The sequence below is a fragment of the Gossypium hirsutum genome, chromosome A10, assembly GCF_007990345.1.
Source record: "Gossypium hirsutum isolate 1008001.06 chromosome A10, Gossypium_hirsutum_v2.1, whole genome shotgun sequence".
Taxonomy (NCBI): Eukaryota; Viridiplantae; Streptophyta; class Magnoliopsida; order Malvales; family Malvaceae; genus Gossypium; species Gossypium hirsutum.
The window spans coordinates 117,683,532-117,752,827 of NC_053433.1; the positions used below are offsets into that span (position 1 = coordinate 117,683,532).

At 28.6% G+C, this 69,296-nt stretch overlaps 6 protein-coding genes and 1 long non-coding RNA gene across 7 annotated transcripts in view; 5 read left to right on the plus strand and 2 right to left on the minus strand.

Annotated features, from left to right (window-relative positions):
• Window positions 1–8,967: 8,967 nt before the first annotated feature.
• LOC107936336 (LOB domain-containing protein 21) lies at window positions 8,968–9,697 on the plus strand. The gene has a single exon (XM_016869039.2). It carries the CDS (start codon window positions 9,116–9,118, stop codon window positions 9,647–9,649), a length of 534 nt encoding a protein of 177 aa, XP_016724528.2. The 5' UTR covers window positions 8,968–9,115; the 3' UTR covers window positions 9,650–9,697.
• A 4,561-nt stretch (window positions 9,698–14,258) lies between these two features.
• On the minus strand, window positions 14,259–15,646 carry LOC107936335 (uncharacterized). The gene is made up of 2 exons (XM_016869038.2): window positions 15,149–15,646; window positions 14,259–14,600 (listed from the first exon to the last, which is right to left on the minus strand). The coding sequence occupies exons 1-2, from the start codon at window positions 15,509–15,511 to the stop codon at window positions 14,454–14,456; spliced, it is 510 nt and encodes a 169-aa protein (XP_016724527.1). The 5' UTR covers window positions 15,512–15,646; the 3' UTR covers window positions 14,259–14,453.
• Window positions 15,647–35,573: 19,927 nt separating this feature from the next.
• Window positions 35,574–37,435, plus strand: LOC121207902 (alcohol acyltransferase 9). The gene has a single exon (XM_041078407.1). The coding sequence runs from the start codon at window positions 35,864–35,866 to the stop codon at window positions 37,196–37,198; it is 1,335 nt and encodes a 444-aa protein (XP_040934341.1). The 5' UTR covers window positions 35,574–35,863; the 3' UTR covers window positions 37,199–37,435.
• A 10,610-nt stretch (window positions 37,436–48,045) lies between these two features.
• LOC107936338 (ethylene-responsive transcription factor ABI4) lies at window positions 48,046–49,406 on the plus strand. Its single transcript, XM_016869042.2, has one exon. It carries the CDS (start codon window positions 48,271–48,273, stop codon window positions 49,177–49,179), a length of 909 nt encoding a protein of 302 aa, XP_016724531.1. The 5' UTR covers window positions 48,046–48,270; the 3' UTR covers window positions 49,180–49,406.
• Window positions 49,407–58,420: 9,014 nt separating this feature from the next.
• On the plus strand, window positions 58,421–58,888 carry LOC107936333 (RING-H2 finger protein ATL66). The gene has a single exon (XM_016869037.2). The coding sequence runs from the start codon at window positions 58,421–58,423 to the stop codon at window positions 58,886–58,888; it is 468 nt and encodes a 155-aa protein (XP_016724526.1).
• A 7,333-nt stretch (window positions 58,889–66,221) lies between these two features.
• On the plus strand, window positions 66,222–66,707 carry LOC107936330 (uncharacterized). Its single transcript, XR_001694385.2, has 2 exons — window positions 66,222–66,351; window positions 66,443–66,707. It is a non-coding gene; the product is annotated as an uncharacterized lncRNA (long non-coding RNA).
• A 1,688-nt stretch (window positions 66,708–68,395) lies between these two features.
• Window positions 68,396–69,296, minus strand: part of LOC107936329 (transcription factor bHLH51) — a 1,840-nt gene continuing 939 nt past the window's right edge. The window contains exon 2 of the mRNA XM_016869034.2: window positions 68,396–68,867. Within this exon, the coding sequence (XP_016724523.1) occupies window positions 68,430–68,867 (438 nt within the window). The 3' untranslated portion in view covers window positions 68,396–68,429. The remainder of the gene's footprint in view (window positions 68,868–69,296) is intronic.

Here is a 69,296-nt window from a genome sequence, read left to right on the forward strand (position 1 = left end):
TTCTAATTTTTGGGACCATAGAGTTCGACGGATTACTAAATGTCAATATTTTAATCAATATAATTAACTCTGGTAATTATTTAAATTATCCGATTATATTATAAAAATATATGTAGAGATCAAAGTATGCCAAATTAAATTATGGGGACTAAATCCTGAATTTGAGCATAGTTGAAGAATCAAAACTATAATTTCTCTTTTTTACAACTACTATTGAGCTTTTCAACTTGACTTTTGCCCACTAGTAGTAGCCATAAATTGCATATAAATCGACATAGATTACTCCAATCAAGATTCGATTCTTACGAGAGTACCCCAAAAATATAAGTCTACATATAATATATACACAAAAAAAATTTGTTTCCATTGGTTTTTCTAGCACCATTCAATCGGATTTGTATTAATTCATGAGTAAATATGTTTGATATCTTTCTCTAGATTAATACTTCGATCGATTCTCAATTCAACCAATTGATCAGATCCAATTCAAACAACCACACTATAGAAGGGGTGAATTTAAAAGAAGCAAGCGAGGGTAAAGTTGCTATTTAAGTCTCCTATAAAATGGTTAAATTAAAAATTAATTTATAATAAAATTATACTTTGACCCTTAAAAATAAAAAAAATTATATTTAATCCTTTCAAAACTGACGAAATAATAAATTAATACATTCTTACTCAATTTTATTATTCAATTCTGAATCTATTAAAAATTCTGAATTCATCTAAAGCATTCATAGAGTTGAAAAAAAAAAAACCAAACAAATCTAAAATGTCAGATAATTTCACAAAGGCAATCCATTGTTTCTTAAAAGTTGAATTGAATTTTCATTACATGAAAGTCATATGTCATGATTTGAATATTATATGATTAGCAGTCTAATAAGAATAAAAAAAACATTAAAAAATACATAAAAAACAAAAGCCCCAACTTTGGTTTCTTAATTTGGACTAAGTCTTCAACTAATTTTGGAAGATTCCATTTGGCTTTTTGTTTTGTCAAAATCAGACCAGACAATTAATTTAATTATGTCTTAGATCACTGTTTGTTTTTAGTATAAATGTAAAAGATTTAGTGTAAGATATAGGCCAGCTTAGAGTATGTCAAGACAAATTTTCATAAGTATTTCAGAACATTAAGAAAAAAAAAAGGAAAATGACATAATCTTATCAATACTAAATTTTGAGTTTAATTAAAAATTTCAAAAATTTGGGACGAAGGCAGAAAATGTTAAGAAAATTAAAATTGAATTATAAATGTTTGAGATTAAAAAATAATTTTATTATTTATGGGGATTAAGACTCTACTTATCTCTTTCCATTTGTTGTTATGCATTGACGTGTATATGTTTTAAAGATGCTCCACTTTACATAATATTTAACGTTTAAATTAACGATTATGCTAACAGGATAACTTAATTGATACAATAACATTATTTTGAAGATTGAACCCCTCCTACATACATACATAAGTTTTAAATATTAAAAATAATTAAAAGATATCAAATTTCAAAATATTAATAAATTATATGAAGAGTCCCAATTTCTTTTCTCTTTTTTAAAAGTAGTGTGAGAAAATGATATGACTATACATGAAGAATAAAACTCCAATTTTGACTATTTTCTATTGCTTTGAAATGAAAGCCTAGATTTTGATGAGGGCAATAGGTTTTTACTTTGTTGACATATTTTGCCTAACATGGGGTGGTCCATCCTATTTTATTTTGATTGAACAATTTTTTTAGATTTTTGAGGGAGTGTAAATTGTAATTTTATTATGGATTAATATGTAATTTTATTATTTTTAAAGGGGCTGAATTGAAATGTTTTATTTTTAGGAAAACCAAGGCCCTGCCACCCCTTCCTAGGTGTTGTCTCTAGTGGGCAATATATTTAAAAGACATGGATCAAATTGTAAACATTTAGATACCCACAAAGTATAGATAATTTAAATATGGCGGGTTAAAAAAAAAGGAGTATCAATAAATTTATGGGGACTATTCCTTTTTTTTATAATTATCAAATTTAAATTGTCCATGTTAAGTATATATTTGTTTGTAATTTGATCCACGTATGTTAAATATATTGCTCTTGTATTCCAATTGGCATCTAACGTTTGAGATAATGGCTAGGTTAAAAGAAAGACATAATTGATACAATATTGATCATTTGAAGATTCAAATAGAATGTTTTGAAGCTTGGATACTAATTTAAAACCTAAGTCATAGTTCAAGCAATGTTGTTGGAACCACATTGGATCGTCTAGTCAGATTGGTTGAATCAAGAATTGACCGGTATTTGAAGATTCAAATAAAATGTTTTGAAGCTTGACTACTAATTTAAAACCTAAGTCATAGTTCGAGCAATGTTGTTGGAACCATATTCGACCGTCTAGTCAAATTGGTTGGATCGGGAATTGATTGGTATACCAATCTGGACAAAAAGGTTGAATCAATTTTTGAGTGAATCGTTTGAGACTGATAGAATCTAACTTTATAATTTTTTATAATTATTTATTTATTGGTAGACTGATGTATCGAACTTATTGAAACAGAAATTAGTGGTCTTACATATTTTACCATCAGTTTAGTTTTTAAAGCATTAAATTAAAAAAAGAAAAAGAAAATATCAATCCAAAGTGGATCTTCTCACAATTATTGGGCCGGCCCATTTCTCGTTTCCCTTGTTTGAAACACAAGCCTTTTTCGCGTGTCAATCATCGCCCGCTTGATATCCGAGCCTATACCTATCTAATGGTTTGTGTGTAGACTTTTTTAAAGGTCAAGCTATCCGCCCAAGTTCGAAGACTTAATTGAAATTTGAACAAATGGGCTTGGGTTTAGCCAATTACAAAATAAAAATAAAAATATCATGGACAGGTTTAAATGGGTTTGGGTTTATCTATTTACAGATACGAATAAATTTAGATAAAATTTTAGACTCATATTTTAAATTAAATTAAAATTAAATAAATATAAAATAAATTAATATCATACTCAACCCGACCTAATCCAACCATTAACATGGTACCCATTAAAATTGGGTTTTGAGAAAAGGACAGGCATTAAGACAAAAGTGGGCTAATTGGAAGCATTATCATAACTCTGTCCCCTTTTGTTTTTCTCCTTTCCCTATCGCACAAATTTTTTGAAATGACATTTTTCTAACTCATTCCTTCAAACATTGATTGCTAAAAAAACCCTACTTTATTTATTTAAAATTAAAAATTCCCAAATTTTATCCAAATAAATTTATATTTTCTTCTATTTTAAGTTGATTTGATTATTTCTTTTCCTCAAGTGTAAAATTGTGTTGATAACATTTTCAATAATCAAATTTGGTGGATTGAGTAAATTTAAGTAATGTCTTTTTTAATTGTATATAATTAAATAAGAATCTAGTCTTTGTATTCTTTGTATATTTAAAATTTAATCCTTTTACCGTATTCTTTGTATATTTAAAATTTAATCCTCCTACTTTTATTTCAAGAGATTTAGTTTTTATATTTTTGAATTTAAAAAATGTAAATCAAATTATTTAGCACTATTAAAATTCTTCTAATAAATTTAGATTCATTATAATGTTATTTTTTTGTTACATGACAACTATACGAGTATCTTTTTTAAAAATTTCAAAATCTTATACTAATGAATTTAAGTGAAGAATTTTAATGGTGTTAACAGTTGTCTTGAAATTTAAAATTTAAAAAGTATAGAGACTAAATTCCTAAAATAAAAGTAAAAGAACTAAATTCTAAATGTACTAAAAATGCATAGCCTTGTAGCAAATTTTAACCTAAATTAAAAATGTATTAAATTTATTAAATTTGAATTTGCTTTCCAAATAAATATATATTAACTAAGGATTGGTAAAAAAATCTAGCAATTATTTTCTTATGTAAACTAAAGAATAAAAAAGAAAGAGGGTGTGTAGCTTTGTTACATGCAAACCACATGGAATGTGACGTGTTCCCCCTCTCTTTGTTTCTAGATAATTTACACAACGTTATGCATGGTGATGTATAAGAGGATGCTGGACGGTAGGGTCGAGTGTATAAGGTGAGCTTACTTACTCGAGTTAGTGATCCAATTATCCCTTGTCCTTGTATGGTTCTTACTTTTTGATTATTCTTTTAATGAATGCATCTTTTCCTAAAGAAAAAGGTGTTACATCCCAAAAGTCAAGTTAGTAGAAATGGGGTTAGTGAACCAAGAGTGGTTACATCCTTTTTTTGAATAAATGTTGTAAAAATCATAATATGTAAATTGATTTGGTTTAGTAGTTAAATATTTTTGTCAAGTGTTTGAGGTCCTATGTTCATGTTCCTTCCCTTAATTTTTTTTTTGTTCCTTCATTTGGTTGTTTATATGTGGGTAATATTTTATTATTGTTAGTTTATTAATAATAATAAGTTTGCTAGTTTAGTGGTAAGGCTTTAGTTTACCTTTGTGCCCCTAGTTCAAATCTTTTCGTTGCCAAAATTAAATTAGTTTTTGTTCTCGTTCTGTTGGGCCGCCCAAATAGTCAATGTGTGGGTCAAACTAATTTTATTTTTCTTCCCGTTCTCTTCCCACTATCCCCATTCTTTCCATTTTTTGTTTTCTCTAACGTTTTCTTTCTTTCTATTTTCGTTTTTCTTTCCCTTTCCTTTCATTTGTTACCATCTTCCTTTGTTGTCGTCTCTTGCTAATGTTTCTTCATTGCCACCTTATCTTTGTCGTGTCGCCATCTAGATTGCATTTTCCCCATTAAATTCTGTTGATTTAATTATGGTTGCGATTCTGCTAGGGGTGGATCGTGAGGCTATACACTTCCGGCGAGTTGAGGATTTTGGCAATTTCTTTTCTCTTCAAGGGTAAGTTTTCAAAACATAAATTTAGGAGCTGGTTTGCAATGATTTAGCTTACGAAGGTCGAATGCCTTCTATTAATGGCCGAATGTTTTAGGAAGTTTAGGTTGAATCATTGTAAGTGGTTGTTAATTGATTGTTTGTGGATGTCTTATGTACAGAATTTGGTGTGTTGCTGTTCTATCGACATCTCGGAAGTAATCAGGTGTGTGACCCAAACTCAAAAACTCGTAAAACTGTGCGAAATCGATTCTGCCAGTCGATGTCACACGACTGTGCAAGCCACATGGGCATGTTGGTCATGTATCCAGCCGTGTGGGTCACACGGGCCTAATAGGTTGGGGCGTGTGGGCCACACAGACATATAAGCCCACCTCGGGCAGACTTGTTCGAATATAGGTTTTGGAATAACAATCTTTTTGTATCTAAAAAAATGGTTATGAAGTAATAGTCTGGTATGTTAGTGTTGTAAGTATAATTTATGAAAATATGCTAAGTTTTGTAAATCTGATCTATAAATCCATACTTATTGTTGGCATGTTTTTGTTCTACTATGTTCATATATGAGCGCGAGACATTTGAGTATGTTATTCTAACTGTATATGAACTTGTTATATGATTATGCATGTGACATTATGGCAAAACTGTTTTGGTATGGTTAATATCTGACACATTTGTTCTGTAAAGCATGGAATCCCATGCCTACTGATTCTTGTTTTTTTTTATAAAAAAAATGCATGTTCTACATTCTTTTGTTCTGATTTCGTATTTGCATGTCATGTCATATTGCATGGGGTTGGGATGGTATGGTAAGGAGGAAGTTCTGACAATTTAATTATCTACATTATCTAGTGGTTTGACCACATATCTATCCTAGCAGTTTGACTGCAAATATGGTGGCATGACCACATATTTTGACAGTTTATCTGCATTAATTTTGGTGGCTTTGTTCACAATTATCTATTGGTGTGTTTTGGATGAACAAGTTCTGGGGAACTCTAATTGGTGTGTTGCAAAGTTGGGTAGGAAGTTTTCTGAATAATCTGCATTATGTTTGGAAATATTACATTGACATAACCATGCATGCTTAATTTTGCTCATCTGAATTTGATGAAATACTCTGTGATATTCTGATTTGTTTATTGTATTATTTGTACTTATGCTTGAGTTAAGTTAAACACTGAGCTTCATAGCTCATCCATTTCATCTTCTCATGTAATTCGCGGACTTAGGAATAGGCGGCGTTAAGGAGCTCAGATTGGTCTTTTGCATATGTCAATTAACATAAATTTTATTTGTACTTTATGAACTTTTGGACTTTCTTTTAGATTTTATTTTGACATTTTCAGCAATTACCCTCAACAAATTATATGTTTTTCTAGAATATAAATTTGACATTTGTTTTCACAAATAAACAAAATGATAGATTTTCCGTTGCAAAACAAATTATTAATTAAGTTTTCTGAAAGGTAACCAAGATAATGATTCAACTTTTCTATTTTGTAAAATAAGATGAATGTTTTGAAAAATACCTGTTAGACTATAGTTAAGTTTGTAATAAATAATTAGAAATGAATTTTTGCAAAAAAATTTACAAACAATGGTTTAGAAAGCAAATAATCTAGTTTTCGAGTACATAGTGTAACTTCAAGATCCGACCATAACGTCTAAATTAAGTTTTGGGTGTTACAAAAAAGGTATGTTAATTACTTACCTTTAATTATAGAAACAAAAACTTTTAAACTTATATTATATTATATTATAAATTTGATGTAAATATAATATTCTTATTTTCTATTTAAACTTTTTTTTAACTTTTCAATTTTGAATGTGTTAAATAATGTTGCTATTTTAGTTCTTAATACAAGTGGTTATGAGTCAATCCGAGATCTCAGTTTAAAAAAACCTTTAAATTTGGGTTTAAGTCTGAAGAAACTCATGTAAATAACTCAAGATTGACCTAAAAAACCCTATTCAAACATCTCTTTTTGTATACTTATACATACCTTTACAACAAATTTTTATCTAAACTTAGTTACTTCAAATTTGTAATTCATCCATTAAATAAAAAAGAAAAGGAGAAAAAAAGTGATAGCCGTAGCCTTTAGTTTCATGCATTTATAAAAGATAAAAAAAAAACTTTATGATTGAATTTAAAATTGTAGGGTTGAGAAATTGACTACACCAAAGATGTCCTTTAAATTTAAAGTGGAAAAAAATTGAAAATAAAATCCACAATTAAAGAAAAAAAAATCTTTGTTAGAGAAAAGAACCTTATTTTCAAAGAATTCCAATCTTTTCTTTCCACTATTAATCTATAAATACCTAAAAGTATAATTTGTTTGAGGCCTTAAGGGGGATAGAATACAATTTTACTAATATATTAATTCATAAAAATTAAAAGTACCATGTAAATAATTTTCATTTTTTAAGAGACCAAGACAACTGTCTGTCGATCCTCTTTATTCACCCCTAATTCCAACTATATTTAAAGTTAAATTGTACTAGTTCTATTTACAATATTCAAACTCGAGACATTTTCCATTTAGACCATAATATTCAAAAATATTTTTTATATCAGAAAGGAAAAGAGGGAGTGACAATGCATATGGGTTCCTAATTGATGTTATGTTGAGTATTTAGGTTTCCATGGTGGGGATGAAAAAGGGCCTAGCAACCACTCTAGAGCTCAATGCTTTTATTGTGAAAGTGCTTTTCTTTCAAATCACATGAATATATCAATCTTTATATGTATATAATCTTATGAACTATCATTTCTAAGCCAAATGTACCTAAAAAAAAATCATTTCTCAACCAAACCTCACCAATAAATATTTATAATGGTGCCCCCATCAACAATTATTTCTAGCCCCCACTTTTTACCATTTGTAAAAATAAAATAATTTCTTTTGTGTTCTTTTTTTCAAGAGTTAGATGTTTTCAAGATTTTTGTAGCCTCATATTTTGTGATTGTATTTATAATCAAAATCAAATTAAAAAGTATTTTTAAAATTATGTTACGCTATTTTTTGAATTTAAAATTATGGTCCAATTGTTAATATCGTTAAAATTATCATGTTAAATTTTATTAGTGTGATATTTTAAAATTAAAAAAATATTTAATAATCATATAACAAAAAATAACTTTATAACAGACTTGCATTTAAAGCTAAGATCTAAAGGAGGCTTGGAAAATAAAATTTTGAATGTATTGAGTGATATATATTTATGTTCAATACTAATATTTTAGTAAGGAATAATTTACTTACATTAATATAAAATTAAAGTAGTTTTGCACATGTTCATACGTTTTTATGATTAATATTTTAACCGGTTATCATATTTAATATTAATTCACTAGATTATACATGTCAAATTTTGAGTAAATTTTGAAAGGAATTAAAAGTTTAATTGTACCATTTAATCAAGGAAGGGCCATACTCGTATCTATCTCGGCTTCATCCTTGACGGAAAGGTAAAAAAAAAGAATTATGACCCGTGCAAGTTCGTGGCTTCGTTCTTGACTACAAAAAAAAATCATTTATAGTTCATACAGATCTTAAATTTGTCACCTTTACGTTATTAGCACAATTCTCTAACTAACAGAGCTAATTGACCTAGATCTGTGCAAGAAAAAAAATCAACCTGAAACGAGATGTTTAGACGATTTATGAAATAAAACTTAAAAAATCATGGTTACTCGAACCAAACTGAATGTTATTTTTATTTAATTCATAATTAATTTTAATTTTTATAAATTAAAAATAAATATTTTATATTTAAAATAGTGAAAATAATTTAAAATATGTATATAAAAATATTTTTAAACATACCAAATAAAATTTGTTTATTATTTTTATTTACTTGAAAAATTATTTTTTTAGAAATATTTATAAAAAAAAGAAGACTTTAGAATTTTACGAAATAAAATCGAGAACTGAACCGAATTACAACAAGACTTTAGAATTTTACGAAATAATATCTAAAAACTATAAAACAAAGTTCATTTTTTCAAAAAAAAATTCTAAAATCGAGAATTGAACCGAATTACAATAAGAGATTCGAAAAATTCAAAAAACTCGACTCAATCGAACCAATCTCACCTCTAAATCGATCAATATATTTTTAAAATTTCATAAATTTATATAACGTCTAAAAGTGTTACAATTTTGCTATTTATAAAGCTATGGTCTATTTAAATGGTAGTTTTATAAGAGATAAGATATTGAAGATATATAGTCTTTGTAGTTGTTTTCATATGAAGCCATGAGGAGCCATGAGCCACGTTCCACTTCCTCTTGTGCAGCTTGCAAGCTCTTGAAAAGGAGGTGCAGTCCCACCTGCATTTTTGCACCCTATTTCCGGTCCGACGAGCCGAAGAAATTCACGAAGGTCCATAAAGTTTTCGGAGCTAGCAACGTCAGCAAGATCTTGATCGAGGTTCCCGAAGAACAGCGTGAGGACACCGTGAACTCCTTGGTTTACGAAGCTGAGGCAAGGCTTCGTGACCCTGTCTATGGTTGCATAGGTGCCATAGCCTTGTTGCAAAGGAAGATGATCGAGCTTCAACACGATTTGGCCCTTGCGAGAGCTCGTTTGGCTCGGTACGCTGCGAACTACTCAACTGGTGTTGCTGGTACGGAACTTGACCGGCTTACCATGACGGGTTTAGGTGAGTTCCTAGTTGCTTGTGGTGGATTCATGGATAGTTTTAACCAAAGTTCATCATATCAAGTGAACCAAGATGCACATATGTATGATCTTACCCAAATTCCATATGTATATCATGATCAACTTTGAATTGCACGAGAAATAATAAAAAAAAAAGTTGGTTTCGGGTCGAATTAATTCAGGTTTGGTTTAATTATGGGTTAATATCATTTCAGATTTACGATTTTAAGATTGTTGCTTTAGTCCTCAAAATTTATAAAATCTTCGGTTAATATATGATAAAATTATAATTTGTCCCTTAAAAAATGCTAGAAAATGTAGAACTTAATGTCGGCTCTCCTAAAAAAATTTCTAAATTCGCTTCTAGTATCTAGTTAAGGTTACTAACTTCTTAATATTAAATTGAATCGAATTCAAATTTAAATTAATTGAGTTGAGTTTTCGAGATTAACTTTGAATTATATAGGAAAATAAAAAGGTTGAAGTAAATGTGGGGCAAAATTTGCAGAGGAATTGTCATAAAACATAGTTTTTATTTTTCAAAGGACAGGTGAAATTATACAAAGTCCTTTCGGCAATCCCAAAATGTAGGCCCAAAGTGCTTGCCTTTATTTTCAGGTACTGCTTCACATGGTGTTGCTCAGTTTTCATAGTTTTAATTCTTCCCCCAGCAAGCATTAATTATGACTTTAACATTTACCCCTCCAAATTGTTTACCTTGTCCTTTCTCCCTCTGGTAAAGTTTCAAAGAAAGGAGAGGGGTAAGGGTAGTGTGCTCTCTGAAATATATTTTAATCTCATTAATAGAGATCGAATTCCCAACCACATATCTAAAAGATAACGTGAGTAACTATCACATCACATCACATTTCATGATTTCAATAAACAATAATCTTATCACTCTTATTGTAGCTTTGTTTGCAACACGAGTTTAATTTTTTCATTTTTTGAAACTTCCATGCAATGCTAATCATATTTCCACATTCAATCATTATTTGTAATCAGAGATGAAGCTAAGAATTTGTTACAACATCTACATCGTATTCGGGGATGAAGGGAAAAAAGTTTTTGGAGGTCTAAATTAAACCATAAATTTATAATCATATTAATTTATAATTTTGTAACTTTATGAGAGACCAAGGACTTAAGAGTAAATTTATCATTTATGAGAGACTAAGGCCATTGTCAACTCCCTTAGATTTGTTTCTAATTATATCAATTAAGTCTTTCCATTAGCTTTAGCGTTAAATATCAACTCAAATTTGATGTGGAGTCCATTTAATACACATGAATCAAATTGAAAACATGTGCATAACACCAACACATGAATGGCTTGGATGTAACACATTAAAAAAAATCAATGGTGGACTATATTGGAAATATTTTTAGAAATTTTCACTTTTTGAAAAAATTCTCTATCAAACCTCTAAAATTGTTGAAAATTATCTCAAGTTCTACCAATAAAATCAAATTATTCATGAAATAATTATACATTTTAAATATGCTTCACGACAAATCCAGATACACATTCAATGCCAAATCTAACAAACGAAAGAGGTTGATTGAATGGTTTAAAAATTAAATTAAAATTGAAGTTCAATTTTGAAGGACAAAATTAGAAAATTCCAATATGATAGCAGTAAAGCATGATAAGACATTTCACATGCATCCTTTACTTGATTCTGAACATATAAAAAGATAAAGCCAAGAAAGGGCAAAATGATTGTCATTTTCAGAATACCAAAATGTACATGACAGGCAGGCAGCATCTGTATTACACAACATTAACATGCACCTATCAAAACCCATCATCATCGTCACCATTGTAAAAAGTTTGCTGATGAATTATGAAGGCAATGGTAATGGTGGTAACACCGGTTCGAGTGCGGGGTTATTGGTTCAAGTCTGAAAATTCGTACGAAATTTGAAATATTTTGTATAAGATTTTAAGCTTTAAAAATGAGGTTGACTTAAAAAAATAAGTTTATTTAAAATATAGATTATGTTCGAATTTAAATATTCAAAATTCGAGTTCAATTTAGCCCAACCTATTTTTTAAGTTTATATTATATTATGTAATTTATAATATATAAAAATTAAATCTATAATGCAAATATTAAAAAATAGGAGGGATCCACTTATATTGGTGTAGGTTTACACTTTACACACTTCCGTAACTTCTTATAGTATTAATATTTTAGTAATACAACTATCTTATTTTATGCTCCATTCATATAAATTATGAATGTCAAATTTGAGGTAAAACAAAATTTTTTAACTATTTTTTTATGTAAAAAACTTTCAATCATTCAATTAATATTAGTATATACACTTTTTTATTCAATGTGAAAGAAATATTGAATCGATTCAAAAATTTACATGCACAACTAGTAAAATTATATTGATAAATTCAATGGTTGAATCGTTAAAATATTAATTATGTAAAAGGTTATGAAAGAGTGTAAAACTACTCTATTTTTACACCGATGTAAATGGGTTCCTCTCTTTAAAAAAATATATTAAGTTGCATATATTTAAAGTTTTAATAAATGATAAATATATAAAATTATTAAATATTAAAATTAAAATTACATAAATACTTTTTTTTAAAAATTAAACAATAATATGGTGATCTAAAATTGATCTAGGTTAACCATTCACATATATAAGCAAATTTTAGTAAATATGAGCCGAATCAGATTTAGACAAATATAAAATGTATTAATATTACATAAGTTCGGCTCAAAGTATAAACACATTACAACTCTCACTAATCCCCTTACATGACGACAATGGTATTATTTTTTAGGGTTAATTACAAAGTTGCATATAAATTATACTGTTTTTTTTTCATTTAAGTACCTAAAAGTTTTTTTAATAAAAAAATGTATCTAAACTATTAATTTCATCTCATTTTAGCCAAAAAAAATATATGATGTTCATGTTCTTATTGGATGGTATCGGGTTTTAGGGTAAAATGAAATTAAATTAATAGTTCAAGTACCACTTTTAACTAAAAAAAAAACTTTAATTACTTTAGTAAAAAAGGAGGTATAATTTGAAAGTCGATTTTACATTAAGAAGGAAATATAAACATTATTTTAAAATTTAAAAGAATAAAATATTTTTTTTAATTATGCTAAGCATTTATGCATGGTGTTGTGATCTTTTTACTATGCTCAAATTTGATATTTTAATTTATATATTTTAATTTGACATAATTTTAATTTCTTTTATTTTTATATCATTATTAGTCTAAATAGTTGAAGTTCATAATTATTTCTATTAAAAATATTAAGATAGATTTTTCTTAAAACCACACATTCCAACACAAAAGAATAAAGTAAAACAAAAATCATGCTAGCAAGATGAATTGAAAATAAATGTTTTTAAGTAAAGATCCAAATATGCATTTTAATCGAAATAGTTGTATTAAACATTTGAGCTAACTAATGGCATTAACAAAGCCACTATCGATGGCTTGACAAGGGTTCTAGACCCCTAAAAATAAAATTATAAAGTTATAAACTAATAAAATGATAAAATTACATTTTAGTCCTCATAAAAATATGTAACTTAATTCTGCCCTCTCAAAAAAATAAGTTGGCTTCACCCCTATAAATTAGGACCAAATTATATTAAATTAAAGTGTAAGGCCTAAATCTTAAATTTGAACACAGTAAAGTGACCAAACTTCCTTAAGCATCAAATTATCCTGCATTAGGACCAAATTATCCTACTTTCATTTTTCGATGGTACAAGTATAATTAGCAAATACAAGTAATCCCTATAACTACAACAAGCACAAATAGAATCAACAATTTTGTATAACTACAACTAGAATCAAACTATTATATGAAAAAAAATGGACGAATTGATACTCAGAATATATTCAAACCATGGTGGGATTCAAACCAAAATAAAATCTAGATCAAAAAAGCACACATGTAAATGTACATAATAGAACTGGAACCTAGACACTTAAGATCCCAGGCCCCAACCTTTGTCAACACTACCAAAACGTTACTCATTTACTTATTTATATTTATAAACAAATTGCATATTCGGCCTAAAATTAACAAATACAAAATTTTCAAACCAAAATGTCCCTCCCTTTCAATCAAATCATATATTGCACCATTCTAGTTTGTATCCGACAATTACACATGGTGAGATAAAATCTAGACTAAGAACTCACATATAAACGCACACAATAGGACTTGAACCTAGACACTTAAGATCCCAAACCGGCAACCCCTCAATCTTTGACAATGCTACCAAACCCTTATTTATCTACTTATTTATATTTTATAAACAAAGTGCATATTCGGCCTAAAATTAACAAATATGATTTTTCAAGCTAAAATAACCTTTCCTTTCAATCAAATCATATATTGCAGTTGCACCATTTTCTCATTTAGTATCCAATAATGGGACTTAAACCAGAATAAAACCTAGACTAAGAACTCACAGATGTAAATACACATAATAGAACTCAAACCTAAACACTTAAGATCCCAAGCACTCAATCTTTGCCAACATTACCAAAACATTACTAATCTACTTATTTATATTTATAAATAAAGAACATATTTGGCCTAACATTAACAAATATAAGTTTTCAAGCCAAAATACCCCTCCCTTTCAATCAAATCATATACTGCATCATTATCCGATAATTACATTAAATTTTATTAATGTTGAAGTTAAACCGAATCAGACTCCTAAACAGAGGAAAAGCTTTCAATACTTGTTTTCTTCATTCACATGCTATGTGACAAAATTCCAACAGCAACCAAAGTGAGCTCAATGTGTCCCCCCCCTCTCCCTCTCAAAAGGGGAAATTTACATTGTTCAATGGCACTTTCTATGAGTTTTAATCTACAGTCAGAAAAAGAATTATACAATTAATACAAATTATGAAATTGGATGTTTACACTTCCCTCTTGGGCCGATTTCGAGTACGTGGAAGCACTGGTTCTTGCACTATTTCCTCCAATGAAATAGCATCATCATCACCACCATCATCACCATCATCACCCTCGTCCTCTGCCTCCTTTACTGCTTGATTTATAGAGATCTGCATTAAAAAAAACCATGAATCAAGTATTGGAATCATTTTAAGTTCGAATCAATTTCAGGTTGGGATTATTTTGAGGTCAAGTAAATCAGGTTTGAGGTTCAGATATTTCATGTCAAGTCATTATAGGTTTGGAATCGTATTATTTCTAGTTCGGGTCAGTTTAAGTTGGGATGAATTTAAGTTCAAGCTGGACAAGCTTGGATTATTGATTTTTATGATCAAATCGAATAGAGTGGAGCTTGAATTCAGCTAAATCGAATCAGGTTTTCACGTTTGGGGTATGGACTGAGATTTCTGTATTACACCAAAGATTTTAATGAATGTCAAAAACAGAACCATTGTGAAATTTTATCAAACACCTAATGGGCATTACAATAACAAACTCTTGAGATTACCAATTCCCTCATTAAGCAATCCAAATAAGACTTCCACTTCAAGAAAAACTCAAGTTTTCCAAAGAACTAAGCATCCAATTCAAAAAAGTAGTATAATTCGAAAATCCCATAAAAAGGGAAAAAAATAAATGAATTTTTTTAGACTCTTACATCTTCTAGGAAGTCTTCGTCGAGCTTATCAGCAATCTTGATGGAAGTAAAGATGGTGATAGCTAGAAGTGAGAGCGGGAACACTGCCGCGAACACGTAGCTGCTGGTGTTGGCACCCGCACGTGTCACCACCTCTAATCCTCTCCTTTTCCGGTTAAACAGGTCTTTGGAGAATGCAAAAACTACCGGAGCATGCACGAGGAGTGGACTGGAGAATGCATTTGCGGTCTGGGGATAGAGAAGGAGCCCTCTCGTTTTCCGGTGAGATAGGTGGCCGGAGAATGCAACGACCTCCGGAACAAAACGGAGAGGGAGTGAAGGTGGGGCTGAGCTAATACTGGTGATGATTGAGTGACTCCCCATCGGCTCTACCTTTTTCTGGAATTTTTGGATAAAATTTCCAGGTTTTTACACGTTTTCATTGAAATCGGGTTTATCTTGGTTAAAATTTTAGTTTTGGTCCCTTTACTATACTTTAATCTTCAATTTAGTTTATGTGCTTTAATTCGGCATAAGTTCATGTCCTTTTCAAAAATTTGAAATTTATCCCTATACTTTTTAGATTCTAAAATCCAAGTTCAATTGTAAACGCTGTTAAATTTGTTAAAGTGACATTTTGAAATAAAAAATATTCACTTGATAGTTATATAACAAAAAAATGACATTGTAATATAACTTAAATTTAATAAAATAATTTTAACAGTGTTAACAGTTAGACTTGAATTTTGAAATTTAAAAAATAGAACTAAATTCCTAAAAATAAAATTATAGGGAAAAAATTTTAAATTTACAAAAAGTATAAGGACTTACGGTATATTTTAACCATAAAATTATTAACTATTCTGATTAAAACACTAACTAGATTTTTTTAACATATTATTCTCAGTATAAAAAAATTTATATAAACGTTAAGAGTTGAAATATTTCTTTAAAAAATTTTCAAATTACTATTTGAATAAAAACTGTTAAAAGTGTTAATTATTTGGATTCACATTATAATACATCAATTCACAACTTTGAGTATAGTATAGGGACCAAAGCTATAATTTGACCTTTGTCATCCTTTTATTTGCAGTAGTACATTCTTAGGAGATTTTTATTAAGTAAATGAAATAGTTAATAAATAGAATAATGAGGTGATTGGTGGTTGCTCAACTCATACTTTAATCATGAGATCGAGGTTTGATTCTTATCCACGGGAATGAAGCATATTTTATTGCCGGTCGATTCAAACACACTAAAATATGTTTATCCTCTTATTAAAGGGTTGTGAGGGTATATAAATACATGAATTATGAAATCTATCTATATTTTTCGCCAAATCACCTTTCCACTCGATATCTTTCGTCAAACAATATGCCTCGTCAAAAAGAGGTACCTTGCTTGACAAGATGGTAGCCACTCGTTATTCATATACCTTATAATCACATCCTATCAAATCACATCACAAACTTAATAAAGAGACCTAGACTGCAAGATACTCTTATTGACGGCTCTCGAATCACAAGGGACATGTGGTTTACTATGACATTCGGAACTGCCCTTAAAAGGGTTTCTTGAAGGTATGATCAGGAGCATTCAACCATTTAAACTCTAACACTCAAGTATATCTACTTAATCACTAGAAGCCCTTAAAAACATTCTTATGTCTTTCGACTCAATGGGTGAATCGTATATCTTCATTTCATACTCCTTAATCCCATCAACATATCTTACCTTTAACAGGGACAAATCTAGGGCAGGCAAGACCCTAGCCCTAAAATGAAAAATTACTTTTTGTCCCGTTATAAATGATAAAATTACAAATTTATATTTTATATGAAAGGTTATACAAATTGGTATGAGATTATAACGTAAAATAATGTGCTATTGCAAGTTGAGATGGTGGTGGGTTTCTTAAATATCTTAGCCCAATAGCAAATGGGCACTAATTGGCCTTTAAACATATTTGGAGCATTCGTTTCCAAAAATAGTATTTTAGTCCCTTCAAATTTTTTTCTTTTTCCATTTTAAGAAAAAAATTTTGGGATATTTAGAAATTTATATTAGATTTTGGTTGAGTGAATTTGAATTTTCAAAATTTTGGATCATTTCATTTGAGGTCGATTTAGGTTTTAAATTATTTAACGTTTTGGTTCGGATCATTTTCAGTTCAGTTTGTTTTAATTAAAGGTTTTGACTTTTTGGGTTCTAATAATTGTTGGTTCAGATTATTTCATGTTTTGATCACTTTAGTTTGAATCATTTCGATAAAAACACATTTCCGATCCTTCTCAATTTCAATATTGAAAAAACCAGTCCCTCTTAAAAAAATTTAAAGTAATTTAATCCCTGTTAAATTAAAGAGTGGGCAATTAAAGACAATTAATTATGGTGTTAATTAATGTTTTCCGTCAGTTTTATATAATTTTAATTGGTATAGTAATAAATTTAGTTCTAGATGTTTAAATATTTTTACATAAATATTGATAGAATCTATAAATGTTGTGAGCTAAGGCGGAATTCAAGAATGCTTTTGGGGTTGGAAAAGCACATTTTCACCCCAAAAGCAATGCTAAACATTTGTATTAATTGTTTAAAATATATTTAAAAATTTAAATTAATTTATATTTTCTATATCATTATATTAAATTATTTAAATATAATTTTTTATCATTTTTAAAATTTTAAAATATTTCATGTATATTAAATTTATAAATAATTTATAAAAAAGATTTAAAAAATATATTATCTATAATTATATTAAATTATTTAAATATTATCTATTTTTTTTTTAATTTCCAACATCATGTCTAAAATGAGTATTTTAACTTTCCACCGTAATTTTTGACAACAATGCCAAACACTTCAAATTAGCAAACCACACATTTTCATAACAGTTTCCAAGCTGAGCTTTTCAAAAGCAATTCTCAATCGCAACAACAATGCCAAACTGGCCTTAAAATTGTTAAATTAGGATCAAATTGATAGAATATGTAAATTCTGAGAGCTAAATTTGTTATTATACTAATAAAAAATGTATAATTTCTGAAAAATATTAACGTTATAATTAATTGTCTTTAGTTGCTCACTTTCGAAATTAACAATGATTAAATTGTTCTAATTTATTTAGAAAGACAAATTTACTCAATATCAAAATTGAAAAGGACCGGAAAAATATTTTTACCAAACATTTTAAATTTTACTTACAAGAATTTATTTTAAGATAAAATCAAGCTTGAATATAGGTTTGAATTAATCGAATCGAATTTTTGGATTCGAAACACAACTTACAAGAATTCGTATAAATTACTCTCACACTGTCCCTCAGCAATTGCTCTCCAAAACACATCAAACATTTACATATTGTAGGAAACATTGAAATCTTAAAAGCTAGTGATGCAAACCTTTAAGATAAGAAAGTGATGGAATATTGTCATAATCGTTATCTCTCGTTTTAAAATACATAAAGAAAATAAAGTAAAAAGATTTACATGTTTTTATATATATGTCTGGAATAATAATCAATAAGTGTTAGATATAGTGATAAGTCATATTATATTTTTACGAACAAAATTTAAATTTGAACACTAAAGACAATATTGTTAGAAAGAGTAGCCATAAATCTCGAAAGAATTAGTCTTCTTAAACACTAAAACGGACATGGATGATACCTTAGTTAATACCAATATTATATATATTATTCACAAATTTGGAATTTAGTCTCTGTACTTTTCAGATTTCAAAATTCAAGTCCAATTGTTAAAAAAAATACTCATTTGGTAGCAATGTAACTAAAAAAAATTATTGTAATGAACCTAGATTTAACAAAAATAATTTTAAAAGTGTTAATAGTTGAAAATGAATTTTGAAATCTACAAAATAGGGCTAAATTATAAATTTGTGAAGAGTATAAGGACTTATAATAATATATTTTAACCTATATATGTTTGGAAGAATCACGAATTCATCTACACCAAAAAGATTATTCACAAAAGGATGAAAAGAAAAGATGATGAGTCATGAGAATGATGATCACAAAAATGCTTTTGTTTTGGGAGTTAAGTCAAAGAAACAACTATTCCTTTATCATGCTTGCTTGCTTGTCTTTCATTTAGTACTATTTTCTTGTCTTGTTATTTATCCAAGCATAATTGTTGGGATGTTTTGATCGGGTCATCTCATAGTACTGATTAAAAGTAAGAGATTTTGATGTTAGATTATGGTGTTTGGTTTAATTTTTCTTTTAATCGGTAATTAGGGATGAAAAAATAATTCGAATTCGATGAAAAAATTTTGAATAAAATAAGATCAGATTTAAGGAAATTTTCTTTTTTCGGGGTTGAATTCAAATAATAGAATTTTAAACATATTCAAAACCGATGTAGGAAACATGAGAATTGAGTCAAGATCGAGGCAAGCAAAAATCTAAAATTAACATTGTTGATACAATGTATAACAAGGGAGGACAAACATTAATAGCTCGATTGAGCTATTAGATTCAATCTCTAAACAACCCTAATTTAATATTCTTCGATCTAAATAGCAATCATAAATGACAAAAAATTGAGTTAGATTATGCTAGTTAAATTTTATTGTTAGTCTTTGTACCGTGCATAAGTTGTGGATTAAATTTGAATAAAAAATATTATTTATTTCATTTTTAAACGATTTATATTCGGTGCATTATTCTATGCATTTCAAATATTCTTATAGGATAAAACAAGATTCCAAGGCCATTTTTACAAGCAAAAAAGGTAAACTAATTAAAGCTAAAATTAGAACTAATATTCCCAATCACAACCCTCCTAATTAAACCTAATAAAGAATATAAAAAGGAAAATTATCTTTACAAAGAAATCAAAGCATTTTTTTTAACAATCTCGTTATAGATTCTAATTATATCTGTGCTATTTTTTGTATAATGTTTAGAACTGATTATAACTCGTATCCAACCCATAAATAGGAGGATAATGCGCTTTAGTGCACTTGAAGCCGCGTTCTCCTGCATTGTCAACAATGTTCATGCTAATCGGACTCAATCGGAAAACATTTCCTTGTTAGTGTATATATATATATAGTTTAGAATATATTTAAAACATTCTATAATTTTTGTATATTTGAAATTTTAATTCCTTTATTTTTTTTAGAAATTTAATTTGTACATTTTTTAGATTTAAAAATTTAAGATTCAGTTATTAACACCGTTAAAATTCTTCTACTAAATTTACTAGTGTGAAATTTTGAAAAAAAAAATACTCCACCAATAGTCATGTAACAAAAAAAAATGGCGTTGCACTGAACATGAATTTAAAAGAAAACATTTTTAACAGTGCTAACAATTGGACTTATATTTTTAAATCAAAAAAATAAAAAGGCTAAATTCTTAATATAAAAAGAGTATAAGGACTAAGAACATATTTTAACCTTTTTATATAGGTTAAAATATGCCATAAGTCCCTATGCTTTTCAAAAATTTAGAATTTAATCCCTGTACTTTTATTTTCATGATTTAGTTGCTATACTTTTCAGATTTCAAAATTCATATCTAATTGTTAACACTGTTAAACTTTTCTGTCAAATTTGTCTGTGTGACACTTTAATATAAAAAATTTACTCACTCGGTACTCATAAAACTAAAAAAATGACATTTTAATTAACCTTAATTTAATAAAAAAAAGTTTAACAGTGTTAATAGCAAGACCTGAATTTTGAAATCTGAAAAATAAATGGATTAAATTCTTAAAAATAAAAGTATAAGGACTAAATTTATATTTTTTAAAAGTACAGAAACTTATAGTATATTTTAACCATATATTAGAATCATATGGCATCATAGGTTGAATGATTAAGGAAACAAAGAATAGAATATAATTTAGAGATTATGCAAATCCACCATAACAAAAGTAAAGTAAAAATTAATGGAGATTACGCACTCTTATCTTTATTTTATCTATTATATGTATATAATATTTTACCCAAATTTTTTGTTGCTTTTAGGTGAGATTTGCATCATCTTTGGCCCTGTTTGAACCCTAGTTTTGACCTATTTATTTACCCTACTTAGGTCATTCAATTCACTTTATAACTCAAGATAAGGGGATTAGATTTAAATTATAAATTTTTAAGAGAATTAAAATGCAATTGTTTGAGAAACTTAATTTAACTATTGGTGCTATTAATATTTTTTTCTAAATTGTTATAGGGGATTGAGAAAAAAGTAAAAAATATTTTGGAAGTAAATTTAAAAAAATTGTATTAAATTGGATTAAATTAAATTTTTAATTTTTGAGTGTGGCCTTTTATTTTATTTAATAAAGAGGATAAATCGATCAAATTGAATTTTTAATACTTGAGATAGATCAAAGTTGCAATTGTACCATTTAATCAAAAGGACCAAAACCTTTGCCTACCCTTAATTAGGCACTTGATTTTTCATCAAATTTTCCATCTAATTACATGTTCCTAGCATATGAGTCATAACATGCTAATAAACAAAATATAATGGAAAATATTAACATCATCATTTGATTAGGTTAAATTTTTAAATAAAAATAATTAAGTTTCTAATTTTTTTTATGTATATGCAATGTAATCTTATCATTGTATTAAACTATGATTGTAGAATTTTTAAAAGGACTAAAATGAACTTTTACATAGCTCGGCAGGGGCCTTGGACCCCTCAAATGAAAAGTTACTATTTAAGTCTCTTAAAGATGATTAAATTAAAAATTAATCTATAATAAAATTGTATTTTGTCGATCCCCTTAAAAAGTTTTTAAATTCGTCCTTGTTCACTCTTACTTGTTAGATCAAGTGGTAAGGAATTTGATAACTTGAATTTGAGTCTTACAGATGAAAAAAAAACAACATTGAGAAAGTTTTACTTTCCTTTAAAGATCTAACTTGATTAACTTTGAACCCAATCGAAATCTAATATAAATATCGAATATCGGAAGAGGTTAAAACTCAAAAAAAGAGTATAGAAGGACTCAATATATAATTTAACCTTGTAGTATATATGCCAAGCTAAATTAATAGGGGGAGGTGATGGATTTGACATTCTTAATTTGCATGTTCTGGCCGGTTTGATATACCCAGCTAAGCTAAAGCTAAGCTACAACATATCCTCGGATTTACAACTTAAAAGACAGCCTAGCTATACATATAGGTGTGTTAATTAATTCTTACGATGCCCCCATCATTGGCGACATTAAACATTAATTAAACCTTTGATTGACACATGCATGAATCCCATCACCATATCATTGCCTCCCTTTCAATTACAATTGTGGGTTTACTTAATTAATGGTACTACTTTCTTTTAATCTCTTTGGATTCTCAGTTTATTCCAATTAAATAGATTGATAACTCAAGGTCTCAAAAGGGGTAACTTTGAAAGAAGAATGTCTGTGGGAGTGGAGAAATTATTTTGTAGATTCTTCTCACCATATTATTTTTAGTTTTCTTAATTATTTAATGGTATTTTAATGAATTTTTTATGTTATTGACACATAATTTTGATAATTTTTTTACTTTGAATTCTGAATTTTAAACTTTGAACCCTAAATTTTAATCTTGAATCCCAAATTTTAAACTTAAACATTGAACCTTGAACTTGGGTTTTAGGGTTCTATGTTCAAAGCTTAAAGTTTGAGGTAAAAAAAAGTACTAAAATTATGTGTCAATGACATGGAAAAAATTGTTGAAATATCAATGGGGTGAGACGGTTTTTATTCGTTTCGATTTTGATTTGTATTTTATGTTCTCGTTTTATTTTTATAATAATAATAATAATAACTATTATTATTATTATTATTATTTTGCAGAAATACTAATCAAACTGTTGAAATTTAATGGTAGTGACAAGGTAGCTCGTGTTACAGTCTGTATACTTTATAAAAATTAAAAAATAAAATAAAAAATTATTTTTCAAAAAAAGATCATAAAAGTTTTTTTAATTATTTGCATCGATAACAAAGTACATGTGGACGGCCACGTATGCTATCATATTAATGCCATTAAAATTTTAACAAAGCAGTTTTTCTACCTAAAAAAGTAATTTGAATAAATTTGAAGGTTGAGGGCTAAATTGATTAAAAAATAATTAGGGCTAAAGTGACAAAAAAAAAGGTAAATTTTAGGAGCTAAAAATTGTAATTATGTCTTTTTATGTTGTTGAAAAAGGAGTCTACTTTAAAAAAAAAAGTACACACATTTGGTCATTCATAAGCAAATTATACGTACCTAATCATAGGCCAATACGATCATGCCCTAACATAGCGAAACGAGTTAAGATATGAGTAGTTTGGTTGCTCGATTTCAATATTTGTTCAAACTTGATAGTGATTTACTCAAAACATAGAGATTTGATATAGTAAATTAGATATCTCATGACCAGGTTCGAAGCCAGAACAAATTTTTAGGGGCTGAATGAAATTTTAATTTTTTATAGTCTATATCTTTATAATTTTTAAAGGATTAAATTAAATTTTTAAATGATTAAATTAATTTTTTATAATTTTAGGAGGCCAAAGTATAATTTTACTTTTACTAATTAAAAATTTTTAAAAAGTTTAAAGAGTTAAATAAAATTTTACATTTTAGGGGGCCAGGGCCTGTTAGACCCCCTAAATCCATCCATGCGCTTGACATTAAGTGACCAATGCATTTAAGATACTTAAAAATAAGAATACAATCAATCTCCACTTCAATTCGTAAGACATAAAATTCTCATAACCATGTCACGAAATTGTGGTAGAACAAGCCATAAAATTTTGCAAGGTTCTACTTAAAATTTTCAAAAATTTCAAGATTTTAATTAAAATTTTCGAAATCTTTATAGGTTTTATTAGAACTTTAGAAAAAAATTGAGGGGTTTAATTAAATTTTTAAAATTTTAAAAGCCTAGTTAAAAATTTGCCAAATTTTAGGGATGAGGGAGCCAAGGCCCCTTTGGCTCCAACAACATTTCACCCCTTTCACAAAACCATAAAAAAAAAGTAGTTACAAAATTCGACCAAAACATCAAGTAACGATTCAATCAAAACTCACCAAAGAAAGTAAAAAAATACTTCTACTACTCGACTCTAATACTGCCACGAGCCACCACTACTTAAGAGAGTACAATTCAAGTTGGAAACATTTTTTTTTTAACATTAATCTCACTATTAGTTCTTATCATATCTGCTCTTTTTAATACAATGTTTATAACTACCCATAGCCCCTCTCTAACCTTTAAATAGGAGGATAATCCGCTTCAACGCACTCGAATTAACGCCCTCTTGCACTGGTAACAATACCAATACCAATCGAATTAAGACTCAATCGACGAAAACATTACTTATTATATTAAAAAATTGAAAATAAAAACCAATAATGGTAATAAAAAAAACCCTCGAAGAATACGAGGAAACTCCAAATATTGTGAGAATTTCATTTAATTTAATGTTTATTTTTTATTGATTTTCCAATGGGCAAAGCAAAAAGGTCGTAGAGCCCTTAATAAATAGCTATAAATTTTTGGGTAGATCATGTCTTTGAACCATCCAACAGTCCATATTTCGATGATTTTTCAAGGAGTATAAACAAAAACAAGCCATTCTTAATAATAATAATAATTTTTAATGTCGGTATAAGAGAATATAAGTTCGAAGAGTTGAAGTACATTTATACTCCTATTTAAAGGTCGAGATATGTTATGTGTAATTATAAATATTGTATCAACTTGTAAACTTTCAAGTTCTTTCACAATTAAATTAAATGTTGAAAAAAATTATTTTATTTTTATTTTTTGTGAGTACATCACAAGTCACAACTTGTCCTGTGCATTGCTGGCCCTACAATCTTTTAGTGATAGCCTTTGGGCAAGCGTTATTTTCCATCTAAAGTGCACAGAACATATTCTTCATTTGTTTTTTTTTTTGCTAAATGCTTTTTTGTCTTTTTCCCTTTTGGATAAGAATAAGATATAGATGGACCTCCTACATTATACTATGAATTATGTACATATTCATCAATTTTGCATATTATTGATATAGGTTAAATGGGAAATTTTTTTGAGAGGTCAAAATGTAATGAAGGTAAAGTTTTATAAATTTTAGAGAGGTTAAACTAATAATTTATTATTTTAAAATATAGTAATTAAATTATAAATTTTTGAAAAGTCAAAATGTAATTTTATTGTTATATTTTTGGGAGGTAAAGTGTTTACTTGTCCCTTTGGTATCACCCTTGATTAATTGATGTCTCTTGCAAGATGAACTGTTAAGCTTTGGGCATGTCGGAGCTTCAGCTTTGATGTGTAAGGGTGAAATAGTATCAGAAATCAAGGTAGCTTAAAATGATGAGGAAGTAGAGAATAAAGCTTTAGATAGATAGAGTGAGATTCGTACCCAAGTATTTATACCTAGCACTTAGGCTACTAGGAGGATTGCCCAATGCATGATCATTGGTTGCTCGTCTGACCAAACTATTGTGTCCGTCTTCTCAATGGTCAGTTTATTGGCCTTACAACCTTGGTTGCTCAAGGTCCATTTTGACTAGATTGTCAGGTTTTGATAGCTACTTGCCATGCTAGCCAATAGGAGAATAGCCAACGGCCTTCCCTCTTCATCCCTTCGGTTAAATGGTACAATTCCAAGTTTAGTCTCTCTCAAATATTATTAATTCAATTTAATCCCTTTTAACCTTTTAGTTAAATGAACAAAATTACAGTTTTTTTTGGCCCCTCTCAAAAGTTATATTCTATGTTTAAGCTATCTTAATAGAAAACTTTTAACTTTGGTCCCCAAAATTTTTAAATTTTATCTTGCATCTTGTCACATAATTCTTGACTTTTTCTCTAACTAGGTTCTTTACTTGACGGATGAGCAACTTCCTTCTAAGCTTAAGCCTTCCTTAGACTTTAGCCTACTAGTTTTAGACTATAACTTAGTTTATAGGATGGTATAGAACGCATACAACATGTACACACATCAAACTTTATACACATGCATATACATAATCTTTGTCAATGATACCATAGATGACTTTATAACATCGCATGAAAAACCTGTTAATTTGTATGTCCAATCATTTTGGAGGAAGAAAATTTGCCACCTTCATATATTCTATAGTTGACAAATGTATCAATAACATTTCATAGGAGAATTTATCAACTATTATTCCTAATATATAGTCCATATCAACAGGAGGAATAAAGGGAACAGTCGAGGCTCAAGTGCTGCCCTCATTGTGGTTAGCACTAGGTCACATATCTCTAAAACCCTATATAGCATACCTTGCTATATATATATATGGCATTCTTTATTCACTTGTTTGCCACAAATCCCCAAGACAATACGTTGCTTTTTTGCAGTAGGCGCCGACACCAAAGATTCAGATTTAATTTGTTAAAGCAACGCTTTTAACATTAATGAGTCAATGAGACAAGAAAATTAAATGGTTAACCAAAAGTAAAAAAACAAAGAATGAATGATTAGAAACTGGTCAAATTCTGGTTTTGGCATCTCTATTATTGTTAAGTGCTTTCTAATTTGTTCGAGAGAAGTCTACGAAGTGTTATCCATCTAAAGTCAGCGGATCCTTTAACAAGTCTTGTATTGTCCTTAACAGTGGGTTTTGTCTCTTGTCACTGCCGAGAACTTGAGTGTAAAATGAGTTGATCTCTGCTTAATTTAATATTTTTTTTAAATTGTGGAGGGTTTAAAGAGAATTCAAAGTTTTTAAAACATTTAGAGGGCTTAATTGAAAATTTTTAAAAATTTTAGAGAGTCTAATTAAAATTTTCAAAACTTTTACATGGATTAATTAAAATTTCTAAAAAAATTAAGGGTGTAATTAAAATTTTCAAAAATTTTGAGAGTCAAAAAAGCCCCTTGGCTGCTATTATGTTTCACCACTTATTAGGTCAGAGTTATACATGGGAAACAAAAATCTCTTAGCACAGTTTTTTCCATCCACAAAGTTTAAATTAAATTGGAATTTACAATTATATCAATAACAATTATCATTAGAGGTATTGAACTGGATAAATAACTCAACAATATAATTAACCTCAATCTATAAGTGAAACTCAAACATTGATGCTCAAAGTTCTAGAGTTGATTCACGACAATCATGAATTCAATTGGTAAAAGTACAATGCAAACCACTATATTAAGAGTCAGATTGTATTTTGCCCTCTTTACTTAAAAAATTGGTAAATTAGTAACTGTAAGTTAGGTCAAAAAGGAAATTGGTCATTTTTGCAAACAATTCCATCCTTTTGTATTGTTACAAACTAAGATGGCTAATGAAATAACTAAACAATGACACATAAGGTATATGGATAAGTTTTTAATAGTAAAAATGGATGAAATTTTTAACAGAATGACCAATTTGATCTTTGATCTAATGTACAAGGGCTAATTTGCCTCTTTTTTAAGTAGAGAGAGAAAAACTGAAATCCGACTCTAAGTACAACGGCATCCATGGTACTTTATTGAATCCAATTTTAATATTTTATTTTAAAAAGTAAATTTATAACAAGTAAATTAAGCCATGAATTCTAAAGATTAAATTCTGTTATTAGTCTTTGTATTATGTATAAGTTGTGGATGTAGTACTTGTATTTTATTTTGGTAAGCTTTAGTCCTTGTACTTTTAAATTTTTAAAATTTCAATCTTGACAAAACTGTAGTTGCTAAATTCATTAAGTGACAAACATATCATCATATGTATAATGCCATGTCATCTTGCTAATTTCATATATTACTCTAAAAAAGCAGATTAATGGATTTAACAACAACCATTTGCGTCTAAATTGAAATTTCGATATTTGAAAAGTATATGGACAAAGAATGATTCAATTAGAGAACACAAACTAAACCTATAACTTTACATTAGTACAAGATTGATAACAAAATTTAATCGAAGATATTTAACTACTTCCCTTTCAGTTAGGATTGAAATTTCAAAATTTGAAAAGTATAGGGACTAAAATTAACCAATTCAAAGAGTATAGGAGCTAAAATTAACCAACTTAAAGTATATATACTAAATCCATAACTTACGCAAAGTGTAGGGACTCTTACAATAATTTAACCAATCCTAAAAAACCTTTCTTTTATCATCCTAAGGGAACTTATATTTATTTAATGAATATATGTTTTTAGTTATAGTTTATGTATCATATAATTTTAATTTTCATAGTTATCGGAGTTAAAATATACCATTTTAATAAATACATGACGTTTACATTTAAAAAAAACGCACACATATCGATTAAGTCTTAATTTAGTTGGCATTGACATTGTCATCAGTGTAAGAGGATGTAGGCTTAAGTACGTTGAAGCGCAATATCCTCTTATTTAAGGATTAGGGAGGGGTTATGGGTAATTAAGCACACGCATGATATAGTTTTAGTCCCTTTATTATGATGAAATTTGAGATTTATTTCTTTTACTTGAATTTTGCATAACTTGTTCTTTTTGCTTTTATAATGTTATCGGTAAGTTGTATTAATTGCTGTAGTTAAAGTGATAATATAAATTTTTTTTAAACAACTTTAAACATTTGGTTAAACATCATTAGTTGGATTTCCACGGGTGACATTATAATTGAATAATAGAAAAACAGAATCATGCCCTCACTTTCACAATAACAATTAATGGTGTTATTAATTTGGACCTTGTTATAACATTATAAAAGTAGAGAGATAAAATCGTGTTAAATTAAGGTAAATGGACTAAATATCAAAATTCAGTATAGTGAAAGGATTAAAATGTAAAATGATTATTATTACGTTAAGAAGTTTATGTATACTTACAAAGAATAAATGTCAGATAAACTATATTTAGGTGCAACTCAATACAAAGCACAATGAATTTGGGGTTTAATTGAGCTGAGCCAAGTCCAAATATTGCAAGATCGAACTCAAGCTCGACTTGAAATTTTAAGTTCGATACTTAGCTTGAGCTTGATTGAACATCTATTTTTAAGCTTGAGCTTGACTCTAAATATAACCAAGCTACTTGAAGTTGATTAAGCTCGCTTATCAATTTCTTAAACTTGTACATATTCAAGTTCAAGCTTAGCTCAATAATTAAGCTTAGCGTTAATAGTATATATTAAGGGCAATATTGTAATTTAATAATATAGAATTTTTTGAAATATAAATTAAAAATAAAAAGTTCAATAAGGTTTGCGAGTCGTTTGAGCTAAGTATTACTAATCTTGAATTTAGTTCAATTGATAGCTTAAGCTCGACATGATAATTACTGAATTGAGTTTGAGTTTTTTCGAGTTGAACTCGAGTAGCTTGCAAGAATTAGTGTCGCATTTACACCCCTCTAACAGATTGAAAATCAAAATATATTCGAGCTTAAACTAGAATAAATCCGGATGGGGCCCACATATGGTGAGACGTAAACCCAAAATAATTTGAGAAGAACCCATAAATGACATTTGCACATGATAAGACTCGAATTTGAACATCCAAAATCTCAAGGTCTTAACTTCTACCAATATCACGAAAGCCTCGTTAGCAAATAGACATTATTATGGTAAAAGTACCATAGACACATTTGTACTAGGAGTTAGACTGCATTTTATCCCTCTACTGAAAAAATGGGCAATTAGTCCTTGTAGTTAGCTCAAAGAGCAAATTGATCATTTCTATTAAGAATTTAATCATCTGTACTGTTAAAAATTGACGTGGTTGACAGAATAACCAGATAGTAACACATTGCGTGTCACATTTATCTCATGCTGACATACAATAACTAATTTTTAATAATAGAAATAGATGAATTTTTTAACAGAAATCTAGTTTGCTATTTGATGTAACATACATGGATTAATTTACTCATTTTTCAAGTAAAAGGACCAATATGCAATTCAACTTTTAATAGCGAAGCCTCTATGCTACTTTTACCCATTATTATTGATACATGTGGATATATGTGCATATATATATTCCTTCTGTGTGTTAACTGTGAAAGATTTATGCAAGATTCTGCGGACATCACTTTATAGAAAAATTAAATATCAAAACAAAATGTTAAACAGCTTGGCTTTGCTTTGCTTTGCTTTCTGTCTGTTGGGTCTTTAATGGATTGATAGCCATCACTTTCTTTTCTCTCTATTCCAATTTCTTCAACTTTATTTATTTATTTATTTATTCTTTTCACTCCTAAAGTTTTTTTTAAAGAAATTGGGTCAATTTCAACAACAAGACAAGATTCAAGATTACTGCAAAAATTTTACGATAAGTTATGATCATATCTTTCGACACCCAATAATTTCAGTTCATGTTACTTGTTTGAATAGTCAAATTCTAAGTGATTAACACATCATTTCACATAATAAGGTTTAATATTGTATCAGTAACGTCCTTTTCTCAATATTGATGATAATTTTGAGATTAAATATCAGTTTAATTATGACATAGAGCATATTGAAAATATGTTAACCAAATTATATGCATGTCATGGATAAGAATCGAGATAAAATTATAAAATTTGAGGAAAGACAATAGGTAAAAATTTTATATAGAAAAGGCTTAAATTGAATTACTATTTTTTTGGAGGGGTCAAGAATACAATTTTTTCATTTAATCAAGAGCTAAAATGGTTAAATTAAATTATTTAATTTTTGGAAGGAGATAAAATAAATTGTCCCATCTAACTAAAGAGTGGAGTTAAGGCCTTGCTTGTCCCTTGTTTCACTGCATAGATAATTTAGATCTAACATGTATTAAAAAAAAGACACCAACAATGAAATCTATGAGGGCCATTTCTTTTTTGAGCATGCTAGATTCAAACTATTTGTGTTGTAAGTTCATACGTATTTCTAATTTTGTCTAGCTAAGTGGTTGGTACCATGGTTGTAAAGGTAAGGCCGCTTATATGCCTGGATTAGTGGTTCAAACCTTTGCAGGCATAAAATGCATAATTTAATATTATGTATAGTATTGAAACTTCTCTCATGAGCTTACGAGTCAATATTTTTATTAGTCGAAACGCTCTCTAAATTATTTTGGGCTCTCCTCGAAGTATAAGAGACAAAATCTCCATACATGGACAATTTTTCTTATTTGAGAGTCTGGTTAGCTACTCAATAGACATCACTTTAAAGATTTTTCTTAAAAGAGACCCACTCAACAGGCTTGACCTAAAATTTAATGCCGAAGTAATGGGAATAACCAAGAGCCAAGAGTCAAGTAGGGGGCATTGTCTCCCTTGATTAGATGATATAATATCCTTGATTGTGTACCTATAAAATAGGCATATTGGGTCTAGCATATTAAAAAAAAAAACCAATACTAATAAATTTAGGAGAGAGATTTTTTCTTACTATATGATATTCAATTTATTCATGCAATAATTACGCATGAGTTTATAATTTGGTTAACGTATTTTAAATATTTTCTATGTCAAATTTGAGCTAACATTTAATACTTAAGTTGGCAAAAAGATCAAATTGATATGATACTAATCCTTTAATGACTCAACCAACACAATTTGAAATTCGAGGACCAATTTATCCTATCTCAATATATAAAGCGTTTGTCAAAAGAATTTATATTCGGAATAAGGTAACGTTTAATCTCTGAACTTAGTAACTTTTCTCAATTTTGATCTTTATGTAACGTGATACTTTAAGATTGTGCCGCATCACAACCTAAATTTTTAATAAAAATTATAATTACAGATGTTGATGTGGCACAATATCAAAGCACCATATTATCGCATGAACAAAAACTATTCGATATAAAAAAATTAGGAATTAAATTAAAAAATATATATCAAAAATAGAAATAAAATGTTGCTTTTATCTTCTCAATTCAGGTCAATGGTTCCTATTCCAATGCAAAAGTGAGTCCATATATATATATATGAATGTTAATGTGGGGGAAATTAAGCAGGAATTGTTTATTTGATGTGGGATCTAAGATGATGAGAACCTTTAGCTTGGTGTTGCAAAATGCAAAATTGCAAAGTGGACCCCAAATTTATTATGAAAGATTTGGAACGGTATTTTAGGAAGATGCATATAATGTTGATATGTGTGTAATATAAAAAGCTTTGTTGTAAGATAAAAAAAAAAAAAAGCATATGAAAAAGTGTCTGCCTATATGTCTTAACCATTTTGGATATCCCATTCAGTTTTTGGTAACACTGTTCTTTTGATGGACATATCTTTTGTCCACCCATCTACCTTTCTTCTTTTCCTTTATTTTAATTTTTTTTGGAATAATTTATCTAAGGATGATTCTAAAAATTAAAATTTTTAAGCATCGATATAATTTTGTCACTTCATCAAATTTAAAGACATGAAGTTATTATTATACACTCGTCCATTTTATCTAAGGATGATTTTAAAAATTAAAATTTTTAAGCATCGATATAATTTTGTCACTTCATCAAAGTTAAAGACATAAAGTTATTATTATACACTCGTCCATAGAGAAATTATTTTATGGACCCTTCCCACCATATTATTCATTGTCCGTTTCTAATTATTTAATGACATTTCAATAAATTTTTTCATGTCATTAACACATAATTTTTGTAATTTTTTTTTACCTTGAACCCCAAACGCCAAACCCTGAATCTAGATTCCCAAACCATGAATAAAAAATTAAATCTCAAACCCTGAACGTGAACACCAAGCTTGTAGCAACAAATACTAAATCCCAAATTCGTAATCCATAATTCCAAGCCCTTAAATTTTAAACCCCAAACCCAAAAATTGAACACAAACCTTAAACTTTAAATATCAAACCCAAACCATGAACCTCGAGATTTGGGGTTCAAGGTTTAAGGTTTGGAGTTGAAGGTAAAAATATTAACTTATAGAAAAAAAATAAAATGATTAAAATTTGTAAAAGAAGAAAAGATGTTTGTTTATAATTTAAAAAATTAATTATTTTAAGTAATTTAACTAAAGTTAATTTAAGTTGGACAATATATTAGATATAGACGAGTGTATAATAATATTTTGTTTTCTTTAAAATTTAATGATTAATGATGTGGCACTATTTGATTGGTGCCTAAAAACTATGTTTTTTAGGATGATCCTAATATAATTTATTCCTTTTTTTAACATGTTAATTTTTATTTATATTAGATTGTAATTAGATATTGTAAATTTGGTACTGGGAGTTAAAATAAAATAATAGAAGTTTCGGAGTTAAACGTTAAAAGATTTGTTCTAAAAGAATTTAAATTGAATTATCGATAATCAGAAGGGGTTAACATAGGTTAGATTTTGCTATTAGTCATTGTACTTTAATTTGATCATTTTTAGTCTTTATAGTTTTCAAATTTTGAAGTTTTAGTCCAACCAAATCAAAGGTGAATACAGAGGTCCCTTTTGTAAATGGAGAAGTTAGAAACTTATATATTCTAAAATTGTACTCTAACCCTCCAAAAAAATGAAAAGATTTATATTTAGTCCCTTCAAGAATGATGAAGTCATAAGTTAATACATGACAAAACTGCACTTTGACCCCCTAAAAAAGTTATGGATTGTCCCTTGAACCAAACAATATCTATTAAATTTATTAAGTTCTGTTATTTCTAATATCTAATGCGATAAACATATTATCACATGTGAAAAATCATATCAACTTACTATTTTCATATATTAATTAAAAAAAGGTAGCTAATGGACTTAATAATAGTCTTTTGTGTCAAGCTTGAAATTTCAGAATTAGTAAAATATAGGAACCATGATCAAATCGGAGAACATTGGTTAAATCTACAACTTTACGCACACTACATGACTAATAGCAAAATTTAACTAAACGAATTTAACTATACTATTGTTTGGTTTAGGATTGGAATTTTAAAATTCGAAAAGTATATTGACTAAAATAGATCAATTCGAGAAGTACATGACTCAAATTGACCAACTTCAAATATAAAAACTAAATCCTCAATTTACATAAAGGAGCATATAGGGGGTATGATTTTTTTTGGTATATTCAAACTTGGGGAGGAAAAGAGTTTCATAGTTCGATTAGTCTGAAAACGAATTTGATTGAACTTAATTTAAATATAAAAAATCAACCATCTAAACCTGAAACAACTCATACTTGAAATGATTAAATAAGTAACTTAAAATGATCATAACTTTGAAATGATCTATTATGAAAAACCTAAGCCTAAGTTTAAAATTAAAATTGACCCGAACTCGAAATTGATATGAAATAGATTGATGAATCTATTTACGGTTAATGATCATGAGAATATTTATTATGATATGTAACCAAATATATCCACACGCCCAATATAAAATTTTGAATAAAATAAATAAGAATGTACTTCATGAAGATTCGGGAATAAGGTTCACTTCTTAGTACATACTCCTGAAAAAGAAGATATTGAAGATTGAAGTTTATATTAAAAAATGTCTTATCAATTACATAAAGAAAAATTAAGGATCATTTTTTATTTAATTACAACTAAAACATCATAATAATCTTTGATTTTTTTTTTAATAAAGATTTAATTATGATCGGTAGTTCTTTATTGTCGTAATATTTTAAATATTAAAATGATTTATGATCGTAGTTCTTTATTGTCGTAATATTTTAAATATTAAAATGATTGATATATTTTTATTGAATACTTTGAATAATTTTACTTAAAATAAGCATATATTGTTGATGAGAGATTTAGTAATTAGTTAAATATATAGTGACGATTTTTAGTTTTTGTTTTTTGATATAATATTTAGAATTATTTATAGTTCATTTCTAATATTTAAATAAGAGGATAATGTGCTTCAGCACACTCAAACCCATGTGCTCTTGCACTGATAAAAATACTGATGCCAACTGAATTAAGACTCAATCAGCTATGATATAATTATTTACTCTGAATGTGTAACTCATTAATTATTTTAATTAAAACAACAACATGAATTATTTCTTTAACAATCACCTTTTTAATTCACCATGCTTGAATAGTGCATGGTTTATAAGTTGTCGATCTTGGTTAAAAGTATCAACGTGGATTATTTCTTAGAAGGCTATGCTAGAATATAAATCGGAATAATTATTAACTACAATGATGAGATTAAATTATGATAAATTAAATTATGGGGATTATATTCTAAATTTAAGTAGGTGAGGGATTTCCGATTTCTTTAAGAGAAGTTTGAGAAGTATAACTCAAGTGGTACTCAACTTGCACTCATGCCTCATTTTAGGCATGGATTCAAATCCCATCAATTGTAAACTCTTCAGTTTCTTTGATGGTTCGCCTGTTTAGACATTTGACAAAGCGTTCTCACTCTATGAACAAATCGATATACTAACACTTGGTCAAGACAAAAAATTGATTAGAAATAAACCAATCCATTGAGAGTTCCATTAGCTTTTTATGGGAGAGAGTCCACCCCCAACAATATACAATTAATATTGTTTGAATTATACTGGAAAAGTCAATCAAACTGATTGAATTGAGAATTGATTAAGATATAAGTTCATAGAAAACTATTAAATTGATTAACTTGAGAACCGACACAAACAGATTAAATCGAATAAAAAACCAATTCAACATGGAGAGAAACATAGTTACTAAAAAAGATTCCAGTTCTGTTACCAAAGAGAAAAAGAAATCCAGTTCTCCAGACAATATATATATAACTTTTACTTTCCCTTATATATACCCATATGAACCTCACATTCTTCTCTAACCCCCCCCCAAAAAAAACCAACAAAAACCTTAAAACGCCACAAACATGGGATCGTTAGTTCATGTCAAAGAAGCTGTTATTGTAACACCAGCTGAGTCAACTCCAACTGGAGTCCTTCCCCTCTCACCTCTCGACTCACAGCTTTTTCTACGTTTCACAATTGAATACCTTCTGGTTTATAAACCTCACCTCCCATCCGCCGCTTTAAACCCACGCGCCACCGTGACTCGTCTCAAATCAGCTCTAGCAAAAGCCTTAGTCCCATATTACCCGTTCGCCGGTCGTGTTAGGGCCAAATCCGACGGCGATGGTGGACTCGAAGTTGTTTGTAGAGGACAAGGTGTTTTGTTCATCGAAGCTGTCTCGGATTATGAAGTTAAGGAGTTCGAACGAGCTCCACGGTTCGTAACTCAGTGGAGGAACTTCTTGTCGGTCCACGTGGCGGATGTCTTAAAAGGGGCCCCACCACTTGTCGTCCAGCTGACTTGGCTTAAAGACGGCAATGCTGTTGTCGGTGTCGGCATTAATCATTGCCTTTGTGATGGTATCGGCAGTGCTGAGTTTCTTAACTCGTTTGCTGAGTTAGCTTCCATGAGTCAAACCAAGTTTTCTGAGTTCAAGTTTAAACCTAAACCTGTTTGGGATCGCCACCTTCTAAACCCTCCGCCACCATTCAGGCCATCAAGAAATAATAATAACTCGCCGAGTCACCCCGAGTTCGACCGAGTCCCAGACATTTCCGGGTTCATGGCTCGTTTCTCCAACGAAAAACTCGTCCCCACTTCATTCATTTTCAATAAAACAAACCTCGACGAGTTAAAAAAGGTAGCGCTTTCAACGGGTAAACTCACTGCGTCGAATTACACATCGTTCGAAGTTCTCTCAGCTCATATATGGCGGAGCTGGGCTCGAGCTTTAAACCTACCTTCAAACCAAATATTGAAACTGCTTTTCAGTATCAACGTTAGGGAACGAGTCAAACCGAGTATACCCAGTGGGTTTTACGGCAACGCGTTCGTGTTAGGCTGTGCTCATACCACCGTCAAGGACTTGACGGGGAAAGGATTAGGGCACGCGGCAATGTTGGTGAAGAGAGCTAAAGAGCGAGTGGATAACGAGTTTGTTAAATCAGTGGTGGAATCGGTGAGCCGGAGTCGAGCCAGTCCGGACTCAGTTGGGGTTTTGATATTGTCACAATGGTCAAGGCTGGGATTAGAGAAGATTAACTTTGGGATGGGGAAACCGGTTCACGTAGGACCAGTTTGCTGCGACCGGTATTGTTTGCTATTGCCGGTTTTTAATCGGACGGACGCGGTGAAAGCTATGGTAGCGGTCCCCTCAACTGCAGCCGCCAGATATGAACATCTGGTCAGGAGTTAGTGCTCTTGAGGACCACTGGATTCTGGCCCTTTCGTTGACCTTTTCTTACTACAACTTAATTTTGACTTTTATTACAAATTTTTCCTCTTCCTCTTTTTTAACTGACTTGAGTGATTGATCTCAAAAGTAAATTAAAGAAAAATAGAAACCACAAGGTTTTTTTTTTCTTTTTTTATATGTACATATATATATTTCATAATATTTATATAATATATGTTAAGAAAATTCTGTTGTTTACATTTGGAAGGTTAATTAATTTTAAGTATTAAATTACTAAAAACTTTATAAAAAAAAAATCAAAACGATAAAGATAGCAGACCGAGATCTCTGCCTGCCCCTTTTAGTTATTGAGATTAATTATTTACTCGAATTTGAGTTATGAAGTCAATCAATTTTTTGTATCTTACTACTTGACTTAGTAAACCATAAAAAATTCATTCTTAGTGTACCAAAGAATTTTACTTTTAATTGAAGAAATTCGAACTCAAGTTTAGATATCAGAATTTGAAGTTGAACATTATCGGGGCGAATAAAAAATCCTTTTAGAGGACTGGAATTGAATTATAATTTTCTTTTGAGGTTAAAGTGTAATTTTACTTCATAATAAATGAACTCAAATTAAATGTTTCAAGGCCCTCTTTACTTTTAATTAAATAAACTCGAACGATCTGATTTTAACTTCAACTGAACTCAAATTAAAAGTAAAACTCGATCCAATTCAAATCAATATTCAAAATTTAAATTTCAAATAACACCGAGCTTTTTTCTATCAAAAACTCATCTCAATTGGTACTCATTCTTGAAAAAGAAAGAGAAAAACCAAGTGAACGGTCACATCTCAATTTTTGGAACTTTAGTCAGTTTGGGTTTTGGTTTTGTTTTTGTTTACACCCTTTAACATAGTGTAAGGTCCCCTTCCTATGTTAATGGAATATTTTGGAAGAAACACAAGCTAGAACAAATATGGACCTCATCTCTTCTGCATTTCCCCCATGTGCAAGAGTTGTCCTAAAGTTTGATAAATTCAAAATTAATTTCTAGCCTCATGAATACGACAATTCAACCTTTATGACTTAATGGTTCAAATTTCAGTGTTTATTAGCACGTCAATTAATCCTAATCTTGAGATGACTTAATAATTGATGAATTATTTTATTTTAAGAAAAGGTTAATTTGATTATACATCCTCAGAGTATCAGTATGGTATCAAACAAGTCCTTCCGTCAACCTATTTGTCAGCTTGAGTGATTCGATATGAAGCATATTTGAAATATGTGGATCAAATTTTAGAGGGTACAAGTAAGCAATTACAATACAAGTGGAGAAGAGGAAATTATTTTACAAACATAGGAATCGAACCTAAAGCTTCATGTTAATCAAATTGAAACTCATACCAGTTTTGCCACTAAGCTGGTGGCATGATTGACATCATGTGAGTCAAATTTATGCACGTTTGAACCTATCATCTTGGACCTGATGTGATAAGAAAAAAACAACTCTCCTAAATATTAATGGCATGTTTAAACTTGATTCATGTATTTTAATTACGCTCCATGTTGTAATTAAGTTGTTATTTAGCACCCAAGCTGATGTTATGTTAATGGAAGGACTGTATTGATGTGATATCGATACTCTAAGGAATCAATTAGAACATTTTGAATCTTAGGGACCAATTTAAAATCTAGGCCATTGTTTTAGGACATCCAATGAATTAACCCAAAAAAAAATGCAAAAGAAACTACAAGATACCCTTGTCTTAAAAAATAAACAATCTTGTTTATATTATATTAAAAAAAAATCATACACGCATGCATTCAAACGAACACATCGCAGTATTGGCTAATTTGCTCAAATCTTTTTGAATCATCATAACTAACACAAGTATGAAAGGATCATGGAGAGGGACTATTTTATAAATAAAACTTCAATCATGTTGTGGAGTGCTATACCATAATCAAACATTGAATAAAATGGATGGTCTAATTCCGCCTGCCCCCTTCCTCCTACTCTTTGAATTTTTCAAATTTAGTCCATTTGCTTTTAATTGCAGTAATTTTTTTATACATTTCTTATTATTACCTACACCCCGAATCCTTAAATCGGAGAACAATAAGCTTTCTTAATTGTTGAAACAGTAACGGTGCCAAAATGATTCTCATCACTACTTTTCAAATTTAAAAAACTAAAGTCTAAATATCATCGCTAACTGGTTTTTGTTAAATTTGAATACATGTTATCAATCAGATTTTAATTTTTAAATCAGAACCTTGTATGTCAAAATGTCGCATATTCAAATTTAATGAAAACCCCATGAACGATGTTATCGATTAGACTTCAATGTTTAAATTAGACAAATAAAGAGACTAATTTTTTTAAATGAATAAAAAGCAAAGGACTGAATTTCAAAATTCTAAATAATATAAGGAGTAGAGGCAAAATCAAACTTAAATGAATTAATGTAGGGTAATGACCAAAATGATTCCCGTTGTTTTATTTAGTTAATTCAACAAATGTGTGATTATCTCCCCCTTAATTTGCTGAGCAAAAGACAAGCTTATTTGACATGTTTTTTCACCTAAAATATTCTCTTACAAATATCTTTGTGAGAGATTTGGAAGCAACCTTTGAATTATATCTCCCTTGCTACCCCTTAAATCTTTCATACATTAATGTAACATGTTACAATCGTGTTTCCATTTCAATATTTTAAAATTCGAATATAATATTTCGATCTATAAAATTAGAATATTAATATTTACATACATGATATAAACATACATAAATCATATACGCACACATTATATTTAAATAGAACTGATCAAATAAAGATTTATCACTTGTTTTCCTTTAAAGGGTCGAACCCAAGTAGATTTTATGGACGAACAACCCTAGGATATTATGCCAAACACGATAATTTTTTTTTAAAGTTTTAATCTACCTTCTATATTTGTGTAGGGTGATTTTAGTTTGAATTTTTAAAAAAATTCAAATTGTTCATGATAATTTAGTTGGATTTTTTATTTTTCATATTGATTTTATTTTGACAAAATGAACTTTATTTTAGAACTTTTGAATATTATTTGGTAAAGTTATAATGTCTTTTTCATAAATTTTTTTAAAATGTCTTTTTCCAAGTAAATAAAAAAATCAATAACTCTTACATATTTTTTTTAAAAAAAATACAGTCTTTTAAGTTACTTGTATTCCAAGTAAATATTTTTTTACATCATAAAAAATTATAAAATAAAAATAAAAATAAAATATGGTTCAAATTTGATAAGTGTAATTTTTTAACTTGTATTCCAAAAATCATCCAAACACGTTGGTTCGATCCGTTTTCGATTCTTCTTTTTTCACTTTGTGACCAAGGGCGAAATCAGGAAAATTTTTTTAGAGGGGCGAAATTAAATTATAATTTTTGCGATAAAAAATTACAATTCTATTATTTTAATAGCCTATATCTTTATAACTTTTAAAAGATTAAATTAAATTTTTATATTTTTAGGGGGTCAAAGTATAATTTTACCTTTACTAATTTAAAATTTTAAAAATTCTGAAGGGCCTAAATGAATTTTTTTTCCCATTTTAGCCCCATTGGGTTGGCCCTTGCTTGTGATAGTGTTCATGGTTCAAGTCGGATAAGTTTTAGGTCGATTCTATTTATGGCATCAACATCATACATAGTTGTCCAAATGCAATCCGACTTGAAATATGAGTCTCAATTTTTTCCCAAGTTCGTCTTCTGTTGTAAATGATTAATTGAAGCTGGTTTAGATTTGTTTATATTTTTAAAAAAATTATATTTTATTCCAAATTTATTAATTTTATATACTTCTCCTCTTATTAAAAATTTAAACATAAACAATTTAATTGTTTTAATATTTACTTTATCATACTGTATAAATATTTTTCGAAAAATATAATAATACATAATATATAAAAATAAACTAATCTCAAGTCATAAATATCAAAATTCAAATTCAATTCATATTTTAAATGATCGTAATCATTTCTCTCAACCAGTTTCTCCGATATAATATTTTGTTCAATACCCTCCAAATCTCAAACACGTTTTTAAACATGAATAGCTCAACAATTGTACATGGTGGGACCATTATGTTTTCATTTCAAACCCTTTATTTTGTAAGAATTGGTGTTTGCTATTGAAGGACAATAATGGTTTTGTAATGTGTCCTCTCTTTTTATCTTTTTTTCCGAATGAATGCAATCAACATTTTTCTTATAAGAGATAAGAGTACGAAATATTTAAAGTTTGAATTTGAAATCGATATCAACCGAAGATTTAAACATAAATTATTTATCATTTCACTCGTGATTCAATCGAGAAGAAAATAATCCTAATCGCGGATTCATATGATGAAATTTGAACCAATTAAATAGGACAATCTCTAGAATTGAAGCCCAAACTTAGTAATAGAAGGCCTAGAATGGGCCATGGAAATACACAAGTCCAATAACCCTTCAAATATTAAGAAAAGGGATAAAAGTAACATTTGGTCCCTGAATTTCAGAAATTTTCTCAATTTGATCTTGAATTTTTTTCCTATCCACATTGATCTTGAAACTTGACATTTTTTCATAATTTTGGTCCTTGTGGTGATGATTAATTTTTTTTTAAAGTGAAATTTTAAGTTATTTCAAATTTTATTTAGATCCAGTATTACTTATATATTTGATAATGTAAATAATGCTTATATAAATAAATAAAATTGGAATAAAAATAATTTAGAAAAGAAAATCTCATAAATGGATATGTTTTTAATATAAAAAAAATACTTTTTTACAGAAAAAATATCCTCTATGGATAATGTAAAGTACTGACAAGAGGAATCGAATTAAACAAGTGGATAAATATAAGAATTGATTATTTTATTTATTTTATATATAAATTAAATTATGATATATTTAAGATGTGGGAGAGAAAATATATTTATTAATATATATAAATCAAATGTAAATTTAATTAAAAGGATGAAATTAAAATTTTCAAGTTTATAATTCTCAAACTCAAATTATTATACGTTTAAAATATTTTGATAGATATAATATATAAAAAGAATAAAAACTACATTATGGGTAATTTATTCATTTTTCACAAATCACTAACAACATTGTCGAATTAGTATCATTTTACATTGATATATTGCATGAACAAACAATTATATTAATCCAATATGAAAATAAATGTATGTATTTGTTATACCCCTACTTGTGTTAAGACATGTGGCAAGTTAAAAAGACGTCTGAGCAATAAGGTTGCCACCAGCAAGTTGGGAGGTCACTTGCAAGCTCACTCTTCTGAGATGACCACCCGAGCAATGGATGGTCTAATTTTCATTAGGAACATGAAGTTGTTGGTCACCAAACATTACGTGAACTCAACTACTTTATCCTATTAAGTCAAAACGAATGGTAAAATCTATCTTGTCACATGCATCATCGTTTCATTGAAGACATCCGCCAATGTGAGTCGTAATGATGGTCAGATGGCTAGTCCAACACGTTAACACCACCTTGCACGAGACCTTCCCCTATAAATATCTCCAGGAACGATGGAGAAAGAAGACACTTCAAGAACACTAAGCCTGCACTTGCCAACACTCCTTCAACTTTCAACTTTTATACTCTTTTCACCTTCATTCTACATAATCTCCAACTCTCCATCCCAATTGGGTGAACCAGCCTCCATAACAACCACCACTCTCTCCTTTGTATTCTCTCCTTATTGTATTACTGTATCAACGGTAGTCATTCTTCTAAATATGTGTAGTTGAATTAAAAATCAAAGTTTCATGTATATATATAAACCATAATTCAAGTTTCATATATATAATTGTACCAAATTAAAATTTATGCATCAAACTACACATTGGACGAAAGTTCATGTATAAATTTGATTATTTATCCCTATTTGAATGTACCTGAGAGGTCCTTCTAATATAGGAATTTGGTCAAATTAGTCTCTCCGCTATTAAATGAATCAATTTAGTCTTCGTACTACTGAAAAGAATCAAATAAAGTCAAATTAGAATAAAACTAATATTTATTGTTTAATAAATGCAATATTTTTAAAGTTTTTATGTTTCTATAAGTTTTTTTTTAGAATTGAACTACAATTAAAAAATAATAATTTTCAAGATATTTTTTATACAGCAAATATCAACTCCAATATAATTTGAACTTATTTGATTATTTTTAATAATATAAAAACTAAATTAATTCATTAATAATAAAAAATTAATTTAATCCAATTCATATAATACAAAAACTTTTCAAATATTTTAACCATCTCTTAACTAAATTAATGTTCGATTTATTGGTAATACCAAGTCTATAAAAACATAAATAGTACGGATATACATAAACACATGAAATCATTTCATATGATAGAATATTAATTTGACTGTAAAAAAATTTTATTTCAGAGATTGTGGGTCTAAGTGGAACAGCGGCCTTCCCAACCAACCCCACACGACTCTTTTTTCTAAAATAGAATACGATGGAATAATTACATGGTAGTCGGTTTTATTTCAATATTAAAATTATTTATATTTTTTGTCTTTTAAATTTTAATTTGATTGGTATCGATATTGTTATTAGTGTAAGAAAATATGAGTTTGAGTATATCAAAGTGTATTATTTTTTTATTTAAGAGTTGGAGAGAAGCTATGAAAAATTCTAAACATTATGTTAAAGAAAGCAGATATGATAAAAACTTATAATGTGATTAATGTTAAAAAAATTAATTTTTAGTACTTTTCATGTTTATTTTATAATTCACGTTTGGGGTTTATCACTATCTCTCTCGATAATATAATCTCTAAAGGTTAAATCATATCCTCTTCTTAAAAATACAATATGTCTTGTCACTATACTTGTAATCTTAAATTGACGGTGATTGACGACTTTGTAGCATTAGACCCCAAAGTTATTAAAAATTTTAATTATACTTTCAATTTTTAACGAAAATTTTAATTAAGACTTTAAAATTCTTCATAAATTTTCATTAAATTCTCAAAATTTCTTAAAAATTTAATTAGCTCTCTCAAATTTAATATGTACCCGAACAACACATACATACATAGATGCATATTGAGTGTGTGTATATAAGTGTGTGAATTAATGGAGGTCGTGGGTATTGCGAGTTACGAGGGTAAAGCCAGTGAGATGCCCTACCACATGCTTTGCTTTTTCTTCACTTTTAATTTCGAAGTGCTTTCAATTCCTCATCTTACATGAAGACACCTCATCACTCTTCATGCAAAATTCCCATTTATTTTCTAATTAATATTTTCTCTTCTTTTTCTCTATTCTTCAAACCTCCACTTTCGTTTTACTTTATCTGCCGTTATATGATTAAATGGACAAACTTCAGCTATACGATGGTTGAACAAAGTTATTTTATAATTTCAAACGTCTTGAAAATTTCATATAACATATTATTAAGGAAATTCCCTAATCGAGAAATAACGATATTTGCATTTTATTATGTATGTAATTTATGTCATTAAATAAAAGAGAACAGAATATTTCATCTTATAGTTTTAACTTGTCCGTATAATGCTAAGGGAGACAGCAACATTTGATTCATCTCGTTCCAATTAGATTCAAAAATATTTTTGCTCTTGAGCTTCATAAAACATTGAAGCATGAATAGATTGTCTGACCCAGCTTGATGACTTGATCTGGTAATAAGGGTTACGTTTAATGTTTGAGCTATTTTCTCTAAACCGCCTAGTAGCACTTGAAGGTATGTTTGAGGTCGAAAATGTTGTAGCCGAATAAATAAGCCAATTGATGCACGAATAAATGAAGATGCAAAGGCACTACTAGACTTTAAGTAAGAATCTTTAACATGAAACCGAAGTCATAAATGCCGTGAAAAGTAATCCGTGTAATACTTTTAAGACCATAGCAGTTGAAAACCAAGCCATCATCCCAAAACTTCTTTGTAAAATCTTTAGAATCAATTCCTTTCTCTTTATTCTTTTCAAAATCTATCCCTTGACGTTTGAGCAGCTCGATCGAATCGCTAGCATAGTGGTCTGGATTGATATCAAAATCTCTAAAATTAAATTCCCAAATGTAAGAAAATGGAGAATCAAAGTCCGGTACATTACCCTAAGCATCTGAAAGACTCAAGCCGAGTCGAATAATTTGAAGCGCGTCATCATTCGACTTCATATAATGATAATTGATAATCGAATTACCTTCACGAATCACTTACTTACTAGGTTTAAATATTGTCCCCGAAAATTTAGTATCTATAAATACAAAAGGATACCTCAAAATTGCTTCCTTAATCATCAAAAGTTCACAGTCCAAACCTTCAACAAAAACCCGTCTCATAACAATCGACTTATTGCCAGAAATCGACGTCGTTGGTCACAATAATCTCTTCTTTCTCTGATTTGTAATGTTTCTCTGCTGTCTCTGTTGAGTGTTGACTTTAAGAATTGTTTTTAAGCTTATTTATTGAAAAGATGTAATTTCACTCAATTGAGCAAAGATTATATATAAGCCCCACAATTAATCCTACCTCAATTAGGATTTATATAAGCTTATCTTTTTAGTTTTTCGTTTAATCCCACTCTATTAGTATTTATATAATTTTTTTTAATTTTTCATTTAATCCCACCTTAATTATGATAATATAAGCTTATCTTTTTATTTTTTTTTCATTTAATCCCACCTCAATTAGGATTGAAATAAGTTTTTCTTTTTAATTTTCCATTTAATCCCACCTCAATTAGGATTTATATAAGTTTATCTTTTTAATTTTTTGATTTAATCTCACCTCAATTAGGATTTATATAAAGCTTATCCTTTTAATTTTTCATTTAATCCCACATCAATTAGGATTTATATAAACTTACGTAATTTACCAACTTTACTTCTCAATTCATTATAATTATCAATTGGATCCATTATATGGTTAAATCCAAGTGTCTTTTAATCTTTTCAAATTATAATTTAAGTTGTGGGTTTAAAGTGGATTAATGATTGGTAAAAATATTATATATTTGCTTGAGTTTGGTGTGTTAGGAAATTTTTTTTTTATTTTTAGAGAAAATATATGTTATTTTATTAAATATTTACTAATTTACGATAACATAGATAGAGGATATTATATATTTAATTGTATATCTTATAAATTACATAATATATAAATAAAAAAATTAAATTAAGATTAAATTTAAACTCAAATCCTAATATCCCACCCATATTTTAAATAAATTTAAATTTTTTGTCCAACCACGTTCCTAACTTAATATTTCTATTTAAATCCTTTCATGGAAATGTCCTTTGCAACTTGATAACTTCAAAGTACAGTCCCTTTTCCTTCCATCTTGGAAGTCTGTTTGAAGCATTTATATATAAGATTCTGTCTGCAGGACTTATCTATATCACATTATCACATGCATGCATGCATGACTCTAAATTAATTAAGCTTCATCCAATGATACATACATACATACATACATACATACACACATACATGTATCCACGCATGCATGCATATAATATATATACTTGCAGGCACAGTTGGTGAGCATTTGGATCTTCTACAAACAGCTGAATGATTACTTTATCGAGAAGTAAATAGCTTAGGTCCATTGATCTTCAAAGGAAACCTTATTCACCAAGTAAAAATAAGATCCCTGAGAAAAATATCTATGTATAGGTCTAATTATTTTCCCAGACAGTTTGTTTTATCGAATTTTAAGATTTAATCTTTTTTATATATTAATTTTTCTATTTTAATTCCACAAAATATATTTTTATTAGTTTAATTTTACTTGTAAAAATTTTAAACTGACCCTCTGTATGAAATGACTTTTCGTATAAAGAGAGAAATAAGTCAATAACAAGGGGCGTGAAACCACAGACTAAATCTTTCCTTTTCATTTCCTATCTATATTTTTAAAAATTAGGGTTTCTATTAAACATTTAAACCATTTTTTTAAATTTTAATAATAAGAAACATAATATTGATAAATAAAAATATATCAAATATATATATGTATTAATTGCATTAAAAATTATCGATGGATCCCTTCATTTGTTGAAGTGCCATTAGCAGCTCTCTCTGTACGAGGCTACTGCTTTAACTGCATGCAATGATGTGTGCCTTTGAGCCTTTCTTTTGGATTCTTATAAGTTTGAATTTTGAAATAATTTTTTTAAAATTTTAAAATTATTTTAAAATAAAAATAATATTAAATTTATACATAAATTTTAATTTTTATATAATTATATACATATAACTTTAATACAAATATAAAGAATGAGAATTAAACTTGAATATTCATACAAAATATTTAAGCATAATATTACGTGATCATTGGTTGGAGTTTGATTATATTAATGTAACCTACTTTGAAAATCAACGAGTTTTTACGAAGGTATTGTGTTCTTTAGATGTTGTAAGTATGGACTCTCAAAATTTTGTCTATCTAGTTTAAGGAGAGTTTACGAAGTTGTTTTGAGGTTTAAACAAGTAAAACTATAACTATTGCACATCTTTCTAAACGAAGAAACTTTAACCCATGAATGTTAAGATATAAAGGTTCGATGAACATATATAAATACCACTTGAAATAGTTAATAAATCATAATTTCGGCTATTTCAACCATTAAGAGAAACGTTTTCTCTATAAATTCCAAGAAAGTTATTTAAGCAACACTTTTCTCTCAATAAATTTCCTATGAATTTCCCAAAAAGACAACAGGGAAAAAAATCCCCATATGAAAACCCCAAAAGAACCCCAAACCCCAAAAAATCAAGTAAAATATTAAATGATTCCCCATTCCCAAACAAACAAAAAAAATAAAGTTTTCTGCCCTATACTTCCTTCACTGTTCAGCAATCTTTATATATATATATAAACATCCACCGCCCTCATCCACCATTAACATTCATGACATTCAACTCAAAAACACAGAGGCTCAATGGCTCATCTTTTTCCACTATTCGACTAATCAAAGAACAAAGAACGAGGTAGTTTTTTTTTTTTCCCTTTGGAAACCCTCCTTTTAAAGCACACACCATGGACAAAAACCATGACCAGTCTTCATTATCTCACCTTCCCCAAGAAGAACCCACCGCTACAACCACCACCACCACCACCACAACCTCCGATACCACTAGCACTACTAAGAAGTGTAAAGGCAAAGGTGGACCTGATAATAACAAGTTCAGATATAGAGGTGTAAGGCAAAGGAGTTGGGGTAAATGGGTAGCTGAGATCCGTGAACCTCGTAAACGTACAAGGAAATGGCTTGGTACTTTTGCTTCAGCTGAAGAAGCTGCTCGTGCTTATGATCGAGCTGCTATTGTTCTTTATGGTTCTAAAGCTCAACTTAATCTTCAACCTTCTGTTTCATCTTCGTCTTCGTCTTCATCTTCACGAAGTTCTTCGTCATCTTCTTCTTCTTCAACTACACAAAGTTTAAGGCCTTTACTTCCAAGGCCTTCAGGGTTTTCTTTTAGTTACTCAAACCCCACTTCTTACCAAGCTTCTTTAATGGCCGCCGCCGCCTCTAACGGTGGTTCTGGTGGTGGTTATTCAAGGTTTATGCCATATGGGGTTTATCAACAACAGACTATGATGTATCCGTCCATGGTTCAAAATCCTTTACAGATAGTTCAAAGTGAACCTAGCCTTGGTGTTGACCCTACTGTGACGACAACCTCGTATATGAATAACGCTAACCCTCAACAAGTACAACAACATGATCAACAAGGTGCTTTGTACGATGATGTTAACTCTCTTGTCGGTTCAGTTGGTTCAAGCTTGTCTTTATCGGGTCAAACATCGGTTGCACCTGTGGTTTCGGATCCTGGTTTAACAGTTGGACCTGGTTCACCATCTATATGGCCTTTAACAACTGATGATGAATACCCACCACCTTTCATTTGGGATTACATGGATCCTAATTTCATCTTCGATTTTTAAGGGGTTTTGCATGCAAGTTTTTTCAAAATTGAAGGACCGATTCAGCAAATAGTAATACTTCGAAAGAGCAAAGTGCAAGGAAAAATAAAGAGATTTTGCTTTATTTTCATTAATTTTATAGAGCTGCATGTGTTGTTTCTATACACTGCCTTGATGAGAAACCAACTGGAGGAAACTTTGAGAGATTTTTTTTCAAGGTATACAAGGCAAAGGCCAGGTTTTATATATATTATTGTTTAATTTCTTTTGAGGGGCTTTGGTTGAAAGGGTTTCTGATTTAGGGTTTATGGCTATTGGGTTTTGTGTTAGGGATATATATGGTTGAAATCTGGAAAGTAATAAATAAATCAATAAATTTGGGTGTGAAATATATTCCATCTTAAATCTTCTCATAAATTGAATTGAATTTTATGGTTTGATTTTCATTTGTTAAGATCCTTCTTTTGTGGTCTTGTTTTGTGATTGTAAATTTCATAGCATCTCCTATGCATATAGCCATGTACTTAGGTTAATATTTGGGGTTTTCTCTTTTTATTTTCCCTCAATTGTTATATATTTTTCATTGGTTGGATCCTTTCTTATGGATGATTTCTTGTAAATTTCATACTCTTTCTTATGCATAAGTATTATTCTTTTCTCATAAATTGTTAAGATCCATCCATTTTTTGTAGCCTTGTTTTGTGATTGCAAATTCCATACCATCTATGCATATTGCATTTACTTAGGTTATTGTTTAGTTGAAAGATTTGGGGTTCTCTCTTGTTATTTTTCCTCAATTATTATATACTTTTCATTGGTTGGATTCATTTTTTAGTGTTTCGTTTTGTGTTTGTAAATTTCATACTCTCTCTTATGCATAAGTATTATTTTGGTTGCTCTCTTTTTGTTCCCCTTAATTATCATTATTTTTCATTGGTTTGATCCATTATATTGTTTTTCTTTTTGCTTGTAAGTTCCTTACCATCTCTTATGCACTTGTGGTATTATATGTTCTTTGTTGCACCAGGGAAAAAATTTTGTCCCACTTATTTTGCGAGGATTGTTTTATCTTGCAAGTTGGATTTGGTTGAGCTCAATCTTTATTTTGCTTATGTTTGGGTTTACTTCTCCTTGAGGGTTTCTGGGGTTACTTATATTAGATTATTTTGAGTTGAAGTCATTTTGGATGGTTCGGATCATTTTGAGTTAGAGAATACTAGACTGTATGGTTCCGGGGGCACTTTGGATTGAATCAATTCAAGCCTAGGTTATTTTGTTTTGGGTGTTTTATTAGGTAATTTTGAATATTAATTTCATTATAGGTTGTTATTATATCTTTTCGGATTATATATTTTTTTCAATTTTTAAATAAAATGATAATATATTTCAGCACATTTGAATTCACGTCTTCTGCACTATAGCAACAATGCTAATGTCAATCAAGTTAGATTCGATCAATTGAAATTAAATATTTTAATCACTTTTTTGATAGTTGAATTTGTTTAATAGTAAATTTAGCTCTCTAATATTTATACATGATATTAATTTGGTATTTTTTAATGTTTATAAAATTTCTTATTATGTAAATATTGAAGATTAAATTTTATTTTTGGTATTTTAATGGGTCTAAAAAAATAGTTGGCTATTTTACACAACTAAACGTGATGTTGCATTTTTAACAAAATATATCAAATTTATTTTATTAAATATTTATAAACTTTAAAATTTTATAAAAATAAAAATAAATACATAAAAAATTAGAAATAAATATAATATATACAAACTGAAAATAGAAGAGATTTAAAATTTATAAAATATATGTATATACATGAAATTTTTTAACCAAATATTCAGGAGTTTTGAATTTCCTCATCGTGACTTTCAGAATTGCTTTTCTTTTCGTGCTCAAAATTTGTTGTCAATATGGTGATGACTGAACAACTCATGTTCCTAATCAACATTCGAAACTCCTACATCATGGTAAACAAGCATGGTTCTTAGAACTATAAGATTAGTAACAATTGAATACCGAAAATTATCTCAAAACCACGAGGATTAAATTTGTTGAATTTTTTTATATTTAGAATCAAATTGATAGAAGTTGATTGAGTTTTACCTCAATTGGTATGAATATTGATGTCAATGCAGGAACACGTGAGTTTCAAATGCGCTAAAGCGCATTATCTTTCTATTTATGGTTTTGGGATGGGCTATGGGTAATTTTAGGTATTACGTCAAAAAGAGAATATCATCAAAACCTATATTGAGATTGTTCAAAAAAAATGATGCTAAATTGAAAAAAATCAATAATTGGGTGGTCGAGATAGAACAAAATCAATAGTTTAATGACCATTTTTTTATTTTATTTTTTATTGGTAATTAAATCCAACAAATTAAATTTGAATCTGGATCAATCGAGTTTGATTTAGTATATAGATAAAAGAGATATAAGAGAAGCAATATTGAAAAACCTAAAAAGGGATTTAGTAATTTCAACTATAAAGCCCAAAGGAGTAGTGGATGGCTCTTTCAAATCCAATTGTATAGATTTCAATTTCTTGGACCACTTAATGTCTTTCAGGTTTCAACCTTAAATTCATTCAACTATATCCAAAGGGACCAATATCTTGAAAAAACACATTTTTTCTTTACAAAAGTACAATATCCACCTAACAAAACCATCTTTTTCATTTAAAAGAAGTTATATTTATGTGATAATAGGATAATTGAAATTAATAGGATAAGTTTGATTTATCTACTTATAACATTTTCTCAACTCATAAATAAGAAGATAATGTATTCAACGTGCTCGAATCCATGTCTTTTATCGAGTTAAGACTCGATCGACATATTTTTATTATAAATTTTAATGAAATTTATAAAAATCAATTTAAACCCAAAACAAAATTTAAAAAATAACTTCAATTTAAGTATAAAATTTTCACTTTACCTAAACTTTCATTAATTTTACGTAATTTTTTTTCATTAACATATTAAAAAATGAAAGCTTGTATATTATTTACTTTTTATTTCCAATAAAGAAAAATAACACAATTTCATTTCAATTTGTATCCTTAAAACATCATTTTATCAATCTCTATATATGCTTTCAAAAAGGAATCCATGTAAAATGAAAAAGAAATAACATTAACATAACTTACATGTCTAAAATTGCGTACATAAAATTTGAAAATTAAGTCAATCGAGTATTAGCTTAATTGGTATGGGTATTATTGTTAATACAAGAGGATGTGACTTCGAGTGCACTGAAGCGCATCATCCTCCTATTTATGAGTTGGGGAGAGACTATATCTAGTTCCAGACATTGTATCGAAAAGAGAAAATATGACCAAAACCTATAAAATGAGTTTTTGAGTTATTTCAAGTTTAAATAATTTATTGTTTAAGTTATTTTCAATTTTGAACTTGAAATTTCTATTTTAGAGGGATCGAGACCTTATCACCCCGCGCTGCGGCTAATAATATATATATTACACAACTTCATATTAAAATTTTATACGATTTACCCATTTATAATTTTCTAACCTTTTTCTTTTACATTATTTGTAACCCTAATTTTTATCTACATTATAGTCAATTTTTTTTTTGAATTATAACTTTTAAAATTTTGTATTTAAAGGAAATAGAAAAGGGATATTTACAATATAAATCCCTTCACATTTATACTTTTTAAGGTATTTTGCTTTTTGATATTACATAATTAGTCCCCTGTATTTATTTGAACATTCATTAAAATTAAGAACTTTTTTTTATAAATTATTATATTAGTCACTTTAATTTTTATTTTTTTATAAGTGTGTTTTAATTATTTACTCGCGAAGTTATATTAAATTTTTTTAAAGATATTAATGTTATTGAAACTTACCATATTACTTCCTATATATGTTATAAACAATACATTATATTGAAATTATTTAAATTAATTAATTTTTGATAAATTATTAACAAAACAATTTTTATGATTTGAAACCTTGACAATTTTTTTTAAATTTTTAAAGTTAAACTTCTAATCATACATTTTTCGTTCTCAAATTGACTCTAATTATCAAATGTTAAATTTTTATACAATAATTTTAAAAAATAAATAGAACATTTTTGAATAAACACACGATCAACCCGTACATCACATGGAAAAAAAAAACTAATACATGAACATCGTGTACAGTAAGATTGAGTAAGAAAAATATAAAAAAAAATCATCTCAAATCGTAATATTTGGACGAGTTTTGTGTTATTAGTTAAAAGACTAGAGTTATCCAAACCAAATCAAATTTACTTTTTATTTACTAGAAATTTTATTTTTTAAATATTTATGAAATGACTTAAAAACTTTACCAAATATTTATTCAAAAAGTCATAAAGCAAAGTCAAATATATCCAAATAAGTAAAAGAATTCAAAACTCAAAATTAGTATGAAAAGAACTAATGTAAATCCAATACGGAAGGGCTTGAAACTTAAGCTTGCATATATAGATAATAATAGGGTTAATGTAAATTTTGTCTCGTGAATTTTACAATTAGATTTATTTTGGTATATATATATATTTGCTCACTCTTATACCTAAACTTGATAATTAGGTTTATGTTGTCCTCAAATTAGGAAAATATAAAAGTTTGACGACGTAACACATTAAGATTATACTACGTGATCACCTGAAAATTTATTTTCAAATGATGATGTAGTATAATCTTATAGTGTCGCGCCATCAAATCTTGACAGAATTCATGTTTAAGAGTTAAAATGGACATAGTTACTAAGTTCAGACATCAAAATGGATAGAAAAAAGATACAAATACTAAAGTGAACTAGACTACTAACTCTATAAACCAAAAATTATATTAACCCACAATTATATGTAGTAGATGCCTACCTTTCCAAACCCCATCCCAAAAATGCCTGTCTTAATTTTTAAAAAGTAAAAAGGAAAAAAAAAACATGGAGTATTTTTTTTCTGTCCCTTAAAGATTAATCCGACTTAATTTTCCAACCCCAAAAGCAACCTCTATTGAAAGCAAAATTTGGACGTTTCATTCATTCCCTACACTCCAATGCTTCCATGATTAATGCAACCTCTTTAATTTTTTTTTCAATTCTTAATATATATTTTTTCTTATTTATCACTAAATTTATTGTGCCCACCAACATTGATTTTCACTTCTAAGCAAAATTTTCCCAATCTTTTCTAAGTAAAAAATAATAATAAATTGTACTCTTAGTCACTCTAAATAGAGTCGTTTTCATTTTGATCAATTTTATTGTTGTTGTTAATTTGATCATCCAAAGAAGAAATTGATTAATTAATCATTTTATCGTTAAATGATTATGGAAAATTAATAAAAATTTTGGAATGACTAAAATAAGAACAACCTTTTTTAAAGTGGTTGACAAATAATTTATCCTAATTTCAAAGTGATTAACATGGAAATGCGTCATTTGTCTTCTACTAACATTTAACGGTGAAGCGATCAATTTGATCAATTTCTATTTCGAAGTGACCAAATTAACAAAAAAAATTGGGATGATCAAAATAGAAATTACTCATATCTAGAGTGACCAATAGGATAAATTACCCAAAAAATGTTAAAATTAAAAGTTTTTTAAAAAAAAAATTAGGATCTCACAAATTAGAAACAAATAAAAAATTTACTTTTTTACATAATTTAATGGACTTTGTATTCAATTTAAACACTCCAAAGTTTTTTTTTTCTTTTTCCTTATTGGGATGTATTATCATTGTCATCAAAGAAAGGTTTCTTTTATGATTTATATGAATTAGGAAACCCTAAACCTCAAATTGTTGAAACAAATGCTTGATATGATAAATGATCACTTATCATATATATATCAATAGATAAGAAAATTTTAAAATAATAAAATATCTATAAACTTTGCCACTTTATTTAGATAAGCTTTTATACTAATTGTGTGCTTGAAAAAATAGGGAAATTTATTGATTTTATTTTGAGGTTTGGGATAAAAAATAAAATTATAAAATTTTGAACCTATTAAAATATTTTTTTAGTGTGCTTTTAATTAGTTAAAAATTTGAAAACAAACCCTTTTCCCCTTTTCCTCATGCTTCTTCTTATATCTGCTTTTTTTTTTATAGAATTTTTAAAAATACTTATAGTCTTCTTTCAACTCATAAATAGGAAGATAACACGCTTTAACGCGTTCTAACCAACGTCCTCTTATAATGACATTAACATTCCTGACAATCAAGCTAAAAATAAATCCTAATTGAAGAATCTAGATTTATTTACATGTAGAAAAATAATAGAGATTCATATAAATAAAATGATAACATTTAAGAATTTTTAAAAAAAATGTTTGAACTGAGCAGATCGAGTTGATTTGAATTTTTTTTAATTTGAGTTTTATTAAACTAATTTGTTTAGATTAGGCATAAACCCATTTTTTCATCTAAAAATTTTAATTTTATTAAACTAATAATATTTTTTAGATTAAAATAATTAATTATGTAGATTCAATCTCGAAGTGACAAAAAAATTATATTTACGTAATTTTCTATTCAAAACTATATATTGGGAAGAGATCTATTTATATCAGTGTAAAATTACATAATTTTTTGTGTATTTAATATTTTAATAAGTCAACCATCATATTTAATGTTTCTGTCTATGTAGATCATACATGTCAAGTTTTGAGTAAAATGAAAATGTTTAACAATTTGTTTTATATAATAAAAAAAATTCATCCATTAAATATAAAATAACAAGGACAATTTTTTGGATTAATGTGATAGAAATATTAGATTAAATATCAATAAATGGTTGGAAGAAGTGGCAATAAACTGCTTCCCCAAGTATTTGGGCTGAGCTAAAATCTCGAAGTCATCATTATTGTGAGGGGTTTACTTGAAAATATTACGTTAACCCAAATATGATTAAGTTTAGACCATAAAGCGAATGAGAACACTTAATTCTATACCAAAAATAAAATAAAATTACTTTAATTTTACACTTATATTGTGACTATCTCCATATGTATATGTATGTATGGGGAGGGATATACTTATACCGATATAAAATGTAAAACTAAAGTCGCTTTACATCATGTCCCGTTCATGTGACAGAAAAGACAAAGTATTATTTTCTCTTATATGTATTGTTTTTATTTTTTTAGAACCAGATCAATGGTCAAACTGGTCAGGCCACCAATTCTTAGTTTGATCAGTTCATCCTGTTTGATCAATAAATTATTAAAAATAATAGAGAAAGTTAGTTCAATCGTTTTTTAGCTAGGTTCAACTGGTTTTGTATCAGTTTGCATGTCAATCAGTTCAATTTCAATCTTATGACTAATAGTCAGCTGATTCACACTCCAATCGTATTGGCCAGTTTAATTCTGAAAACATTGGTTTTGATCGATGAAATAACTTTTTCGATCTCGTCAAGTTGAGCAGGCAGGTGATGTAGTTCAAAAACATAATTAATCATCATTATCTCGACCTCAAGAGGGCGAATTTCGAGCAATGTTGATATTTTCATCCATTATAAAAGAAGAAGAAAGTAAGAAAAAAAAAAGGGAATAGTAATAAAAAAATTAAAGAGAAATAATGTAAGAGGAAAAATATTTTTTAAAGTTTATATGAAATGACATTATTATCGGCTGAATTTTTTTTAATGAATATAATTTTTTTGTATAAAATAGGTAATATAAAAATAGTTTAGGTAGCATTTGAGATCAAAAAGATATTTAGGTATCAAAATGGAAGAAAATGCATAGTTTAGATACCAATTACGGGTTAAGCCTTTATTTTTTTTAAAAATAGATTTATTGGTTTGACTAAAGGAGGTAGCAACTTGAGAAAAAAATAGTTTAGGTGCCATGACGGGGAAGATGGTATATTTGTGAGCTAATCCAAATTTTTTTATATAGATTTTCATGATACAATTTGTGGTTGAACAGGTTAGGTTATCAGTTCCTGGTTTAACTAGTTCGATCAATTTGATCATTGGACCAACAATAAATAAAAATTTATAAAAGTCTAAAAAATTAAAAATATTAAACTAGTTCGACACGCTCAATAATCGATTTTTATTAATTCCAAGTAGTTTTTTAATCAATTAGTTTAACCCATTTATTTTAACTATTGTATCGATCAATTTTCGTATATCCTGATTCCATCTTGTTTTAGCGAAAAATTATATTACCCAAAAAGAAGGGTAAACTATCAAAATAGTCACTTTTATTTGCCTCAGGTTACATTTTAATCACTTATGTTTGAAATATTATGTTTTAGTCACTTACGTTATCGTGTTATAACATTTTAGTCATTGAACCGTTAATTATTGTTAACGATGTAATGATATGCTGAAATGGCACATTAAATCATCATTTTAAACGAAAATTTTAGGTTAAATTCTACAATTGGTACCCTTATCATCTTCCTTTTTTCATTTTGAGCAAATTTTTTTCTTTTATATTCTTTTAACTTTCATTTTTCTTTCTTTATGTTCCATTCTCTTCTGCTTCTCTCTCTGTTTTTGTCCTTTCTTCATTTCTTTTAACATAGTTTTTCTATATTTTCAATTTGTTAACACTATAGTCCACAAGCTCGCCTCACTCGAAAAAATTAAATTGTTTTTTAAAAAATAAAAGTATAAGGACTAGTTTTGACAAATGAAAAACATAAAAAAACTATGTTAAAAGAAATGGAAAATGGACGAAATCAAAGAGAGAGAAATAGAAGAGAAAGGAAAATAAAGAAAAAAATAAGTTAAAAGAACATAAAAGAAAAAATATGGGACCGATTGTATAAATTAACCAAAAATTTTGTTTGAAATGATATTTTAATATGCCACATCAGCTTAATTACCGTTACACAGTTGATAACAATTAATGACCCAATGACTAAAATATTACAACGCGATAACATAAATAATTAAAATATAATATTTTAAACATAATAACTAAAATATAGCCTAAAATAAATAAAAGTAACTATTATAGTTTATCTCGAAAAGAAAGCACAACTTTATTTTATTCCACACTTTTTTTTCTCCCAAGTACTTGTCTTCTTTACAAGTAAACTGTAAAAAACCTACAAGTAAGAAAGTATAAAAACAAAGTTTCAGACAAAAATCCCCCCACAACTCCCCCCAACTGTCCTATATTAACTACCAAACATGCTTCAACTTTAGTCTCCCCACTTCTATAAAAACACCTTCAGAAAACCTTCTCTTTCAATTCCCCCCTTTCAAAAATTCAATTCAATGGCTTCATCTCAAAACAACCATCTTTTCCACTGGAACTACGCCGAGCTCGGTGACCATGGCTTCCAAATCCGTGGCCGAACCCTCTTCTTCACTGTCCTCTTCATCATCATCATCGTTATTTCCGTCCTTATCTTCTTTTTCACCCGATGGGTATGTAGTTTCTATCGAGACGCGCCGTCTCCAACCTCTCACGCGCCGCCTCCGCCACCGAATCGTGGTCTAGACGTTGCTGCCATTAATTCTTTGCCGGTAACTATGTTCACGGACGGTGAAGCGCTTGCGAGTGAGTGTTGTATCTGTCTTGGTGTGTTCGAAGATGGTGAGAAGGTTAAGGTTTTGCCGGTTTGCAAACATACGTATCATCCACAGTGTGTTGATAGGTGGCTCAGTGCTGAATCGAGTTGTCCGCTTTGTAGAAGTTCAGTCCGAGTTGACTCAGATCAGCTGCAAATTGTAATTCAATAACAAGGACGACGACAACAACAACAACAGCAACCAAAATTAACAAAAAAATGTTTTTAATATTTAAAAAATATTTTTTGTTTAAATTATATTTTGCAAATGAGTGCTTCGAAAAAGGTTTGCAAAGTGCTCGATGAATTTACTCAATGAATTATTTGTTTTTTTTTTTAAGAAATAAACAAATATGTTAATTTGTTGAGTGAAGAAATGAAATTCATGGGTTTTTTTCCTCTTAAATCCTTCTTTACCATTTGAATGCCATTTTCTTTTATGGATTGGGCTTGAAAATGTTGTTCGAAGAAGAAATAAAAGGCTTGAAGAGTTGAGGTTATATAAAAGATACAATGTTTAAATTTATTTATAATATATTCTAACTCTTAAATAGGAGAATAAATACGTTTTAATACACTTAAATTCAAGTTTTTTTATACTGAAAATAATACCAATACAAATCGAGTTAAGACTCAATCAATATACTATCGGATTTTTAAGCCTAAAAAGAATGTAGATAGAAAATGGATTCTTTGATGCATGCTCATTGCCTACATGAGTGATCGTGTTGGGTCTTAATATGCCTAGTGACTTATTTTTCGATCCTAGGATGATTTATGCTAAGGTTTTTTCTTACAAGTAGTCAATTATTGATAATTTATTGTAATGCCAATTGATTTAATTTGTAATCAACAATTGATCGTATCGAGTTTTTTGATTTTTGTTTATTTTAGTTTTCTTTGAATTGTAACCTTATTCATATATTGGTATAATATCTTTAAATTAAAGTTTGTAATTAATTAAGGTGAGCAAAAATTAGATTGAAGGTAGCTAAGCTAAGATATTTTGTGACACTAATTGCATTGTTTAGAAATGCTCCTTAAACTTAAAAATGAACTATGATATATATGTCCAATTTCCCGAACCAAATTCCTAAACTCATATATTCAAGGGCGAAGGAACGGGATTGGCAAGAAATTGTTGCTTTAGATCACTTTTAAGATTCATAAAAGATTAAGTTAATATATAATAAAATTATAATTTGATCCTTCTAAAAATACTAAAATTTTAATTTAATCCTTTTGAAAATCATAAAGATATAAATCAATATATCATAATATATATAACTTAATGTCAACCCTAAAAACATTTTCTAATTTCGGCCCTAATACCAGTGAATTAAACATACATCAAGAAGTTGATGGATTGTCCCATTAATTATTGATATTAAACATTAACACAAGACATTAAAAAACAACCAAATATTATGGTTGGTAGTTCAGACATTAAAGTGAATTATCACTTGTGATGTTTGGTTTTATAACAATATTTTGTTGGGTGTATTTTTTAAATTTAAATTAGGTCCTTAAACTTTTAAAAATAGTAAAATAATATTTTTTAACGAAACATTAAAGGTATTATAAACTTACACGACAGTCTATCTTATATGTTATGTCAATAAATAATTAAAAAAATTAATTCTTTTTAATCCTTATTAAAAGATTACTTTTTTTAAAAAAACCGAACACTAAATTTAATATTATATATATATATATTCATTTTCAATGGAAATGTCTCATCAAAAATTAGTTCATGAAGTACCCAACAAAAGAGGGAGACTACTTTAAGTAGGAGTGCGGTGGAACTATGATTTGGCACTCTTTAAAAAAATCAACTTTTTTAATCTTTGTTTTAGTAAAGTGGTCAAAGCTTTGCCTTTAATCACACAAATCAAATAAAAATATATATTATGAAAACGACTACCATACTACATAAATCACTACCACTTTACTACACACACATTTATATCATATTTTAACACTTAACCATTAAGCAATCCTTGAACCAAAAAAACACATTAAGCTATACTTTTTAATACACGTGGAAAAAATCTTTTTGATTCAAAAAAGAAAACTTTTTTTTTGTCCGAGACTTTCAAGTATCTACTAGGCATGATAAATGACAACACAATATTTTTTCAATTTCTTTTTTTATATATTTATGTATCTTAATATGAATTCGATATTCAAATAAACAATATAAATTTCAGATAATGGATTTTCGAAGTATCTATATGCATCCATTCTAGATTTGCAATGAATATCAAATACAAATTTTATCCAAATCTGAAAGATGTATATTAAATATTTGAAATTTACAATCTGAATTGGCACCATTGTTGCCTAATAGTCATATTAAACTCTAAGCAAAGATCTCCCATAGCTATTTTCTACATCCATAAAAACTCGACTATGATACTTTGCTTAAAAGATATTGAATTTCTTATTGTCCGACTCACCAAGTGTTAATAAAAAGTAGACATATAGAGAGAGAGAGCGCGCTAGGGTTGGTATCCTATTCCATGTTTTAATTTCACTAGTAAAATTAAGAATTCGATTCTTATGTTATTTCTTTTTTTTTGAATAATTACATTAGTCGTTTTCAAATTATGGTTCAAATTTTAACCTAATCTCAAAATACTCTAATTGAGTCCTCAAAATATTAATATTATATTAATTATGTTCGTTCTACCATCTCGAGCCATTAACTTTAAGATTGAATGTTAGCTTGGACCAAATGTACAATATCTATATAAAAAATGTGGAATGTACAATATATACAAAAAAATATGGATAAGGTTTTAAACATTTGAACTTGCATTTTTTGTTAAGTCACGTCAAAATGGATGAAAAAATTAATGTTTTTTAACTTTGTTGACATAGCATAAATGTATATTGCCATATAGTTTTAATAATTTTTTTATTTTTAAAAAATAGTTTCTAATTATTTGCGATTCATATGGCAATTCATGTGTTTGTAACGTCATCAAAGTTAAGAAACGTTAACTTTTCCATTCATTTTGAGGTGATTTAACAAAAAAAAAGTTTAGAGGCTAAAAAGGCAAAAAGAACTAAATATAGGGCTAAAATGATTTTATTTTATAAAGTTGGAGAGCCAAATAAATCATTATGTCTTAAAAAATAGTCCTAAATTTTAATGACACGAGTTTTTTTTAAACATGTCAAATCTAAATTATTTTTTCTTTTATTAAATTTAATTTGTTAATACAATAGGTTTATATGTGTTTAAATTTGATCTATGCATTTTAAATATTCTCGCGTTATCGAGCTTTGATTTAACACTCGTGTTAGATTGATGGAAGGAACTAATTTAAAATTTAGGCCAAATAAGGCTTTACATGAAATTAACCTTTAAATAAATAATACCTAATATAATACCAAAAATTAAAAGAATGTCATAATTCATTTTTGGAAGAATGATCAATTTAGTCTTCAACGTTATATTTTTATTGTCTTGGCCCTTATCATTTTTTGAGTAAGATTTGGTTATTAACATTTCAAAAATAGTAAAATCGATTCTCTTTAATAAAAATGTTGACTAAAACATTTTTTTTTTTTTACGATTCTGGTGTGGCAACTCGCGTGGCAATCCATGTGTACTTTGTGTTGGCATGACGCTATTTATCTTATATGTTATATCAACAAATAATTTAAATAGGTAAAACTTTTCAAGAAATAAAAAATAGGTAAAAATATCTGTAACACCTCCTAACCCCAAACGGTTACCGGAACGAGGTTATGAGGCATTACCGACATATCAGACAACTTACTAATAATTTACAATTAATATAACTTTTATGGTATAATATAATAATTGAGTCCCTATCTTGAACTCTCAAAGTTCAAGCACGTGTTAAAAGTAGAACGGAACTTGTTCGAATATTCTGAATTTTTTTTTATAAAAATTTCGGTCTGCTTATTTTTACTTAAAACCTTCTGCAAATTCAAACTAAAACAACCAGCACCAATTTTTCACATTCATATAACTAATATTTATATCATTAACATAATTTCAACTTAATAACTATCATATCATCATTCAAAATTGATTAGAAACTTCATTCATTTAACAACTTAATGTTCATGTATCAAAATATCATATACTTTTCTTACCATTTCATTTAACCATCTAAATCTTATAATTCAACCTTCACTACCCAAAGTAATATGCATATTCAAGTGACTATATAACACCTATGTACATGCCACCTTTACCCAAAAGAAAAATATACATCACCAAATTTGTGTTGGAGTCGGGAATGTTCTGGATGCTGAACCGGGACACTTGACTTCTACTAACCTGCGCACGGAAACAACCGTACGCTGAGTATGGATATACTCAGTGATATTACCATAATTCAAATTATATCAACAATAGTAAAAATATAAATATTAAAATACCTAACAATTAATGTCATATGTACTAATTCATAAATCAATGTATTTTCTCAAACTTAAATTTATATCACTTATGAATATACATTTCATACTTTTCTCTTATTATCACAATTCCAATTTCAATTCGTAATTCAATTTATTTTTCTCGTTTCAATGCCTCAAATTCACATTTCAATTTTTCACCCTATTAACGTAACTCGGACTTTGGCGGATACACGGATCCAACCAAACACACCAATATGGCACCCAGTGCCTCATCGGATAGTTCGAAGTAATAGTTGACACCCAGTGTCTCATCGGCCTAGCCGAAGTAAAGTTGGTACCCGGTACCTCATCGAATCTATCCGAAGAAATATAGTGACATCCAGTGTCTCATCGACTCGAGGTCGAAGTATCCCTGAACACTTCCAATCCTATGGCATGCCAACTATATCCGACTCAGCCCGACTAGTTAATAGGGTATTCAATTCACTTTCTCAATCCTCTATCATCCCTGAACACTTCCAATCCTATGGCATGTCAACTATATCCGACTCAGCCCGACTAGTTAATAGGGTATTCAATTCACTTTCTCAATCCTCTATCACTTTCAATTCACAATTCAAATCACCAATCATTTTTCAATCAATACGCTTTTCAAATAATTACATCTTCCATAATTCACTTATTCAATTCAATTTGATTCAATTTGCATCACTTTCATTTTCACTCAATATTCATATCAATTTCACATACTTACCTCAAGTCTTACTTACCATACATAACAATAAAAAAAATTCAGCAATCAATAATAATTAAAATTCGAATTATAGTAATACACACCGTAATTCTCCCGTTTTAGTACTCGATGACTTTCTCCTTTCCTTTCGATGCTGATGCTTCAGGTTCTTTGTTGGCTACGAAAATAATAATTTATAATCATCAATACAACATGATTCAATTTAATTCATGAGCCTAAACATGCAAATTTAACCATTTTTAATGTATATATATAATTTCACCATTAAGCTGTCTACTTGAGTCATTGTTACTAAATTATTTATATCTTGAGCTACGAAACTCCAAATTAATATCCGTAAATTTTCCTTAAAACTAGACTCATATATCTTCTAATCATAAAATTTCCAGAATTTTTGGTCTAGCCATTTAATACAGTTTATTCGTTAAATACTCCCCTGTTATTTCATTTGACAGTTCTGACCTCTCTCTACTAAAACTAAATTATCTCATTGTACAGAACTCGAATAAGGTTCTTGTTTATTTATTTTGAAACTAGATTTATTAAGGAGTTCACATATATAAATTACACTCCATAATAATTTTTGTACAATTTTTAATGATTTTCCAAAGTTAAAACAGGGCATCTCGAAATCACCCCGAACCAGTATTACAAAATTTCAAATATCTCTTGATTCATCAATTAATTGCTTACACTGTTTCTACTATAAGAAACTAGACTCAATAAGCTTTAATTCCATATTTTGTTCATCCTCTAGTTCAATTTATAAAATTTTTAGTGAATTTTCAAAGTCAGACCATTGCTACTTCCCAAAACTGTTTTGATGAAAAATGTTAATAACCAAATTTATAACACCAATTCACACCTTATTCCTATTCAAATTTCATTTAAACTCAAATTTAACTATTAAATTTTTAACATATTTTCTTAATTCCTAATTTTCCTCAATCTAGTCCCTAAAACACAAAACTTATAGCTTACTTTGCAATTCAATCCTTATATCTATTCTAACTTGAATTTCGTTCAATTAAACCCCTATTTCATCATTTTATTCAACATGAACTTTGTTTAAAAACCTAAGAACTTCGAAACTAACAACTTAATTTCACCAAAAACTTGTTTTAAGACTTCTAAAATATCAAAATTATGAGAAAAGGACTTGATTGAGCTTACCAATTAACTCTAAGCTTCATAAACCTTATTTCCCCTTTTCTTTCTTCTTTCCTTTCTTTCTCCCCTGTTCTTCTCTGTTTCGTTTGCTTTCATTCTGTTTCTTTTAACTTATTTGTTTCTTTTATATATAATAATAATATAATATAATATACTTAATTTTTAAATAAATATATATTTTTTTTAATCAATAAAATCTTTGATATTTTCCACGTTAAACCGCCTCAGCTATAGGAAATGGTTTAATTTCCTCTTAAGTCCTTCTAATTTTTCTTTAATCTATAATTAAACTTTTACTCTTATTCAATTTAATCTTTTTTACTAATTACTCTAAATTAAGCTAAATTTACTTAATTAAAACCTAATTAAACACACTACTAGACTCATAAATATTTTTAATAATTATTTTCGAACTTATTTCACTAAGACGGAGGCCCGATAACACACTTTTCTGGTGCCCACGGATTTTGGGTTGTTACAATATCTCTCTAGTCCCTTTAAAATTTCGAGAAATAACATTTTTTTGTCAAATGTGCATAATTTTGTTTGGAATAATAACAAATTTATCTATTGTAATTTACAAATTCTATCAACTTGGTCATGATTTAACAAATTTTTCCTAAACATGTTTTTATAAATGTGTATATGTTAAGACTAAATTTGTTATTATACCAATCAAAATTATATATAGTTGATGAAAGATACTAGCGTCATGATTAATTGTCCTTGATTGCTCGCTTTTAAAATTAAAATGGATTAAACTAATTCGATTTTGAGAGGGACTAATCTGCGCAAATTCAAAATTGATAAGATTTGGAGAGGTCTTTTTACCTAAAAATTATAAATGGTTCATAAAAGTAAAAAAATAACAAAACATGAAGTACATGTAGATTGCCTTAAGGGCCATCATGTTTTAGTTAGTATTTTTGTTAAAAAAATCAATTCGACTCATTTTTTAAAAGTTCATAAAAATTTGTCTCTTTCTAAAAGGTCGAGAACTAAATTTAGTTTTTTTTTTAAAAAAGGAGAGAATAAGAGCCAAATTGACAAAAAAAAATATAAGCATTAAGGGGTAAATTTATTATTATACTTTTTTTTAAATGAAATTGGGCCAAAATGGGCCTAAGTTAGCTTCACCTAATATATATATATATAATAACATTACTAAGGCCTTTCCAACTGGTTGAAGGCCTTTCGGCTTTAGGGTTTTACGCTTCTATATATAAACCTAAACGCCAACTTTTCCTTCATTTCGCCGCTGACCCTATTGAACAACAACAAACCAAAGGTTAACCATGAGAGCTAAGGTAAAAAAAGAAACCATTACCATTGTTTTATTTTATTTTAACTTTTTAATTTAGATATTGATATGGGTTTATTATTTTTGTTTCATTTCAGTGGAAGAAGAAGCGTATGAGAAGGTTGAAGAGGAAGAGGAGAAAGATGAGGCAAAGATCTAAGTAGTACAGTCTTTGTTGTTCTTCATGGATAGTTATTTGATGGGTACTTTTTTTTTGAAGGATTTAAAGCTGTTGTTTTCATTTTCATGGCTTAGGGTTTTCGTTCTTGTATTTTTGTTGAACCATTTTCATCTACTTGATAAATGTTATTGAGTTTTTAGGGATTGAAATGATTTGAATTGGAAAGAGATTGTTTCTTGCTATCTTTGTGGAATAATTAGCACAAAATGTTTTAGGATATTGAAATGTGTAGAACTGTTGAACTGGATGGGTTTCACTTAGGGTCGGGTAAATTTCGGATTCGGGACATTTCGAGTTTTTGGTCGGTTTGGTTTGTATTAGAGTTCTGGGTTTTCGGGTTTATGACTTATTTAGGGTTAGACTACTAGGGTTTTCTCCGTTGGGTCAGTATCAGTTTTTGCTATTTAGGGTTCTTTGTTTTAGGTTTGGGTCGAGTTCAAGTTGTGAGTTCTTTGTTGTCAAATAGAGTTGGGTCTTGGGTTAGGAGTGGTTTGGGTCCATTTCGAGTTTGAGTTTGCATGGATTCAAGTTGTGAGTTCCTTGTGATCAGATAGAGTTGGATCGGAATTTTGTTAGGATTGATTAAATTTGATTTGTGTTTAGGTTGTTGGGGTTGTGTTTTCATGTTCGGATATCATTGAAAGGTTTTGAAATTTTTTATCAATGCATATTGTTCTATGCTCAAGTGTATTGCAATCTTTGTGTAATAATTAGCCAAGTATTTTAGGATGTGAAATATGTAGAACGATGGAATTGGACTGTTCCACTTAGTGTTGTGTCGTTTTCGGATTCGGGTTTAAGTCAGGTCGTACATTTCGGGTTTTGGATCCCTTGATCAGTATTGTGTCTTAAGTTTTTTGAGTTTAGGATTATTTAGGTTAGGTGATTAGGGTTTTTAGGATGTGTCATTGCAAGATCGTTTTAGATTCTTTGTTGTTTTAGGTTCGGGTCAATTTCGAGATTGATCTGTATTCAACAATGTTAAGCACGAATATTCGAGTCTGAAGTTTGAACATGAAAATTGCTTGAAATTATTGGAGCAATAAACCTAGCGAAGATGATGGCCTATTTATAATATTGAATTGGTAAAAATTAGACTTGCTTATGGATTGGGTCAATTGCCTATGCTTGAACGTCTTTTGATAATTATTTAGTTTGTTGGCCTTAGTAGTTGATAATGGATAAATAGCTTTGATAATTATGGTACAAATAATGCATCTCTAATTTTATGAGTGTATCAAAGTCTATATAAAAATTTAAAACATGAAATGAATTTATCATATTTAAAACATCAAGTCAATTTTTGAATGCTTCACGTCACGACTAATTTATATCAACTAAGGAAAATACAAAGGCAAAGCATCAATCAATCAAAAAAGCAAAAATGGAGTAATTGAATGTCGATAACTTGAATTGATTTTGGTTTGAGTCAATTTGAATTGGGTAAATTTTAGGGTCAAAGTTCTTAGTTTGAGGTCTGGTTTTTTGATTGGATCATTTTCTACTCATGTCATTCAAGCTTGAATTGTTTTGTTTCCAGGCTGTTCTGGGTTTGGGTTGGATGGTTTTGAGTTGGTGACATTTTTATCTTTAAATAATTTATTCAATTCAGATTAGGGTTGATCAAGTTTTGTTTTCGAAATTAAGTCGTAATTGAGCAAGAAACCAATACGAACTTGCATTGATCTTACTTGGAAATGGTGTATATATATTGGGTTTTGGATTTCATCAACTTTGGGGTCTTACATTTTCAGATTTTGGGTTTGATTAAAGTTGTTATTTATTTGTAAGCCTTCCATTATTTTTTTATTTTACTAAATACAAGACGGTCTGTTTTTGCTCACGGATAAAAACACCTACACTGACAATGTATTAAATATTCACCTTGTTTATTACGGAGTAAACTAAGAAGACAAGAACAACCTTTGTCTCTTACTCCTTATCCGACAACTCGATTTTGATTCATCCGATGATAAAGCATTAATCTTGTTCACAACTATATTCAAAGATTGTTTTAGAGTGCTTGAAACACCCTCTCTATTATCACTCTCATTGCAAAGGATCAAATTGCTTTTGGTTCTTCCACCAACGCTTGAAATTTCAGCTTCCACAATGCTAAGCCTTAGCCCTTTGAGGACTCGGATGAGCTCCGAAAACACTTCCGGCCGATCATCGCAACAAATCGAAACCCTGATGAATGTCTTGTCTTCGGGAACATTGTAATCGACAGATACTTCATCGGTTTCGGACGGTATAGCAAAAGCTTTGCCGATTTCCGTTGCTTTTCGTTTTAGATCCTTGACTTGCTCTATTGCACTTCCTAATAAGGCTGCCTTGTCCATCTGAACAATAAAGGGTCAAATTATGGTTTTAGTCCTACTACACATAAATCTAGTATTTAATCCTTAATACTTTAATTAGACATAGTTTGACCACACTTTACTTTTATAATTTCCTTGGTTAGTCCAAATAATTAAGACTTTCAAATTTTCTAGTCAAATGTTGATATGGATTCTTTTTAATGAAAAAAAGTGATAAAATAATATTTAGTCCTTAAATTTAGTAATATTTTTCAAATTGATCCCTACATATTTTTTTGTTCAAGCTAGTCCAAGAACTTCGGAACTTTTCCCATGTTGGTCTCTGAACTTAGATTTCATTAAGGTAATATGACGTGACAATTTGGGGCTTTGCCATGTCAATATCTAGAAATTTTAATATATATAATCTAAAAATATCAAAAAAATATTTAATTTTTTTAAAAATTAGGT

Bases quoted from the DNA above. Each gene is read 5' to 3' on its own strand.
- LOC107936336 (XM_016869039.2), top strand. From the start codon at position 9,116: ATGAGGAGCCATGAGCCACGTTCCACTTCCTCTTGTGCAGCTTGCAAG.
- LOC107936335 (XM_016869038.2), bottom strand. From the start codon at position 15,511: ATGGGGAGTCACTCAATCATCACCAGTATTAGCTCAGCCCCACCTTCA. The intron at 14,601-15,148 runs GTAAGAGTCTAA...TTTTTAATGCAG, and splicing joins ACGAAGACTTCCTAGAAGAT to ATCTCTATAAATCAAGCAGT.
- LOC121207902 (XM_041078407.1), top strand. From the start codon at position 35,864: ATGGGATCGTTAGTTCATGTCAAAGAAGCTGTTATTGTAACACCAGCT.
- LOC107936338 (XM_016869042.2), top strand. From the start codon at position 48,271: ATGGACAAAAACCATGACCAGTCTTCATTATCTCACCTTCCCCAAGAA.
- LOC107936333 (XM_016869037.2), top strand. From the start codon at position 58,421: ATGGCTTCATCTCAAAACAACCATCTTTTCCACTGGAACTACGCCGAG.